The 72,089-nt window shown below is 43.4% G+C and overlaps 1 protein-coding gene across 1 annotated transcript; it reads right to left on the bottom strand.

Moving 5' to 3' along the window:
• Positions 1-20,100: 20,100 nt before the first annotated feature.
• PKDCC (protein kinase domain containing, cytoplasmic) lies at positions 20,101-55,953 on the bottom strand. Its single transcript, XM_086878466.1, has 7 exons — positions 55,139-55,953; positions 40,826-40,948; positions 37,534-37,805; positions 33,604-33,683; positions 32,677-32,784; positions 22,943-23,116; positions 20,101-21,356 (listed from the first exon to the last, which is right to left on the bottom strand). The coding sequence occupies exons 1-7, from the start codon at positions 55,802-55,804 to the stop codon at positions 21,271-21,273; spliced, it is 1,509 nt and encodes a 502-aa protein (XP_086734592.1). The 5' UTR covers positions 55,805-55,953; the 3' UTR covers positions 20,101-21,270.
• Between the last annotated feature and the right edge of the window lie 16,136 nt (positions 55,954-72,089).

Genomic DNA, 72,089 nt, shown 5'->3' on the forward strand with positions numbered 1-72,089 from the left:
GTCTATATTTCATCTTTGCTGAAGTCACCCCATAGCATTTTAAAGTTGAGGAAGAAATTCTGACATTCCTATTCATTCATTACTGACACTGGAAAATTATGAGACATTATGAGAATGTCTCAAGAAAGAAAAATGTTTATATTTGACTTCTCATATCTTGACCCTCTGAGGTTATTTGCTTCATATTTTCAACTTAGATTCACCGCCCCAAAGGCTAGCAAGTTTAAGTTGTCATTAAGGGTCCCCAGTTTTAATGGAAACTTAGATTCTCACGAACTTCCACTATCCCAGCAGCCAGGGCACAGAAAAAACCAAATATCTCAAGACTTTGTGATAAAATTGAAAAACTTGGCAGCACTTTTGGCTCCTGCTGATTAGCTCTTTAATCTGTGAGCAATCTGATCTAAAACCAATGGAGTAAGTGACCAATAGATAGTATTCACTGTGAGTAAAGCTGGCAGAAATATGTGCTGTTTAAAACAAAGCATGCTGAAGAAAGTTCCCAACCTGAGAGTCTTGGTTAAAGGGTATACACCATATAAAATGTATGCACATATATACACACACATATATCAATAGGCACACAGATACCCACACTGTTAAAAACCCTGCAGCAGGTTCCAAATTAAACAGAACTACTTGGGTGATGGTTCCACTATGACCTCACCTTGTTAAATAAAACACCAAGTTATTTCGCTGTTAATTTTAAATCAAGTGAGCTGCAACTGTTTGAAAAGAGAGAAATTTGTTTATGGCTTGCCTCTGCAGTGCCAAGCTGCCACAGAAATAGCACAACCCTGTGATCACAAGATGATACATGACAGGAGTTGACACACATATGCCAGGCTGGCTGCAGAAAGCATTTCTTGCATCTGACAATTACAAATTCCTGGTGGTTTTGAGAATTTAGATTTCTTGGTTGCATACATCCCTTGATGTATAATAAATATATGTGACAGCCTCTCCTTTAGACAGAACGCTTGAAAAACCTCTTTCTCTCTCTTCTACTTGATCACTGATTTGTCGCTATTTGTCAGAACTTAATTGCCTTTTAAATATCAGCTGCCTCTGTCAAATTTATTTACAATCAGCTAGTGTTTTAAAAAAAGATTATTGTGGGGACACAGAGTGTGACTGCATAAGAAAAAAAAAGGCATGTATTCAGCTAATGGAAGTAATTCTGGTTTATTTCTGTATTCTATCACAAACCCCCATGAGGAGCACTGGCTGGCATTTGTAAATGGCAGCTGCTGCCTACGCACCAGGGCAATCAATCTTCATGCTACTGCAGTTATCCGTGTAAGAATAGTCAGTGACTGTGAGTCAACAGGCTGAAGCATGTACCATTTATTCCTATCCACTTGGAAGTATCAAAATAGCAGCTCACCAAGGCAGAAAAAAGGTAGTAGTTTCTTATTTTCATGTCATATTTAATACAAATACAGTAGCCTAATACAGGGCATTCACAAAGCTTTACCTTAGATATTAATCTCATTTAATTGGTTTGATATATTCAGAGAAAAATGAAACCACCCCAACAGAAAATATTGCATTAATGTCTTAATCATTCTGTACTTTGATATCAGTGGCATTCTAGAAAAATAGTGATTTATAAACAGATATTTTATTTCAAACATATCATATTATATATCAGTAAAGACAGGAGTATAAATTCCTCTGAGCATTTATATTGTTGACCAAAGGGCAAAGTTCTGTTAAATAATATTATGGAAGTAGTATCACTGGCAAAATATTTAAGGACATGATTTTTACATACATATAGTCTTAGAGAAGATTCCTTTGTATTTTCCATTTAAGGAGAGAAAAAAAAAAAAAAAAAAAAAAAAAAAAGGCTGAATCCTTACTGAACTGATAAATTGTCCTAAAACTGAAAAGTTCCTATGTAGATTTGAAAACCTGAATCAAAACCTTTTTCTGCACAGGACCCCCAGAGGACATGTGTCAGTGAGTTACAAACTGACTACTATTAAAACTAAATAAAGTTTAAACTGAAATGTCCTGAATGTATTGAATCTGAGTTTAATCAGATGCCTTGAAATGTTTATACAGTGGGGCAAAGAAGAAAGAAATGGATGGCTACTCTTCTCATTAACATTCATTATTTTGTGTTTAAAATCACATTTTAGTCTCATTAAGCCAGTCATTTTCAACTCATGGGCAGTGGATAAAGGGATAAATGGACTATTTTGTAAAAAGTCTGCAGAAGATAGGTGCAAAAATCATCATTAGTGGCTCTCATGAAAATGGGCTCCCATATCTCATGCTGAAAAAGACTGGCCCTGCATCTGGTAACCCACAATTCTGAATGTGGGCACTCCAAAGCTTAATTTATGAAAGTCTACTTTGTCCGCTATTTTTCTAAACTCGCCTTTATATGTCAAATGCCCATAGGTAGATTAATCATTCAAGCAAACCTTCACATAACTTTGACTGGGTTTGTCATTCTTCTCCAGAGGCTTTCTCTGCATAGCATCTCCATTTAAATTAAGGCATCCAAAACTGAACTGTGGTGCAACAGGGAATGTATTATCTGTCGTTTTCTATTAAACCATCATTACAGTGAGGTATTACTTTTGAAAAGTATTCCTCTAATCCGTCTCTTTGTTAGCTTATTTTGGAAAGGCATATTCATTAAGCTGTAATATTCTCAGTGATTCATATCTGGTTCCTCAGGGAACCATGTTATATTAAAGTCCATTACAATAAAGAGAATTTTATTATATTTTCTAACACACAGTACTTTTCAGCTGCCAGAATGCTGATAGATGGATAGAAGAATGAATGTTTTGGGCAAATACAAGTATTTTTAGGAGTGTCTAATGGTCCTCTTTAGTTGTTACTGATCCAGAATAATTTGTTAACAAATTGCATTAAAACTCTTTTTTCAAAGTAATTTAAATATTTGATATTTCAACAGTAATTCAAATTTCTCATTACTCTTTTAATTTAAAATTGGCTATTTGTGATGAATTCCAAGCATCCTAAAGGCTGGCAACACGGCTTGCTATTTATTTTATTTCAAAACCTCTCACAAAGGGTCCTGTCAGAAGCCTGTTGAAATTCCACGTAAATTATGTTCGAAAGATACATTTCATCTCTTACTTCATGCACTTTTTGCACGGAATTCTTGAAAGATAGAGCAGCACAGTTTGCCCTTACAGAAGCTGTGTCAGTTGGTCCTTATCGTTCCATGCTTATCTTAATGTGTAATCTAGTCTTGAAGTAGATTCCATTTGAGGTCTTATCTTTCCCAACTAGAGCAGATTAAAGAGGAAAGTCTTTGTTCATTGAAGTGCTGTGACTTACTTGCTCTCAAATCCTTGGAATTCAGAGACAGACCTTGCTGTCTAGCAAAAGGTTTTGTGCACTTGCTTAAGCCCAGCACAAACAATGTCCCTGCAGCCAGCAGCTCTTTCTCTCGCTTAAAACTACACATGTGACTAAACACCTTCCAAGCTGTGTTGAGAAAGTAAAAAACCTTGTGTGAAGAAAATAGCTGCAGAATGCAACTATCTCAGGCTATTAGCACTTTTTTCCCCTTTCAATGAGTTTCCATAAATCATATGCAACGCTTGGATCATTCAGAGGCTTTCTCTTTTAAATACCCAGTTTCATTAGTTCTAACTTCCTCAGACACATTTTCTGTCATACCCAAGGAGCTGCCAAATGTTTCCAAAAGAAGCACATGATGAGAACACTTCTTGATGAGAAAAATTAAAAGAAAACACGTGCCTGACTTTTCCGAAGCCTGTTAGGAGTTCTGTCTAAATTTCTGTTTTCCTCTCATGTATGGCTTTCAAATGAACCTTACACCTAACACCAAATGGACAGAATTAGCCTTTTCCACATTTCTCCAGTGACTAGGGGAAATATGTCCCCCTCCACCCTACCTTCTGCTCTATCTCTTACTGTGAGGTTGTTTAGTTTCGCTGTGTTAGCATCCAATGCAAGTCATTTTTGCTGCGTGTAACTGGGTCTTTTAACTCTTGTAAAGCCTTTGAAGTTTCCTCTTTCTGCAAAGAGGTCAACACGGTCTTTCTTTTGCCCTTTCAAAAGGACCTTTCATTCATTCCTGTGTTTGGTCAAGTTGCTGTGGGTTCTGCTCTGGCCTGGCACCATGAGTCCCCTCTACACAAGCAATTGCTGCTTTCGTGGCTACTGCTGTTTGTACTCCTTATTGCTTCTTTCATTTATCTTCGCTGACACACCAAAGGAAAGAGGGGGCTGAAAGGGGAGAATTTGGCTGTAAGCTAAATTGATTGCATGTTATATTTCATGGAAGTCTGGCAGGAAGAGTGGAGTGATCTCTAGAGTTTCGGGAATATTTTCGTTCCTATTGTGCAAATCAATCAAAGTGCGCTCGGCCCCGGCTGCCCGCCCCCCTGGCAGCCCGGAGCAGAGCTCGCTGCATTGTCAACAAAGGTTTAAATAGAACAAAAGTCTCCCAAGTGGACACTGCATTCACTTGATGGGGTCACATATTACCCAACGTTTAATAAAACTCACGTGAATTTGAAAAGGATTCCCAGATAGATCAATGACCAGAAAAGTAGTAAATTTAGCAGGTTGGAGGAATGTCCTAAAATCAAGGTGATGGTATTACACATGACAGTAACTCTTCTGTTTGGATTTTTAGTATCATGGGTGTCTTGGGACTATTGGAAGGAATTCTTGCCAAATAAACATATCCACCACCTTCCTGGGATGCTCCCACCCCCCCTGCATCTGTCATGGAGGAATTTGTTTAAACTGGGATGCTTTTTCCCAAGCCTTCATCCACAAGCCCAGCTGACCAGGCTGGTTTGGATGCAGCTTTACACACTTCCCTATGACACCAGCATAAACACGGCAGAGCCAGCAGAAATGGGGAGGCTCAGACAACACCTAAGGAATTTCCCCACTCAGTGCTTGGGCAAAGCTGTCTCCAGGAGACCATGCTCCATCCCTTTGTGCCAGAGCAATGTCTTAACCCTCTCTAAAAAGCAGAAGCACAATCCTGGCTGCTCTCATCCTGCCTTTTCCTTTAAAATCCAGGAGGTCCCTGGCCATTCTGCTCACCTAGTATTCCACCAGGTCCTGAAAAAAAGGCAATCTTGGTAATCATGATTCCTACTGCATCAACACTTAAATGCTGGCACAACATGGGAGTTTTTAATTTCATGCTTGAAAGCAGAGTGAGAAATAATGACTCTGCATTCTCCCTCAGCAGAGGCACAGCCTTAGGCTATCTAAGGAACACAAGGCCATATGATGCGTCACTGTTCAAAAATTCAAAAGGAATCCAAAGGAGTATTTGGTGCTTGTTCCTCCGCCCTTATCTGGTTCCCCACTAGCTTTGGCAATCCCTGTCACAAGTGAGAGCTGAGGGAATGCTGAGTCTGGAGTCATCACTCAGCCAACAAGTTAGTGCTTCTGCAAGATACACAGAACTTGCTGACTGCTGGCACCTTATTTTGGACACAAGTCAGACTAGGAAGAGAGAATGGGTGCAAGAGCTTGCAAAAACCTGTGGTCCTGGGCAGGCCTTCATTCTGCAAAAAAAAACTTCAGTGCACCCAGTTTGGATTTTGTAACCCTATTTGCCAAAACCTCTTGCATTTGGGGGACAAATTAATTACCCCTCTCTACAGGAAGACACAAAACAGACCATTCATTTGAAGTGTTTGTTCTTTGGTAACTCAGTAAAAATTTATATCCAATCAACGTATTTTTGAGAGGAGGAATATGCAAGTAAAATTTTAAATGAATATGGAATATAAAGAATGTAAAAAACAGAAGAAAATCCCTGAAAAGGGGCATAGAGGGACATACTTTCAATAGAAGAATTATTTTCATACTGTTTCAATCTAAGTCTCTAAAGAACAAACATTTATTTTTAGAAAAATATACAGGATTAAATTTTCCAGCTGGCTGCCCAAATTCTTTGCACCAATGCCACGCTTCTGCAGCCAGAAGACCAACAGCGCACAAAATGTACATAGATTTTCCCTTTATACATTGTCATGCACAGTTACTCTGTAAAATAATTTCAGCTGGATGGTTCAGAAACCCAAATGTCAACTTCATTGGAAAGGCTGAGATTTTCAGAAGAGTTTAGGGATCGACCTTTGCTAAATATAGGTGACAGTTATTGTCTGGCTACAATAATCTCTTCAAAAAATTACAGCCCAAAAATCCCATGTGATAACTATCAGTTGAAGAATCTAGCAGAAAAATTGCATCCTTGCTGGAACTTTGCAGAGGCAGCCAGAAAACCACAGTTAAGGAACATTTAAAAACAGAACAAAACATTGCTCTGATGAAAGTGAGTACTCTGATGTCCAGCCAGTTTATTTCATAATTTTTTAAAACATAAAGCTCACACAGAACCACAGAGCAGCCCACTTTGAAGCCACCTGACCCATCCCAGCTTGTACATAAACACTGTACAAGGAAAGATTATCTGGCATCATTCTGCATTTCAGCAAGGATGCTAACTGTTGAATCCATGGATGCTAAGATAAATGCTGTTTCTAATCAAAAGTAAATAGTCTGCTTAAAGCCCACAGTTGTTTTCAAGCTCTCAGATTTATAGATAGAATAGGTATGTGGGATATACTTCTATTATTAACCTTAAGAGTTAATAGTTTTCTACCTTTCTACCTTTTCTACCTTTCGAGTTCAGTTCTACCCACACAATCAGTTATAAAACCAATTTTGTTGACTAGCACTGGGTGGGCTGTTATGTACCAGAGCTCAAAAGAGAGGTATGCTGATAAGAGAAAATGTGTGTTTTAGACTCATCTGCTGTTGAAAACCCTCAGAGCATGAGGTGAATCCCCTCATGCTGCTGCCCACGCTGCATGCATTTGTTGTGGCCCCAAACACAGTCGACTTTCTGGGCTGCAAGTGCACATTGCTGGGTTGTGTTGAGCTTCTTATCAACCAACTCAATCAACAACCTTCTCCTCAGGGATTGTTCTTAATCCATTCTCTGCCCAGCCTCTATCTGTGCTTGGGACTGTTGCCCACCCAGGGGCAGGACCTTGCTGAACTTGGTGGAGTTCTCATGGGCACACCTCTCAAGCCTGTCCAGGTCTTTCTCGATGGCACCCCTTTCCTCCAGCATGCTGACCACACCACAGATCTTGGTGGTGTTGGGCAACTCAACCCCACTCTCCATGCTCCCAACAAGGATGTTAAACAAGATAAGCTACAACTAAAGAATTCCTGTTTCCATCAAATGCTATTCTGATTTGCATTGGTTTGTTCCTTGGTTGGCTTGGTAAAGGAGGTTGGTGGACAGTTTTAAATCTGGTCTCACCACACACCAGCACATCCCACCAGGGGCAGTAGCAACATGAGGGAGCACAGGAAGAGGGGGACAGAGACAGAAGAAGGCATGGGATGCACACACATCTTGGAGTGCAAAATCCCACAGGAAAAATTACCTGTAGGCTTGGTCAGGGTTGCAAGAATCCTGTAAGACTTGGATGAAATTTGCATCTTTTCTCAATGTGTGCATTTCAATCACAGCTCATTCCACTCTCTCAGATACACTTTTAACTTTTGACTGGAGTCACTGACAAGTGTATTTGGGTTGTGCTGCATAGAGACTGGTGAAAAGGCCTAGGACTGCTTTGGCTCTGCTTCAGCACTGAATCTGTGAACCAATACATCCAGAAGGTATCATTTAAAGTGTAAGTTGAAATGTGTTTCCTTAAGTTTTCCAGTAATCTGCTTTCTGCAGATATTTCAGATGGTCAAGTCTGATCATACAAACATTATGGAAAGCAAACACCAAACAGCTGTGAGCCAAATAAATCAATTTCAAATCCAGGGAGGACATTTGCAGAATTCAATAGGAACCATTATCCTTAACTCCCAAGGCACAGCAATCTCAGTTCCTCTTGCTGAATGTGTGTTATTTGGTGCAGTTAACTAAGAAGTTGATGGATCAAGGATTTGAGGCCCAAATCTGGGATGTACTGTAAGAGGTGAGTAGTGAAGAGTATTTCTATCTTATCTACTTAAGCTTAGGCTTAGCCTGCGGTGCAGTGCAGTCACGTGGAGCATTTGCTGTATGGGTGCTGTGCTGGATCTAGAATTGTTATAGAATGATGAAATGTCATACAATCATTTAAATGCAGGGGATTTCAACCAGACCTCCTTTGATGGGTACTTCAAATATTTTTCCCTTTCTTTTTTATTCTTTTTAACTTCATCAATTTATTTATTTTCTCTTTGGCTTCTGGAATGTAATCAGCTGGAAAACCAGACTCAGAGAAAACAGTGTTGTGAGGCTTCCAGCCAGGTCCAGCAGTGCCCCAGGAAACAGCAGGGCACTGTGACTTTGCCTGGTATCAGGAGGCACTCAGCACCTACATGGCTGGCCAGTGTAAATGAATGCTGGCAGCAGACCTGTACTCTGGGAGTAAAGGTGACATATAATTAGTCCATATGACTTCTGTTGATAATAATTGCAGGTAACTGGCTGCATTCTGCTAGTCCAAATGACTGTCACCCTGGCCAAGGGCACATGTTATCTGCAAAGGTTTCATATTTCATTTCAAGCAAGGAGTTATCCATTAATAAAAACAGAAGTAGATTACACAAATGTGCTCTCTGCCAAGACTGCCTAGCAGAGCACATGCAGAGGTTTTTTTGGCAGTGCCTCCCCACTGAGCAGCACTGCCCCTGCACCTCCCTCTGCAGCACAGCCAGGCACGGGAGGGGCTCCCAGGGAATGCTAGAAACGCCTGAGTAATTCACTGTGGGGAAATGCAACAAGTAAATACTTGAACTGTGTTGTCCAGTGAAAAGGAAACAAGACCATCTTGCAGTGGGAGAAGGGACATGAAAAGATGTTAATCGCATGAGCAGTAATCTCTTTGGCTGCTCAGTGTGCCACACTTGGGCTTTGTTTGCCTTTACTTATCTGGCTTACTTACCCCAACCCGTGTGATCTTGGAGGTGCTGGAGGGCCTCTTTAAGTGTGCACGAGATCAGCTACTGGAGAAGGGCAATGAAACCTTAAGGAGGAAAAGTGGTACCATTAAAAAAGCAACCTTCAAGGCCACCTATCTTGACAAAAGGGCTCTGACAGGTAATAAATGCAGAAAATCATTGAGACAGCAATGAATTATGAAGGCTATTAAAACCCACAACCAAATTTACAGAATCAGCTTCCCCATATGTATTATAAAAATGCTTTTCCCCAGGAACTGGAGATATCCAAATTTGTACTGCAGATTAATTACAGCTTTATTTAGCAGAACTGCAGAGGGAGAGTTCAGTTCAGTCAAAATAGCATGGGTGTTAATAGTGTTAAACTTTCTGAATCTCGTATACTGCCAGGAAATCATTAACATTACATTTAACAATTTCAGGTACTTCTGGTTTTGAACTCCAATTTTATTATTTATGGAATTTTGATTGCAGAAAAAACATACCCAGCTCTTGTATTTAGATTCTGTTTACAAAGGAGCTCTGTCTTCTCCCTGGAACTTGCATAAGAACAAAAAAGTAGATTATGTGGTTTCTTAATAGTTCTTCACAAAGAGTCTTCTGTTTCTGACAAATGGTTTATGCAAATGCATTCTCTGAACTGCTTTAAGCTGTACTCATGGAAAAATGACATTTTGCAAAGGGAACAATGAATATTCAATGCATCATTTCTTAGGTGAGCTGATGGACAGCTTGTATTCTGCAGCCAGTGCCATTCTCTAATTTTGAAATTTTGACAGAGGGCAGAGAAGTATCAACAGGCAGTGGGAAGTGAAAAGCACTGGCTCTCAGGCCTTCCATCAGAATACCAATAAAGGCAATTCAGGACTTAAAATTACAGGCTAGAAGCAAATTTTCAGTTTCCCAAAGTTCAACAAACGGGCTGTTTTACAAAGGGCAATACAGAGAAAAAGAATCTATCTGCATCCTTGAAATCACAGCTACTGCTGGGCTGTGGAAGGGCAAGAGGATGACGGCTTCACAAAAGCCTCCCATAGATATTAATCCTTGGTGTGAATGGAAGAAAAAAAAGGAGGCAATTTGGAATGTACAGGCTGCATCTTACAGGCCTTATTCATAAGAGCAGGCATGCTGAAGTCAAAAGCTTTGTTTGTATTTTGCTGGGACTTGCCTGAGAGCAAAGGAGCCTATGTTTTGCAGTCCTGTTCAGAAAGGATGGGCTGCAGGAGGAATTTGACCTTTCTATGACAAAACAAATTTAAGTCATCAATTCACATGCAACTCCAATTTACGTCATGAATTCACATACAACTGCAGTATAAAAATAACAGTGTTGCTTTGGTAGAGATTAAGAAACCAAAAAGAGGAAGAAAGGCAAGTTGAAGAAGCTGGAATGTTAATGTCTTACACCTCCTTTGCCTCTCATGCATGTCACATGTAAGAGCTAAGATTTTTGAGTTGAGTTCCACAAGTGAACACAACAGTTTAGGGAAAGTAGGCAGGCTTTGCTCTCTCCTCCTCATCTCTTTTCTGCACTCCTGCAGTTTTTCAGAAGTATTTTCTGGTTTGGAGATAACATGCAAGTTATTCTCAAGGGTTGCTTTCAAGAAAGAGTAAGGGTGTCTCATGTCATCCAATTCCTTTGTATTTAGTTCTTAGTAGTCTTCTACATTTACCAGAAAGCTGAATAAATACATCTGTGAAACTTAGACATTTAGAGATAAAGAATTGTTTAGAAAATCTTCACCCAGATTGAAAAGAGGATCAGATCTCTTATGTTCATTTACAGCACAGGTATTCAGCATATGAAGCAGGGTAACTAATGCCTTTGATTGCTGAGCTTCTCCAGTTTATCACATTAAGTGCAACTAGAGATTGGAAAGCAATTTCCTGCATATAAATGTCTTCTAGTAAGTACATTTAAATAACAGGTAACCTCAAAAGAGAAACTTTTGGACATGCTTTAAAACTTGGCCTTTCAAACAGCATTATTTTAAAAAACATATACTCAGTAGACATCTAATTTCCACACAGTGATCTGAAGTTAATAGTCCAAATTCAGAGTTCAGTTACCTAACCATAATTCCTGAATTAGTTCAACCTATGAGCCATGCATTCAACAAGGTAATTGTGGACAAGAACTCAAAAACTGAGGTTGGAGATCCTGCACTCCAGTGTTGGATCACACCAAATCTGCCTCAGTTGTTTTTACAAACTATGCCTAGAAAAATCAGAAACTCACTGCTTAGTCCAGGTCTATGCAATAGTGATATATGCCAAAAAGATTGCAGTATTGTACCCTCTTTTAGTTCCATTAGCAGAAGTGCTTTCAGAAACTTTCTGAACTAACTGTTGAGGAGAGAAATGAGTGATTCTGATCTGTGTGTAGAAATATCCACTGCTAGGCATTAAAATTAACCTTCCAAGGTGGTGAAAAACCCTACCTTCTTGGGGGGGGGGGGTGGCTAAACAAATGTTTTAAATGGCCTTGTGTGGACCGTACCTGCTAGCATCAAGATTCTAAGCTGAGCACAGTTTCCAATTTCCCTTGGACAGCATTTCTGGCTGACAAACAAACAAATTTTGAAAGTGATTCACAGAGAAAAAAAATGCTGAAAACACCAAAGACGTGCTCCATTTGTAGATTTAATTAAGATATCGTAGCAATGCAAAAGCACTTAGTTGCAGAGCAACAATTTTCTGCTGCTGCATATGCACCAAGACTAAGCTGAAGAGCTTATTTTCAAAGTAGGAGGTACTGGTCCTGCCACAGCTGCCAAGAGAAGCGATATAACACTCTCACAGACAATGTCTGGAGATGGTTTAATAATTTAAGCTCGTGGACATCCTGATCGGCTGCCTGACAGAGAGGAGGAGGCTGTGAGAGGAAAGGTCAGGTCTGTACTTACTCTTCCCCTCGAGGTCAATTGCTGGACACTGTCAGACACCACAGCTGGGGTTACTGGCTGATTAGTCAGCCCCAGCAAGGCCATTTTGGAGCAGATGAAAGTTGCCTGCATGACAAACTCTCAGTGTAACCACAGCTTTGGATCCCAAACTTCACGTGACCTTTCGAAATCCAGCTGCTGCTTAGTGCATGGTAAGGAACTGGAGTTTGTGTCATCTGCCCAGTTTGCTACCTGGCACCATTCAGGACAAGTCTACACACCCACATGTAATCCATGAGGCAAAGCTGGGCTGTCCTCACAGGGTGAAGCCATGGTCAAGAAGCTGCACTGTTGTCTCTGGTTCACAGCTGGAAAAGGGACAGAAATTAGAAAGAACAGAGTAGGTGGAGCACTGTGACAACTCCCTGGGGGACCCGTGGTCCTCTGTGATCTATATGGAACCTAAGTGGATAAGAAAAGCCTTTTGTGCAGGGCCAGAGGGAAAGGGGGATTTGGGATGCTGTATCCAGTGCTGATCACTCCCTCGCTGATGCATTCAGTTCAGGCTTTACACTGCAGAAGCTTTAGGCCAATTTACATATTTTTAGCAAGTAAAAGGCCAGATAGGTTATTTTCAGCAAATAAAAATTAATCATTAGTTTGATTTGCAATTTTCAGGGGCTATTCCTTCTGACAAATAAATAAACAGGAATGAATGCATCTAAAACAGTAAATTAATGACCTCAGTTTGCCCAAATAATTGCATGCCAAAATGCAGCTAAAACATCTCTCATCTCTCCATCAGGCTGCTTTGTTTGTTATAGATAAAACCTTGATGCACACAAAGCCAGAAAACACCATGTCCCAGTAAATCTCCCACAGGCACAGATAGATCTTAATATGTTTGCAAATCACATTCTGACACTGAGCCTATTGTGAAGAGAAAATGGCTTAAAACTTGACCAGAATCAATATTGAGACTGCAGCAGAAACTGGAGTGTAAACACAGGCTCCTAATATTGTAACCTCAAAGTTTCTCTCAAATTCCTTCTTGGAAGTCATGCTTGCACTACTTAGAAAGATGCTAAAATACTTCTTATATAACTTTTCAGGAAAAGCTGTACGTGGGGAATAAACTACTGAGCTGGCATTAATTTAATTTTACTCTAGTGTTCTGCAATATGGCATATTTCACATCATCTCCACTGCGTAAGGTTCTTCTATCTATCAACTTGAAGAGACAAGTTTGACATTAAATTTATTTCTTGGATAAATTACTGGATGCTTCTGAAGTCTATCCTGAAGCATGAAGTGATAGTGTCTGCTGAAGCCATCAGTTCTTATTGACAAGTCTGGTTAAATTATCAGGTTGTATGTAATTTTATTTGAGTGTAGGAAAATGAAGGTTATAGCCAAGAACTTGGTGGGGTTTTCTTTCCTGAGATGATGATTTATTCATTTTGGCTTCAATAGCTACGGTGTCAGGCGTATTTTATATTTTTCCAACTTTGACACTTCAAACATTTGATTTCCCTTTGCAACTTCCAGCCTAAAACATGTTTCCCATTATATATATTCAAGTGACTGCCTTGCACACACTGACTCATGAGGCTGGTTTTTATTTTCACAAAATATATAACCCTATTTGAATAAAATACAGATGGTGTCCAATACATTAAACACAGCAAATTTGCCATTCCTTTCTCCATCCTCTCTGTGTTCCCTTCTCCAGATTTTCTGTGGCTGTATGAAATCTTATCAGCCTCAACAGCTTGGAAAGGACATAGCAACAGAAATTTGATGCCATTGGTTTGCTGCAATAAACAATGTGCATTTTTAAAAATTATTAGCATTTTTTAGTAGGGTTCTGCATTTGGAGCTGTGCTTTAAAGTGAGCTTTGTGCCCCTTGGAAGGTACTGAACAGACAGCTTCACATTGCCCTGTGGTAGAGTTTGAATAAAGGGCAATGAACATGGCATATGGCACCAAGGTCCCAGGTGACAGATGGAGCAGATTCAGCTGCCTCTAACATCACCAAGCAATTTATAGAGAAAAAAGAAGGCCATATACAAGTGTATAGGAAATTACCTAAGTAAATTAGTAAAAACTGCTGAAATTAATTGAAGAAAAACCCATTCTAGGTTTGCTCTGAAAAGTATATAACTATACTTCATGGTAAACACACACGTAACATTTACTTGGAATGCACAAGGTTTGGGCTTTTAAATAAGATTCTATCAGCATCACTAGATGGCATTGGAGGGTGCTTTATCTCATCATAAGGAAACAGTCTGTAGTATTTTTTATTAGGAACACTAAGTTTACATACTGAATTTATCCCAGACAAGCTGAAGGCATGTTCTATGGTGAGGGAATTGCAACATAAGGCAAGAACCAAGGCTGGCTGAGCAGTCACAGCATAGCTGCAGTCTTCTGCCACACACAAGGAGCCCATCACGTCAGAGCTAGAATGGGAGGACTGAAATCTGGAGAGAAATAAATGCAAAGGGTACTGAAGAAACTGTGAATTGGCATTACATGGGCTGGTGACTTCAGAGAGGTAAGAGTTAATCTCCCCCTGAGATGCAGGGTGGAGTTTTTTGACTGCATATTTGGTTTTCCCCCACAGCAAATGATACAATTTTTATAAAAATGGTATTTCTAGTTTTGTTTCGCCTTTTTTACTATATAGTTCTCATGTCCCTTTCCTATTACTTTTAGAATGAGACATATTTGCCATCCAGTGATATTTGTGGTTAGCTTCATCGTCCAGTTTGGAATTACTGCTAACTTTAGCCACCAATTCTTGTCCATTGATTGTTACCGCCCAGAAGCCAGGCAGAACCAACTGCACCACAGCTACCCTGGTTTCTGAATTACAAGAGTATTACTATATTCATAGAGCTCTCTTTTACTCCTACTCTTTAGTAGCTGGTGAAAAGAGGCAAAGAGGAATTTGTTCACCTATGAATACAAAATTCCAGGAGCTCAGTCTCTAAGAAATGGACTGTATATCAGAATAATTACAGGCCATGGAACATACATTGCAATGTAAGGCAGCAAAACGGTGACTTCTTTTCACATCTGCCATTTTGACCCACAATCTAAGCCATTAAACTTTTCAGTTCTCCAGGGAAACAGTGCAGAGTCTGTTCACAAATTCACTGCGTGAATGTGCATTATTTTTTCCTCTGTAATATTCTTTCTACTTAAGAGCTGTCATTGACCAAAGTTCTATAATGAATCACAAATCAGAGCCCTGTACAAATCAAAACCTGACATTTAATTGAAGTGTTCTCATTCTTTAAAAAGGCTTTAGGTTTGTATCTCGTGGTGGTTAAAGGACAGGATGGCAAAATATGTAAAAAAAGTAGCATGCATGCTGATCAACAACTTGTGCCCAAGAATGAGGCAGTACCTGCCAGTAAGTCATATGAGGTTTTTCATAGGTCATGAACTCACACAAACCCAAGGTCTTGTATAAAACATTAAATACACCCAGTTCTAAAAGTGCCATTGTGCCCCTGGCCATCTATTTGTCTGACTGGCTACTCTGCATTCCTTCTGCTCTATTTATGGAAAGCTGTAATTCATAAATACCAATTTGTACCATTATCATCATACATGCCAGGTACTTGTAGTGTTGAAAACTGGAACTTGTTCTTAGGGCATACTTGAAGCTGGCATATAGAAATAGCATTATACCTATTAAATACTATTAAATATGTGTAGAATTAATATTATCTTCCTGGTATTATTTATTAAATAATATGTCTTTAATTTTCTGTGTCTTGTTAAAGCTTCCATCTAAAAGAAAGATAAGTCTTCGTGTTATTGTTTAAATTTCACAGAAACCTACACGTGCTCACATGGTCATGTACATATGGGAAAATCAGTGTATTTTTCCTCACTTATATGGTTCAAACATTTAGGTCCAAGGGGTAGGTTTTACTGAGTTCCTTCTCCATAGATACTTGGAAATCTAACAGTCTGGTACTGTTTTACGTGAACATAAATCAAGATTAACTGATCTACACTGGTAAAATCAAGCTAAATAAGATCAGGTTCTGATTTTATCATTTCAAGTAGCCACTGGATAGTTTAGTCTTCCTTCTCAGCCTCCCAGTCATTTGCTGAAAAACTGTGGTTAGCAGGGATTTTTTGTTTAAAAGCCACAATTCCCAATAAATGTGTTGTTTTCCCTCTGGCTTGACATCAAAGACAGTTTCATAATGAGAGTGGCTCCTACTGAATTATATTTCCCATCAGTTTGCAGAGAAGTGGGGCACCTATTACACAAAGGCAATTGTTGACTGTACGCAACCACAAAGGGAAGCAACACAACATCTTGTTTCCTTCACATTTTTTAAATGCACCTCTTAAAAGCATCCATTCCAATTAGGAAAAAAATCACTTGTACTTACTTGCAAGAAACTTGTTAAGAGTTCAAATGTAGAGGCCCATGTCTGTGTTGATGGAAGGACAGGGACTTGGCATGCCCTGGGAGCTCTAGAGGAGGGCAGCCCAACATGTTTCACTCCTGCTTAAAACACAGAGAAAGGAAAAAAATATATTTTCATGACCAAAAATAAAAGGATTCAATGATAACATCTCAAAAAACATTAAGCAGAGTATGACTATGAAGTGACAGAATCACAGAATGACCAGGTTGGAAGAGACTTTCAAGATCATCCAATTGATGAGTCCAACTGATGCCCTAATATCTCAACTAAACCATGGCACCAAGTGCCACATCCAGTCTGTTTTTAAACACATCCAGGGATGGTGACTCCACCACCTCCCTGGACTGACCATTCCAATACTTCATTACCCTTTCTGTAAAAAACCTTTTCCTAATATCCAACCTATATTTCCTTTGGTGCAGCTTGAGACCGTGTCCTCTCATTCTGTCAGTTGCTGCCTGGAGAAGGAGACCAAACCCCACCTGACTACAGCCACCTTTCAGGGAGTTCTAGAGAGTGATAAGGTCACCTCTGAGTCTCCTTTTCTCCAGGCTGAACAATCCCAGCTCCCTCAGTCATTCCTCACAGGGTTTGTGTTCCAAGCCCCTCACCAGCCTCGTTGCCTCCTCTGGATGTGCTCAAACATCTCAACATCCTTACTGAACTGAGGGGCCAGAACCGGACACAGCACTCAAGGTGCAGCCTCACCAGTGCAATATATAAAGTCTTTATATACTGCCTGCTTTCCACCAATGTTCCTCTTCTTCTTTGAGTCCTTTTTTTTTTTCTGCAGTCAATTGGTGAAAACTTCAGATGAGTCTTTCAACCCAAATCTGCCTGATTTCTTTCAACACCATTTCACATTTTGACCAAAAGGTTAAGGATATGTTTTCATCAAAAAAACTTGTGAAGAGTCTTGCCATTCCATTTTTTCTCTCCCCACCCCCAGCAGTAGGTAGTAGTTAAGCTTTCATAGAATTTAGTGCTAAAGAATAAAATATAAGGCTCTCCCTACCAAATCTGAACATCACTGTTCACATCATCACTGTTCATATTATTACTTCCTGACAGGCAACATAATATGATCTCTGGATATTCACTACCACCTTCCACATGCTTTGAATTACAAATCCTCTTAGTACAAGTTGATAAGGTGGATTTCAGAGGCAGGGACAAGGTCTTCACTGTGCACCTACCATGGTCAGGTCCTGCTCCAGGTGAATGTCCTTGTGGTTCCCACACCGCAGAGAGTAACTGCAACAGGAAGAGCTGCCTTCATGCCAAGTTGCTGTCCTCCCTGCTCCCTACTCTGCCGTTCCCACAAATCTCATGGGAAACTTGATCATGGCTGGCAGAAGAGCTAAGCAAAATGCCTCAGTGAAGCAGTGACAGGCTGGGCAAATAACAAATAGTTGTACTACACTGAACTCCTTTATCTCATGGTGAAATAGCACCTCCCTGACATTCTTTGCCAGCATCTCACTGCCCATCCAACCTCCTGCACTCCTTATACAAACTTACCTGAACTTCTCAGCTGGAAACAGGACCCGCTTGTTTTCAGGCTTTGTCTCACAGCAATGAATGCTCATGGAAATATTACTAATTCCACCACAGATTTTTCCCAGATGTGATGTGAGTTGTGACCACCTGTTTGAAGCTGATTGCAGGGGACCTCAGCTTTCTACTTAAAAAGACACATTGAAGTTGGAGAGAAAGCTCTGAAAAATGAGCTGGGATAAAGCAGTAGGCTCAGACAAGACAGAATAAAATAGAACACAATTCTATTTTGGACTAAGTGAAGATGAAAGCTCTTGGCATGTCTCCCTGCAACCCTCAGGACATCAGGCTGAAGTTGGTCCTGCTCAGTGCTTGTTTCATTGCCTGGAGCCTGTTCCCAGTGGTGGGGCTAGAATCACCTCCTCATCAAACTATCACGAGACAGTGGGCAGCTCCTGGAGATGCTCTGAGCCTCAGACCAGCTGGGGCAACGTGGTGCTGGACTGGGCCAAACACTCAGCGCAGCCCCTTGCAGAGCTGCAGCACCCATTGCCTCACACAGCTCTCACTTCTCCAGATGAACTCAACATCCTGTTTAGCACTTCATTTTGTGCAGAGGCAATTGGTTTTTCACTGAGGAAATAAGCTCTCCCTGTTCAGCACGACACGTACATAAATACGTATACACATACACACACGTGCATGTGCACACACAGACAGCAGTCATTTAAAGCCCTGTGGGTGTCTTCTTTCATATTTCTACCTTGTGGCTTGAGGAAGCCAGGAAATGTAAAAAGCAGTCAAAAAGTTAGGGGAAAAAACAGATAGAAATGCCTTTTCCACAGAAAACATGAAGCAGGTCCCAGGCTGACTGGTCCAGACCTGCCAACTCACTCTGTGCCTTGCTTCCTCCTCTTCCTCCTACTCTGTTGCTTCTCAAGGGTTTCCATGCCACATGTGCCAGCCAGGCACTGCTGAATCAGATCCACTGCTGCAAAAATCACGTTCTCCACATAAATTCAGAATTTTACCAGTGCTTATTACAGTTGTTAAATTTTCTTATTGTAGTATCACACCTCTGTTACTAAGATTTTAATCAGCATTTCCACTGGAAAGCCTTACTCTCAGAGTTATAAAACCTGCCTGTATAAAGTTGATTACCACTGAAATTTAAAATCCAGCTTCTTGGCTCACAGCTATGTTTCTTTCTTGCTTACATGATCTCTGTTTGCAAAAGCTGATATAAATTGGTTTGGCAACTTTGTTTAATTCTAAGGATAAACAATTCCTGACTTAAGAGGCATTTTTTTCCAGTGTGCAGAAAGTGATGGAATGAAATTAAAGAAGTTGCCTACTACGACTTAGAAGTATTACCCTGGATGCCTTTTTTTTTTTTTTTTTCTTTTATATATTGGCATTTTTTACATAGGAGTGCAACTGAAGAATTTAAATTTAAAGAATGTTTTTAAATGCTGAGTATTTTTGGAACTGTGTAGTGCTTAATGGGAAGGAAATCACAGGAGGTTAAAGACTTTCAAAATACATACCAGCACCTCAGTGCCAACAACCCATATCACTTCAATGAACTGTACAGTATGTGTTGGCATGATTTATGCAGCAATTTTAAAAGAATCCATAGTGTTTGTTTATTACCACAGTGTGATTGATGGGTTCCTAAGTGCACGGTGACACAATCAGCTGAGCTATTACGGCTGGGAGTTTGATAATTTGTGAGTTACAGGCATTTCAGGACTTCACTTCAGCCAATTGCCAGAGCCACTGGGGCATCAGTGACCTCAGAGAAACTGCAGTGAGGTGAGACCTGCTGCCAGTGGTGTCACTGTCAGACCCTCTCCCCTGCACAGCCACACTGCTGCCCCCGACTTTCCCGACTCTCCTGCCCTGCCCCTCCCTGCCAGGGGCTGCTGCCCAGCCTCCCTTTTGGCCCAACGAGAAATTTCATCAAGTCCTGCTCTTACCATTGCCCCTTCCAAGTATAAGGGAAATATATAAAGCTGATACCAGCATAAGGCAAAGCACAGAGCAGCAAAGGCTGCTCAGGCACTGTCTGCTAACCATGCTAACCTGCTAACCATGACTCACTTTGTGACAGGCAACCGCATAGAAAAAGCCACCAAGCACTCCAGGCACCAACAGACCCTTCCCTGGGAGATGCTGGAACAACCTCAGTCCTTTATGCAAAAAATATCCCAATTTTGAGTTTACATAGAATACACTGGAACTCGGGCATTTATTTGAAACACAAACACACAAAAAACAAGAATAAAAGAAATTATATTTATCTTTTATTTTTATTTTTTTACAAAAATAAACAATTTGAGAAACAAAAGCACATTTTTCCTGACTGTACAAACTACAAAACAGTATGACATTGGTCACTTCAGCATTTACTTCATTGCTTTCACTGAAAGCAAATTCTCTAGACACACCCTGCCTTTAAGATGCATTTTATATAGAATTAAGGCTAGCATTCATTTGACATCATTAAGGTCATTGACTTCATTCACTCTAAGAATCAGCAAGCGATGCCTTAGAAAACCAAGGACCTGATGATAAAAGGTACAAATAACTGCAAGATAGTCATTAAATTAGTACAGTTCAACCAGCTGGACTGCTTTGCCAGTCTGTCAAAGATGTGGCTTCCTGAACAATTCAAACTGATTCAACAAAAGTCTTAAGCACAGGCTTAATTGTAAGCATATGCTTAGGCCTATCCAGCAAAGCACATGGCACTTGGGTAAGTCCCTGCCCTTTCAGTAGGACTATTCATATGCTTATGTGATTTGCTAGATTACAAAATGACTCTTTCAAATTAAAAATGAAACTTTATGATAACATTGGAAGCAAAAATGAAAATTAGTTGCAGTCTTGCAATTCTAAACATAAGCAGTTCCTTCCGTTTGACGAATATGCCGGCATTGCATATTCCATAGCTTTAACACAAATGCTGATTGTCCTCAGTAACGTTTGCTATTCAGCAGACAAACTGATACGCTTCAGTTCCTCTGTTGTGATTGTACGTGCCCAAATAAATATCAGTGTGGAGGATACAGGTTTCCCAGAGAAATGATCAGCTTTCATCCCTGGACACACATGTATAGGTCAGAAATGTTATGCTAACCTTGGTTAGAAAAGCCAGAGCCGCCAGCTGATTTATAACTAAAATTATACTCTAACAGTGTATCATCTCTTGTACTTTGCTTTGGGTTGTTCTGCTTTCTTTTTAAATCACATTTTCAAAATCTTGTTTTATTGCACATTCATCCTGGTCATGCAGGTTATTTCTTTAAAGTTTCCTTTAGCACTCTATAGATTAGAATGAGTAATAGTGCAATTATTTCTCCGGCCACAGCTGCCTTCTACCTAACAGCTGCCTATATTTATACACAAACAGCTCTTATCACTCACGTGTCAGACTGAGCCATTTTAGGTGTCAGTCTGTCACCTTCACATATGTTATCTTGTCAGGATCAGGCACAATATGATTTGAGGCCATCTTGAAGAAGACAAGCTGCCGACCTGCATTGAATAGGAAAGGAGGGGAAGGAGAAAATATTTAGAAGTGATGAGCAAAAGGTTGCCTACCTTAATATACTGACATTTCAAATTCTTCACACTTCAACCTATGCATTCTTCAGGCCATGCAAGACGTCTCTTAACTTCAGCTGGTATAAACCTGAACTGTTTTTGTCTAAAATGACACCAAAGTTCCCCTGGTTTTGGTATCTTTATTCTTACCTAATTATGGTCAAGATACAGCTGTGCACAGCTAACACAGTAAATGAAGGAAAGGTCTGAAGATTTTAATACAAATTCCATGTGGTCTTTAAAAAAGTATTTTGAGACTCCCACTGATAAGAAAAGTCTTGAGTTCAGTGCTTAAATGAAAGACATTTGTTTGATTGTACAGAAGCAGAATCATATTTGCACTCTTGATCTTTACAAAACTGATCAGTGCAATGTATATTAAACATGACTTTCTCTGAAACAGCTCTTGTTGATTGCTTTGTAGCTATGGGCTTTAAACAAGCTGTAACGAGGTTTCTGGTCCACAGACAAAAAGCAGCAGCAAGTGACAACAGCCTGGGTAGCATAAGGCACCTGCTGAATGTATATCCAAGGCCAGTGAGAGCTGAATTTGGCAAGGTTTCTTTGTTTGGTATCTGTGGGAGCCACAGCACAGCTCTTCTATCTCCCCACACTCACTGACCTGGCACCTTATTCACATTCCTGCCTCCCAACAAGCTCCTGCTGCCCCACAGACCTTCAAAATCACTGCCTTTCCTTGCAGCAAAGACCACAGAGATACACTCCATTATCTGCTGTACTTCTGCCTTCCCTCTCTAAACCTGAGAAAATCAAATGCTATTTGCTCCCAGCCTGCCTCTCTAGGGGGCTCCCAGAACATTACTCTCTTTGAAAGTATCACATGGCAAATAGGATGCCTCAGCTGCTGAGCAAAGGTTTCTGAGGTTCTGAGCTGCAGGTTTCAGGGACTCAAGTGCTCGTGCATTAGGAATGATACGGCAAAGGGAATGACAAATCAGACTACAAATATTGCTGCTAAGTCCCATTTGCTTTTAATATTGCAACCTGAGATCGGAGCTGCTATAAGCTTCCTATGAATTCCCCTGAGCCAGAATAAATACTTTTTTAGTGTACTTATTAACTTCAATATTCCAGCTACAGATAGTCTGACATGATGACCTAGTAGTCACTGGTGAGCCATAGGCAAGGTTAACAGAAATTAGTTTTTTCTTGGTTCCATGGAAGTCCCTGTTAACACCTCCCAGAAGCACAAAAATGCAAAAGAATAACATTTCAGATCCTGTGGTTTGGTAACCTGGAGTCCACATGCTTAGCCCTCTAGTGTCAGCTCTTGTGAGCCTGTCTGTACTTTCTGCTCCCCTGACAGCTGGCAAAGAGAAGCCTCACCAAAAAGAATCTGCCTCAGCTGAACATTCAGAAACTACCTCACTTCTAGATGCTGCTGGTGGCTCCCACAGCCCAGCACAACACACTCCCCAGGCTGTATTAAAACACTTAAGAGCAGCCAGAATAGGTGACTCAGCTTCTGCTTCTGCTCCACAGCATCCAGGACCTACCTGTCCAAGTCGTCTGGTTAGTTAGGACAAAAGCTTTGCACTGGGAGTAGCTGTCACAGATCTCAATGGCTTCGTTGACATCAAACACAGAGAGGAGACAGCCCTTGTGATGGTAGGATGGCCAGCATCTGTAGTTCTCATCAGGAATAAAGGCTTCAGGCACCCGTTTGTACTCTGCAAATCAGAGCAATGCAGTCATTTGAAAGCTCCGGTAAACTGGTTGTTTTTAACAGGCAAAGTTTATTAGAACAGCTTAGGAGTAGGATATATGACGGAAAAGCTGACAGTTTAGACTGTACCAGCTCTGGTTTACTCCCAAATGTGTTTATAGCTCTGCACCTTACTTTCCTTTTCCTTTCCTCCTTTCTTCTTCTCACCTTTTTCTCCACAAAGCGTCTGTAAATAAACAGTCTGTGCACAAAACCCCTTCCCCTTCCCCACTGCGGAGGCGAGGCTTTGGTTTTATTAGGAGTTTTACAGGAAGAATGTCCCATTGAATAAACAGCATCCACTTGAATGAACTGACTCACTGTCCTACTTCTCAACAGCGAGCAGGATTGTCGGGGTGAGACCTGACCAGGCGTTCCCAGCCCTCCCTCTCCCTCAGAAGAGCATGCTATTTTTCTCTGGCTCCTTTAGAGAAAGAAGAAAAGACAGGCTTTTAATTAAGCAAACTTTTTTTGCTTGCTCAGATTAGGACAAAAGAGGAGTCGCTTGATGGGCCTCTGAAGAGAAGGGGGAGGAAAAGTAGCGGGAGCATGTCAGCGTGGTCCTCGCCCAGCGCCTCCGCGCTGCCCCACCGACTGCTCCTCTCCCTTGGCTGCCGTTCAGTCTCACTTGCCTTTATGAGCTGCCTCTTGTTCTCTGTTCACAGCGCCTCTCACTTTCCCAGCCACTAACGGGGCTTTCTCTAATGAATGCATCAGCAAATTCAACTGATCATTTATAAACATTTCTATTTAGCCTCCAGACGCACAAATTAATGGTTCCCTCCTGTCTCTCCTCCCCATGTCCTATTCAAAAAACTAAATACATTCTATATTTCTTCTAATTGTATCTATTATGGAAACCAGAGCTGCCTGCCCCGATTCACAGCCTATTCTTAAGTCACTTTGGTTCAGGCGTTTTCTGCTTGGGTCTGCTGATTCAGCCTGCTAATATTTCATACAGCACATTGTATGAACACCACCAAGTCAAAGGCGAGTGTGTCTGCTAGTCCAAACTGTCAGTATTTCAACTGGGAAAAGAAGTGCACATTCACAAGTGCTCATTCTCACCACACAGTCTGAAACAGTGGGAAACAAATGTAGTAAATACACTCTATTTTAAGCCTTAGCTCATTAAAAGTATCGTAAGAAACATTCCCAAACAAGAAGCAAAATCAGAGCTAATCACGCTCCAGTTAAATCAAAAGCAAGAAAGTTTTCTTAATTCAGAAAATGCAGATTCATGCACAAGAAGAAAAAAATTCAAAACGTAGTTCCACATTATGACCAGTCATTTCTCCATGAGAAATATTTATGAATTTCTTCTGAAGAGAAGTCAGAGCATAAATCAAATCGATGGTGAGGTAAAAGTCCCTTTTTTCCCAGTTTCTGTATCAACTGTAGTGTAATAATAATTGAATGTAACAGAATATTGTCTTATGTCCACATGGCAACTGCTGAGTATTGATTTGTACCTCACAGCCTAGGACAGTAAAATGATGTGCACAAATTAAAAGCATAAGAAAAACCAATTCCCTGAAGTTAGCACCATATATAACTACTTGTATCAGCATACATGTTACGTTGACTGGATATAAAATGTGATTATCCACAGCTCCTCTTTGCAAGCCACAGAATTGTCACCTCACACTGCACTGTGCCAAGCTCCACGCCACAGAGGACATCCACAGAAGAGTGGTCCTTGCTGTGGCAGCAGGAGATGAAGCATCTGCCTGATTTTCAGTGACAGCAGGGAGCGTGTCCCAGCCCTTGCTGAGGGCACTTTGGGAGTCTGACGGGCTCCACGCTGGGGCTGGGAGGAAGCTGCAGCATCCCTCAGCACACCATCACAGCACTAAGACAGCAGTCCTGCAAAATATCACCTATTTTGCTTCACACAAGGGAGAAGCCCACCTTGAGAAATTTAATATTTAAATTATTTCAATATTTCAATTCCTCTGAGCACAGATATGTTTCCTAATAACACTTAATATAGCACTTCCCTTCTCCTCAGTACTGTTCCCAGTACAGCTCTTAGGGGTTAGACTTTCAGCTGACATACACAGACTTCAAAAGAGCAGCAATGATTTACATGACCTGAGGATAAAGTTCTCCCTTTCCATTGCCTTTTTCAAGGTGACCGAGCCTGGTAAATCATCTGGGCAGCTCAGACACATTAATCAACAGAGCTGGGCCAGCAGTAACTGCGATGGCAAGGTCCTGGTTTGAGTGCTCAAGTGAGGACGGAATCAGCCATGACAGGATGGTCTCACCACCCAGCAGAGCTCTGTGGCTGTCCTTTCTCTCCTTGCTGCTCCCTGCCAGTTCCTGGACAAGGGAAAGCCACCACTTCTCCAGTGACTCATGGGAACATACAGGAACGTGTGTGACACAGATCCAAAGAACATTTTCCTTTGGCTGTGAGATCACCAAGCACCACAGTGGAAACACAGCCACTGAAATCTAAGGGAAAGCACACAGCCACAGGGGCTCCACAAGGGCAAACTCTCAAACTCTGGCAGGGCCTCCAACTGGCACAGGCCACTGGATACCTGCAGTCTGGAGACTGAACCTATGCTGCCTGCAGGGAGGAGAGTGGGATGCAGTGAGAGGGAAAGGCAGGAAGGCAGCCCCTCTCTCCCCTTGCATGGCAAGCAGCAGCATTGGCTGCCTGGGAGTGCCTCCCCTTAGAAGCAACCACAAGGAGTAGAGAGCAAGATACACAATGGCCCTGGTTCCTGCTCCCACACCAGCCAGGCACCCCTGCTTGCCCTGGAAAGCCAACACGGGACCTCCTCTCAAACTGTTACAGTCAGAACTGATCAGAAACTCACTGCAACACCAACCAGGCGGTAGTATAAGCAAACTGCACTTCTCTTCAAAACTCAATCAACTCCAGCAGAGCAAAGCAGCTGCCTTGCCCATTTGCATGGCAAAGGCAAGTATCCCTGGAATCTCTTACTTTCATGGCAGTTTAGGGAGCTTACCATTTAGCTCCTATTTGTATGAGTTGTGAAGAAACACACTCCTCTCCTATGAACTAGAAGTACCTCCTGAAGGATGCTCCTCCACTGAGATGTGTCCCAGCCATGACATTAGGTCCAGCCCTCAGGAGAGCAGGGCTTCCCCTACACCTTTAAATTGAACACCACAATGCAGTTACTCAATTAAGCAGTACTCCAGTGGTTAAAAGACAGCTCCAGCTCAAGTTTTTGTCCTGCCAAGACCTGAAACTTGCTTAAATGGAGTCCTTGGAATTTGAAGGCTCACAGCAGTAAATCACATCATAAAAAGGTCAAAGTTCTGGTCAATTTCCAGACTAATGGTGTTTAAAAGCAATAAATGCTTGCCTAATACTATAAATGCAGCCATAAATTTACACTTTTGCATACATACACATAGCTTGACAGAGAGTACATAAAGTCTATCAAGGTAATGGCAAGGAACAGATCAGAGAAATGCAAGGCATCCCTACTGGTATCAGCAGAAAAAGAATCCTCTATCTACTAATTTTGTGAGGATTGAAGCAAATAAATGCAATGCAGTAAGCCTGATCTTGATGTTACTTAAAATGCATTTAGTCCAGAGTTTAACACAGAGGAGGTAATAGAAGAGCTCACAATTAGATAGGTTCTACTCCAAAACATTTTTTCTTGTAAACATTTTGGAACTTCAAGATACCTTGCTATGCTGAACCCAGGCGATCCCCAAAAGTCTTGTTTTGTGATGGTTTTTATAGTTTTAAATATTTTTACAAGGTTGTTCTGATCAATCAAAACATGCTGGTTTGATCAGGCCAAAATCTTAGAAGTTTCTTAGCATGTTAGCCACATCCCCATGATGGCCACAGTGATCCTCAAACCAAGATCACTCACTTGTTATGACAAGTAAGAGAGGCATCTTTAAAAGCATCACTGACCAGTGCAAGAGCTATATAAAAAAGCCAATGCTTTAAATTCTTATTCTATTTTTTTTCCATCAAAAACCACCTGCATTGTCCCAAAGCCGACTACAATCTATAAACATACTCATTTTCACTGTACTAGACTGAATCACATAAAGAGCTCCACAAGTATATAATAAACTATGTGAAACCGCCTGTGGTTTCCACCCTTTTAGCCTGTCTGAATCACCCTAAATCTGACTTTAATCAGTCCTAATGACCGTTTATTTCAGCCACAGCAGCCAGACTGCATTTTTACTACCAACTCCAGCTACTTATTGGAGATTTGCCCAGTTGTCTTATCACCTGCCAATACACTGTGGGTCAATGACAGAGACACAACCACGTTCATCCTTGAGAGAAAAGTCATGTTGCCCCTCTTTCTCCCTCCTTTTTTCCTCCAGTCTCAGGAAGAACACTGGCAGTCAACTCTGGAATTGCTTTTGATTGCTTTCCTCACAAGTAAGCAGAAAGAGCCGGATCTTGCCAATATCAGCAAAAAGTGGTATTGAGCAGTGTTTTGCTCTACAAACAGTCCCCTCTGATTCCAAGGGAGCTTTTGGAGAACAGTATTGGATCCAAAATAGACAATAATACACTGATGTTTTTAGTACGCTTCATTTTACGCTGAACTTTTCCTCATGTTCCAATAGCTCACATTTAAACACGCTTCTGACAACAGGCCCCGCAAAGCACCCTGCACAGTTTGCTACAAAGAGCGACTTTTTGGTGTGTCTGAGGAAACGAGAGGGCAGGCCTGTCCCGCAGGCCTCTGCTTTCAATCAACCCTGACGCATCCCAACTGTGTGGAAAGACAGGCTGGCCTGGCAGGACACGACTTTGCAGTCAGACAGGAGCTAGCCCTGATCTTTTGGGGAGTGTTTCCGTCCTCTGGCAGTTTCCTGCGCACGGGCTGGGAGCGAGGCCTTGCCGCTTTTTATGCGCTTCCATTGTGCTCGCAGTAGAGCCATATTTAAATCGGTATGCAGGCTGTCACCGAAACACAAATAAATTTTGAGAGGAACGACATGTTCCCTTGCATTTTATTCCTGTTAACATGACACAGCTGGAACATTTTTCCTGCCTCATGCCCAACATCCCAGGGAGCTGTTCCATACTCACAGCCACCTCTGTGGTACACACCAATTTACCAAAGGCAACGAACCCAAAATGTCCTATAGACGTTTAAACATTGCATGTGATCCACTCGATCGTAAGAACAATAATGCTGGTGATGGACAAGGCAGAAGTTGCCTAGGGCTACATGTTGGTAAGCTTGAAGATAGGTGTCCACAGGATTTATAAAAGACACCGTTTAGTGTTCTGGCAGGGAATTGAGGACCTCAGCAGAAAGTATTTTGCTGTGCAGTGCCAAGCTGGACAGGGAGAAGTTTAGCAACAGCAGAACACATTGCTCAGGGAGCAGGGAAATGGTTTGCACAGTGGTGGAGATACAGGTGAGTGGTGACTGCACAGCTGCACAGACCCACTGAGCTGCCAGTGCCACACGGGTGCAAAGGAACCTGCTCCTCTATTCCTGTGTGCTGGGATTGCCTGGCTCCTGGTGTGAGAGCCCTCCAAGCAAGGCAGGCTGTAAGGGGAGACTTTCTGCCCTGTGCACCTTTCCCCCTTAGCCCTGAGGGCTCTGGGAAAGGGACACCAGAGGCGCACGTACAAAAATAACCAAAAAATTATAAAGCTGATAAGATTTATTATATTATGATAGAGTAGGAATTTGGGCTCCAGTTTGTAAAGTGATTTTAATAATTCTTGGGTGGATTTACAATTTCCTAAACAGGTTGCTATAGTGACCATGCAGAATATTTTTTTCAAAACACTGCTGTACTGTAAATATTTACATACAGCATAATCCTGCCAAACTGTCTTGAGACAAAGGAAAACACAACGTGTCTTTGCTTTATGTCCAGCCTTCCAGCTTTTTTAGCTTTGAGAATGTGCTTTCAGATAACAACAGCAGCTAATTACAGCTTTCTCTGGGCTTGCACACCTCCAGATCAAATAATGGGTCATTTATTAGCTTTAATGAACAACAAAGCTATCCAATTCATAAGCGTTAGCTGATTTCACGCATTTCTGAATAAATTCTGAGTTAACTCAAGGGCTGAGGCTTAGCTCAAGGGCCAGATACTCAGTACAAATCACTGTCACTTGATTGAAGTAATAAAAATGTTGATACTGGGGCACGACTTTACTGATGAACACCAGTAATTTTTTTATAGTCTCCTTAATCTGGATAATTAATGGAATGCTTTAATCATTTTTAGATAACATATGCCAGAAGAAATACATGGTTCCTGTTTTAATTCACATTCTTCTGGATTCCAGCAAGAGAGGCCAACAGCCAATAGAATAGAAAAGCATTTGTTCCTGGTGTTGTTTTAAACGCTGCAATGTTCCCATATCAACATGAACAGCAGCGTGATTTATGACTGCAGAACACATACGCAGCTATCAAATGTCTCCCACGCCTCTACTCTAGGATACTAAACCAAAGTCCAGACCATAATATAATTTACAGCACTATAAAATCTTTACAACTGAAGCACAGTGAAAGCTTAATATCCAAGACCTTCTGTAATATGACTATGTCATCTTGTTAAACTTTATTTATGGGAACACTAGGGCTGACAAGAACTTTCATGTCACTTCCCTACTGCTTATCAATATCACCTTTCTCACTTTGTGGTGTTCCTAGGAGGAGGTCTTCCTTTCAAAAACATAAGTTCACATAGATAACACACTGTTTCCTCAATGTTAATGGTTTAGTTACGGCCTTACGTGACTTGCCCAAGATCATGATCTCGTCTTTCCTAGTATGAATTTACAATGCTCTATCCAAGATAATGCATAATTCCAAGCATTTAAGACCCAAGACAAATTCTGAAGCACCATTACCTGAACCTTCTGTAGTTCTTTTCAAAAACAAATGGAAACAAAATCTTAAAATTCTTGGATCTGAATTCTCCTCCCATTCTTTTAGTATTTCAAAATAGATTGTGCACCAGAAAGGCCTTATTTCTTTACAAACCTTTACATGCCAGGAGACTGGCATCACAAATTCTTGTCATTTCTACTACTTGTGAGAGCAAAAGTCCCAGGAGTGAGTGACCTTGTGAGACTCCTATCATCTAGAGCAAAATGGGTGCAAACATGTGCCTACCCCATCTTGGCACCCATTGGGGTATGAATGCAAAACTGATTAACTCTGATCTGGCCTGAGAACCAATGATCATCTTTAATTTTATCTTAACTTAGTACTGGGCTAAAAAACACCCTTCTTGAACTTTGTCTATGCTGCAGAGCAACACAAAAAACATTTTATAAAATCATGCAACCTTAATTTTTTTTTTTTCCTAACAGGCCCAAAGCAGGAGCTCAACCTACAGCTTGGAAAAATATTCCAGTTGTTCCTTTTCATCCCTGTCTACCCTCTACCGAGATCTATACAAAATATTCCACCTGCTCAGCTGTTCAGCCTTGGTTTCAGTGGCAAGGATGCAATCTTAGCTGGGAACATCCTGCCAGTAAAAGCTGATTCCCTGGACACCACTCCCTTCCAGGACAGCTGTCACCCTCTCCTGCAACTCCACTGTACCACAGGAGAATTCCTCATTCCACTATCTCCAAATAAATTCTAATTAAAATTTTCTAATTCCATAATTAATTTTTAAAATTCATTCCAACACAATATTAGTATCAAATATCAGTCAAATATAAGTTGAGGATAGCTTATGGTTGGAATTAAAATGATAAAAGTGGGTATGTAGGCACATTTTAACTCTCATGATATGACTTCTTCATATTTGTGTGGCAAGGAAATGGAGTCTTAAAATAGAAATAAATTACAACACCTTTTCTATTTTGTTAATGTGGCCTTAGAACAAACTAGAAACAGGCCTGCACATCTTAAATGCATGGCAGCTAAGTCTGAGAACACATCTAATCTAAGTATATTTTCTAGTAAGATACCAAATTCCTCAGGCTTGTCCCTGGTTGAGAACATTTTCCTATCAAGAAATTCAACATTACACTCATAGTATTTAATGTACATTATCCAATACATTACACAAAGCATCTAAATATTTTCAACATCTTTGGTCAAACTGTGAAGTGCCTAAGTCTATTAGCAGTGTCCTGCAAATAAAACATGCTCCTTGCACAGCAGGGCATTACCAACCATGAACATGGGTGTAGCAGATCCTGTGTCATGTTATTCAGGATTCTACAGAATTTAATGAACACAAAAATGTGTAATTATTAAAGTAGCTAAATATGCACAGAGCTCTGCTTCATATCAGTGGAAACCTGCACTGATACATTGACTACTGCTGTCCAAAGCTTCTCTCTTGTGAGTCTTTATAAACATGACAGACCTCTAAAATTCAAAAACTTCACCTCATCCTGATACAGCAATGAAATCTGGAATCAACCAGCATCACAGAACAACTTCAGCTCTCCTGGCACTTCTTCAACAACGGACATGTTTGTGCTATTGATTGTACTGCTGAAAATAATTTTGCTGTGTTGACAGGTATCACTCAGCACAGATTGTGATGAAAAGCTGAAAATTAGAAAGTTAAATGAACACCTGCAACAATTTTCCTGCCAATTTTACAACAAAATAAATATTGAATTATTCTGATAAGTGAGTCAAATTCATCCCTGGTATCATGGCCCTTCGAGGTTAACAGAGCTACAATCATAATGAATTTGGCTCCCGTGTCTCTTTCACTGAGCAAATGTTTCACTGAACTTTTCAAACCCCCTGTGCCAACATTCATCTTCATTTAGAACCCATCTTTCCCTCTTTAGTGGGCTTTTACAGCAAAGCCATAATTTTCCTATCAATTTGCAGTCAATTTTGTTGACAGTTTGACATGAACATTGCACGTACACAAAAATAATTTGCAAAACAGTTTTTAGACTTGTTGGGCTTAAAAGTCATTTCCAGCACACATAATATTATTTGACATGTACAATTCCACAGTCATCCTTCTAGGAAGAACATGCACCACTTCGTACCACAGCTTGAATAGACATATTATGAAAAAGATACTGTTATTTGGCCTTGTTTTCATCCTGTTCTTTTTTTCTATTTTTTTATTCTATTGCTAGCAGAAGCTGAAGGACACACTATTTTTCCCTTGCAAAGGAAGTAAAAATTTTAGTCTTCCAATCTACAAATGCTTATGTTACAAGAAATTCCTTTTAAGTCCCAGGAAACCCATGGGGGGTTACAGCCTCATGATTGGATTCTCCCCAATATATGTTCAGGCAGGTTTTGACATGATAAGAGCAGTTTGTGGATGTGATGAAACACATTTGCCATAAATCTGTCATGGAGAACTCCCTTTGGATTTCCTTATTCCTACCACAGCCTGCTCATACTTATGGATGTCCAGCTACATCACATAATGAGAAGAGTTACAGGAGGCTCCCAGGAAGCACGAAGCAGATAAACATGCGTGATTTCAAGGACCACTGAGCTTTGTTTTCTGTACATTAGCCTTTGCAAACCTCACAACAAAGTCTTGGATTGTAAATTTCAAGAAAGATGACTTTACCAGCTTTCGGCACCCGGGTTGTGTTCTGCAGGTACTCCCCACTCTTATACAGATTCAAAACTCTCTCCAGCTGAGCAGCTGTCTCATCTATTCCCCAGTGAAGCTCTCCTTTAAAAGCAGAGGAAAACAATGACTTAGATGAGGAGCATCCTGCACAGGACAAAACAAGGTTTCATTTGAATGAAGCTCTAAGCATGGGAGCCCCATGGTGCCCAGCCCAACCTTGGCAGGGCTGTGACATGGGCAGGAAATCCCTGAGGACTGGTTGACCCAGGCATTCCAGAGGCTGGCTTGTCCAGCTGGTAGCCCCAGGCCTGCAGGCACAAAACACTGAGAACTCCCCACAAGAGATCAACATCAGCTGGTACAGGAGCGCCAAAGCTTTGCTTGCTCACTAGCTATAGCCCAGCATCATTTATTTTCCCTTTGGATGCACACTGGAGGAAGGCACTGAAAAAGCCTCAAATCAGTGTTACAGGCAACTACTCTTGTCTCAAAGTCACTGCCTTGGTGATCAGTGAAAATCTATGGAAATGTCATTTATGCCTCTGGCTTCTGAGGAATAAAACACCACTGGTATCATTGACAATGAAAAAGTATCCTGGTGTTATCATTAAAATTTCCCTTTCCAGGGACAGAAATTCTTCCAGACCCCACAAGGAATTGCATTCTGATGCAGTTCACCCCAGTGCTGAGATGTCAGGATGAAACAAATACCCCCAATGAAGCCTAGGTAAAATATAAAAATGGGGTTTATCTGGGGTATGGGCCCATTCTTGCCTTCTTGGTATGGGAGCAATTTTATCCTGGATAGAAAAACAATCTAGTTCTATTGCAGTAAGCACAAAAGCATCACCCTCCCCTCCCAGTCTTAATAGTTACACTAAAAAAGCAACTACTTGGCATTACCATGTTTATTGTGATTACCTGTTGCATTGACTATCTTATCCAGTAATGGTCTCAGTGAGGATGGAGCACTGTGTGGAAGAAGATAGGTAAAAAAAAACCTGCAATAGAAAAGTAACCGATATTGACTTTTTTTTTTTTTTTTTTTGCAAGAGTTTACAAATATCTTGGTAACTCCTGAACATCACAAGGAATAAAATTCCTATTGCTTACATGCCACTGACCTGTTCAGGAAATACAATGGTATTCTATACTCAAATAAATGCATAGCTGAGACAATTCACACAGAGCTGTCTGGCCTACCCAGACCACGCTGCTGCATACAAGGCTGCCTTGTACCTATGTAAATGTTCCATTAATACAGCAATTTGCTGTGAAGCCCCATGGATTGTAACCATTTGCAAAGCTGTCTGTACTTCAACAAACTAAAAGGATGCCATCAACCCCATAAATCTTGGAACTGTTTGTTTGTTTTTTTTTTTCAAACCTTGAAAATGCATAGATTAGATTTCTGTTCATTTCTAATAAATGGAATTATTGTTTTCTTTACTACAGCTATATTAAATTTTCAAGTTAATTGCAAGAAGAAAGCAACCTTCTATTCTTTTAATGCTGCTGGAATACGGAATGTCCTCTCTATTCCTTTTATTTATCTATAATCAAGATACATTCATGTAGGTATTCACTGATGGATGCAGAATCACAGATTCACAGAATGGGGAGGTTGGAAAGCACCACTGGAGGTCAGCTAAGTCCAGCCTCCCTGCTCAAGCAGGGCTCCCTAGAACAAGTTACTTAGGATTGTGTCCTTGTGACTTTTAAATATCTATAGAGAAGGAGATTCCACAACTCCACTTTAATATTTTTTATTACAAAAGAAAAAACAATGTGCCATTACCATCCCTTGAAGTACATTATACTCCTAATTATATATATATAATTATATATATATATTATATATATAATTTATATATATTATAATATATATATTATATTATCCCTTAAGTCCATCATACTTCTCCTTTAGACTTCTACTACTCTGCCAATACTACAAACACCTATTGCAACCAACTCAGTGTCACAGAAACCTAAGATGGAGATGGACAAGTCAGGACCTGACAATATAAACAGAACTACTGGACATAAGTGTTGGCTAATGAAAAGAGCAGGAACACAATTGGTAAATTGCCCTGCTTCACATCTAACCTGAAAAGTGAGGTAAACAATTTTTCATATACAGAGACCACGTTGTCAAATGGAAACTCACAGGGATTCATGCTCAGGAGGGAGACCAGCAGATGTTTTACATAAGCACAAATTAGAAAATTCAGTTATTGATACCAAAAATTGATCATAGAAGCAAGTATTGATGAGCTGACACTCTATTTACACAATGAATATTTCTTTGAGAATGTAACTCCCTTTTTCACCCCAAACAAAAATGATGTTTATGGTTTTCCCAAGTGGGATAATCCACTTGGGTAGGTTTTCCTGATGATAAGTATGAAACAGCCAATGTAAATACATACAGGAATCTGAAGAGCAGCACAACATTTGTAACAAATAACTTGTCTGGTAAATTTTAGCTCATTGTTTTTGCTTAGAGATTATCCCTGAAGCAGAGTCCAACTGATTGTGAATAGTTCTTCACAAAAATTCAGTAGCTGTCACTAAGCTTGCTCAGTGCTGGCTGGAAGCAAGTCACGGAGGTTATTGTTTTTCTGTAGCCACAGGGCTACAGAAACATGCGACTGTTCTGCAAACACCCTCATGTGAAATCCTGACATGTACAGACACTGGAGTCTGCACAACTTATTTGCAGGAACATTTGTTATTCATCGATTCCAGGGCCAGTGGTGTCCCCTGTGATCTGCATAACACAGACTGTCAGATCCTTTTACATTCATTCCTACAAATTCCTTCTTTTTGAGAACTATCTGATCCTAATTTAAGAATTCTCAATGATGAAGAATTCATCTCAGCCATTGGTTAATAGTTCAAAATATTAATTATGTTTACTTTCAAAACTGTCCAGTGCTTTGGAAACTGTTCCCCCAAATATTTGGAGGAAAACACAGTGTGACACAATTGTGACAGGAGGTAACCATCTGAAAGCCAAGATGGGCCAGTTCTGGTAGAGGTTTCTCCCAAATGTTTTCTCTCCTTTAATTATTTACCTCATAAAGAAACCAGTGAGATAGACTTAAGTATGCTTCCAAGGTTAGGGTGTGCTGCATTTTAAAATTACAAGGGGTTTTGACTTCTAATAGCATCAGAGGGCACCCTCTAAGCCTATAGCAACAGAGCACACCTATGAAAATAATAAATTTAGCAGCCTATCCCTAATGAAGTGAGGATTTCACCCTCCAAGACAAGTACTAGGGTTTGTTGTAATACCTTAGCATGGGTGGTCACAGCCTCCCACAGCATAAATCCACCCATCAACAAAACCCTGCTGTCTCTATGGAATTAAGGCAAAGCAGGGGCTGAGAACACTGTGCATGAAATACACACTAGAGAGCAGTTCAAAGGCAATACTAAAAACTGTATTAGAAAAAGACCACTTCCTTCAGCGTGACCAGCAACCTGCCACAAGCCCACCACAGCACAAACATGTCCCCATTTACGACTGAGATGGATGGGTGCCTATTACAGGCTTCTTACCCAGAACCAGTAAAACAGTCTTAACCAAAAGCCAGCAAGCTAAGCAAGATCTTTAAGCCAAGCAAATGGAAATGGAAAATCTTGCAGGACACACTAAATACTGCACTGCACAACTGCAGAAGGCTGTCATGTGGTGCAGCCCATTTCAGTGTGGTCAGCTAATGCTACACACATGCTGGTGAGCGCTCTGTGACCAAAGCAGAAGGCTCTCTTTGGAGCAGCCTCTCCTCACTGTGGTTTGGAAGGCAGTGAATGGCACAGTACTTGAAAGGGAAGCCTAAGAAATGAGCACACCACTATGGCACTGCTCTGAGATCTCCATCCTCCTGTGTGGATCAGCCAAAGTGGCCGCCTGTCCCAGCAGCACCCATCAGACAGAGCGGCAATGGCAGGATGAGCGTGGCACTAAGCATCCACTACTGGCTCCCTGGAAAGCAGTGACATGGCTCCCCCAGCACCCCACACAGCCCTCTGGGGGTGTGATGGCAGATGGGGAAGAGCCAAGGCCACAAACACAAAGCCATCACCCAAAAGGACCCAGCTATAAATGTGGACAAACCTTTAGAATCAAATTTGGGAGATGGCTGCAACAGCTGAACGCTTCCTCCAGCATGGCCAACTGGTCCAGCATGACCCATCACCTCTACTGTGGGCATGGCACTGGGAGTCACTCCCCCAGCACCTGCTCACACAGACCCAGGGCTGGAAGAATGAAAAGCCCACCCTTTAAAAGGTTTGGGCTTAGAACCCATATTGTCAGCAACTGAGGGTGGTCCCAGCAGCTCCAGGGACACACTGGGGCTGTTACCCTACCACAGCTGTCTTCAGCAAGGCAGAGAGCACTGAGCCAGAGGGCAGGATGTGAACTGAGCTCTAAGTCTCCCTCTAAAGCCAGCCCTTTGCTCAGCTGGTGGTGTAAAACATGTGAAGACCCCTATTAACTCACACCAAAAAGCTGCTGGATCATCTCACCATAGAGCTTGCGAGCCCCCAGTTCCAAAAGTGCTTATGCTTCTCTCCTATGAAAATCTCAGCTTGAGTGAAGAATTCAGTGGGCTTCAACCAACACAGAATTAGACTGAGTGGTGAATCAGACTCAGAGTATGAAAAACATTTCAAATGTTATAAATGCCATGTATTTTCACAAATGGAACAATTATTCATGGCTTCACTTACTCCTGGGCTTTGGTTCTGAGACCATATGTGCTCATTGATGTGAATAACTCTAAAGGATGCTGGAGTTCTAGGCCCACTCTAAACTCTACAGGAGTTTATCTGATCACAAACCTGTAAGCATTGTAGAGATTCCTCTTTTCATTCATGCTCTGACACCGTCCCTCAACCGAGCAGGGCAAGGTGAAGTTTCTTGCAGGGAATTCCATGAAGCAGTCGCTGTTACTAGTGCAAGAGCTCTCCTCAACACTGGCATCATCCAGATCTGTCACCTTCAGCTCCCCATCCACAATCACAAACTGCCGAGGGCGAAAATCCAGTAATGTCACCGAGCCAAGAGGAGAGTGAGCCAAGTAATGCAGAAGCCGAACTAAGCTGAGACATATCTGAAACACAAAAATATGGGCACCTAGCATTATTTTCTCAGTGCAAAATATACAACAAAACCACTTTACCTGAAGATATGTCCATAAATTTATGGCTTAATATCAGCATTATAACTTATCCTCAAAACTAAATGTTGCAACCAAGGTATTTTTCACAGGATTAACATACTTGAATGTAAAATCCTGAGAGACTTGAAACAAAAATAAGCTTCTTTACAAGTGCTTTCCCACACTATTCTTGAAGCAGGGCTCATTGTTGCTATTCTTACTTTAAACAGAAATAAAAGCATTAACTTTTAATAACATTATGCACAGGCGCTGACCACACAGTCTGATCCTGCTCTTTACGAACTGCAGGTCTGGAAATTTTGGCTGGACTGCCCAGCACCCACGCCTGGAGCCCCAGGTGCAGAGAGTGTCTGTGTTGCCTCTGTACCAATCCTGCCTCTTGACTGTTTTTATAATTTTTTTCCACTGTTTCCTCTGATTTTTTCCTTCTTCCTTCCTCCTCCCAGGAAGAGGAGCTCCACGGGTCCAAAGTAACTCTTCACCATGCCTCAGGCTAAGTCCATATGTCTGTCTACCTTGACAGGTCTGCCTTGGAGGACCCTCATGCACCACTTTGAGCCTGAGGTGGGAGCTCTGTGCTGATGTTTCACTTTTCCACTCCAAGTTAGAAACTTGAGTAACTCTTACTAGACAGCAACCCTGATGAACATTGAATTCAGCCCCCTTACCAGAGTCCTGTTTTCAATTCATGCATTCCTTTAGAGTCCACTACGTAACCTATTAATCCAAATGTCGCAGTAATATGAACACAGTTAAATACTGGAATTTTTATTTTATGTATTAAATAAATAACAGGTCTTACTCAGTTTAGCAGGCTTTTTACTGTTTATATGTAATCTTTGTTTTCTATTAAAATACAATTTTAAGGGCACGTGCATTGAGGTAGTCAAATCCAAATTCAGACTAGGAGCTTAGACAATACACTCAAGATTGCAGCTCAATGCATCCTTGATAAAAAAGCTGAGCACAGCTGAAGTTATCCCTCACAGACACTTCACTTGTGAGATGTTAGGACCATCTCATGCTCCTACACAATCCTTCTCCTGGTTGACCTGACAAGAACATTTTTCTCCTACTTAGAAGACACCATAGTTCGTATGGAGATGTTTCTGGGTGTATACAAGCCTGGTTATGGGATGCTAAACTTGACCAGTCTTACCTCCCCCTTGGAAGGACACAGAACTCATGTCTGTGTTATTCTGCAATACAGTGCAGAGAAAAAGCCCATCCAGCCCAAGCTATCCTATAACATAGGTATCTTCAAATGTCAACAAAACAAGAATTTAGTTTGAACAAACCCACAGGTTGTCATCCAAAATTATTGTCTTTTCTCAAATGCCCCTGCTCCTGCATCAGCAACCTCTGTGCCCAACCCCAGCAGTCTCTGCCATGCAGACCTGATGCAGGATGGGACTGCAAATGCCCCCTTACAAAAAGGTTTAAGGACACAGGTAAAAGCTTTGCTCTGTGTCACACACCTCTGGCTTACTCAGCTTACTGCTGAATCTGTCCACACAAGGGAATTATCAATTGTAGGAATAACCTCATGGACTTATGCAGTCATTTTCAGGACTGGACCACAAAAAACTCTCACATATCAAGACAATTTCAATTCCTTCCTTTCTGTGTTAGTAGCATCCTAGACAAACAAATGAGCACAACATTATTTAGGACTTCATTGCAGTGGTCACAGGAATGTTTCGCCAGTAATTCTAACTTTCACCTCCGTGAAAGTCTTCGTCTTCATCTTCATCTACTTTGCAACTGCTCACTCAGAAATATCCACTCTGGAAAGAAACTTCTCTGTTTATTACCCATAATCTCACATATCTCTTGGTCATTTATTTTGTACATAATTGCTGTCACAGTCCATTATTTGTATTCCCTAGATGAGATGAGCTAAAGGCAGATGCTCCTGTGTTCTGTGTGGAACACTGTTGAGTACCTCTGCTGCTTATTAAGACCACGCTTCTTCCAGGAAAAGAGAGCTGAAGCTTAGTGCAGGGAACACACTTGCTCCAGCTGTATGAGAAAAATAAACCCTGCCAGGGAACATTCCTGGGCACAGAAGCTTAATCCCACATGCACGCTGGCTAGCATGGTCTCTGGCCGGGTCTGACCAGCACTGAGGCTGTTCTCCTGCACTGACCTCAGGCAGGATCCAGAGCCATTTCCAGCAGGTTCCAATCCTGCTCACAGCCTTCAGAGAGTGCAGGAATGCCACAGCAAAGCCCTGGGCTGCACCTTGCTCCTTCCACTCGGAGCTCACTCAGGCACACTTTCAATTTTCTGGCACAGATGTAGTAACTGAGCAATCCAGAGTGTTTCAGATGGAGACTGCTGCTGCCTTTCCACGTCCTAGGGAGTTAACCTCAGACAGCAACACGTCCCCATATACACCAAGCGAGACAGCGCTGTCTTGATCAAAGCATTGCTGCAGTCTGGCTTCATTTTGGACAAATTAAGTGTGACCTTCGTGCTCCTGGTAAATTGCCAGTGCGGTGGACAAACTGGGATTGAGATTTGTGTACGTTTGTTTCACTCTTTCCCCAGGAAAAAATGAACAGAGCAGGAAATAGCAGAAAACAATTATAAAACAAACCTATGATAAGGATCAGGAGAGAAATGTAACATCCTTCTATTGTTTAAATCCCAGTTGCAAAGCACAATGCCAAAACTCCTGGACCTACTTACTTCTTAACAAGTAAGAAATGTTTTGAGATATCATGTAAAAACCATATAACTAGTTACTATTAGATAACATTGATAGACAAAATAACACAGTATCTTAAACACTACAGAAGCAGAGTGCTAAATACTGCTTTTTAACCAAGTGCAAAACAAACATTTAATAAATGTGAATTGCGCTGAAGAATACACAACCCCTGCTTCATAATATTACTTGTTTCTCACTCTCCTAAAAGTCCTTGTTAAAAACAGTTGTTACTCACCCGAAATCTGTCTTCCCAGGAAGTCTGTAGAAGCTGAATCATCTCTAAAGGCGAGCCCAGTTCAGTGATGGTTGTCAGCGTGTCTGGGATGTCATTGCTGTCTTGGTAGCAATAGCCGTAGAGCTGAAAACAACACAAGCAGGCATCATCAGCACAGTGCACCTTGGCATGTGGAGTCCCAAAGGAGGCTGTGGGCTGTGCTTCTGGCACTGTCTGTGACCCTGCAGGGAACACATGCTGAAGGACTACATCTGGTGGAAGCAACATACTCCGGACCAGTTCATGAAGAAGTGTAACCCATGGGAAGGACTCAGCACTAGAGGTGTTCATGGAGGATTGTCTCCTGTGGGAGGGACCCCATGCTGGAGCAGGGGAAGACTCTCAGGAGCCCTCTCCTGAGGAGAAAAAACAACATATGATTAGCTGGCCACAACCTTCATTCCCACTGCACTGCTCACAAAAGGAGGCAGGGAAATCAAGAGAGAAGTAGGAGCCCAGGAAGGAGTGGGCAGAAGATGTTTTTATGATTTGGTTTTATCTTTCATTACCCTATTATGACTTGATAAACCAAATTAATTTTTCCCCGAGTATTCTGCCCATGACATTAATTGCTGAGTGATTTCTCCCTCTCCTTAACTCAATCCACAAGCCTTTCTCAGTATTTTCTCTCCCCTCTCCAGCTGAGTGAGAGGCTTTTGTGGGTACCCTGCATCTAGATAGGGTCAATCCATGACAAATAGATAAAATTATTATTATTATTATTGTTATTTTTTGTCTAACATATCTATGAATGCAGAAACAGGAAAAAACCTGAGGAAAGGTAATTTAACCTATGCAACACCTGACTAAATAATACTGATTTTATGCTTAAAAAATAATGTCAAATAGTTTTAATGACATTTTCCACAGGATTGCTGTTTGTGCTTTGAGTGCCAATGTGTATTTGAATGACACAGCACCTTGAAAAGCAATTGAAAGGCCAACATTTATCTTTTCTCAGCCAAAAATTGCTTCTCGCTATACCTGATGAATTTCTGTGTACAATATCATTAAAGCAAGGCAAATACTCCAAAATACTATTTGCCAGTAGCTTCTACAATTTAAAAGCATTTAAATGGCAATTTCAGCCATACTCCAGCTTCTTCTTTTATTTGCTTTCCAAGGATATTTGAATGACTTTCACTTGCACAAATAATTGCACTAGAAGAATATTTAAAGACTGTGGAGGAGAGACTGTCTTGCTTTATATGGAGTGGGACAATGTCTGACAGGCTGGGAGACAGGCTTTTAAGAACTCCCTGCCAAACCCTGGCAGAGAGGATATTAAATGAGCCAGATAAGGATCTGATCACAACTTTCCAGCCAGAATAGCATGCACATGAAATAAAATTAAATATATTCTCTGCCCCCAGTCAAATAAAACATACAGTAAAAGGGTTGGTGTGAAAATACAGCATTAAAAAAAAAAAGTCCTGTTGCTACCATTCTACTGCCTTGCCCACAGCAATTTGATTTTTTAAATCAAAATTTTTCTTTTAGTCTTAGAAAGCTCAGAGAAGATGACAAGGGAAGTTCCTTGGTGCTGAGAGCACTAAGATGTGGCCCTGCAGAGGAAGCCAGGCTCAGGCAGCCAGAACTGGGACAGTCCCAAACCGTGAGGAAAGCAGAGTGCCATAGCCAGAGGGAGCGGCTGAGGCTGCACACAGCCCCTGTGAGCAGATTCCAGCATCCAGCACATTCTTACAGCTTGTGACCTCCCCAGGCAGAAAAGCAAAGACCAGGCTAAAGTCAGCAAATACGGGCTTTGTTATGAGCCATGCTGCTAGTTTTGACTCTAGCTGTCTACATTCAAAGGAAAAAAGGGTGCCAAAAACGTAAAAGAAGTAAACAATTTTTCTTTTTGGTGTAAAAATGGCACTGTATTTCAAAACGGCTGCTTAAACATGAACATTAACTTAAACAAAAAAAAAAAAAAAAAAAGAAAAAAAAAAAGAAAAAAGAGAAAAAAAATCTGGATTATCTTATTTTAAAACATGCCAAAAAGAGAAATTGTGATAGATGCCAATACAAACATTTGAAGTAGGAAAACAGACATTTGTCTTTACTGCTACAACCATGACAAGGATATTAACAGCAATAATTTCTCCATCTAGAGCCATTCAGACCAGACCTGGGTTTGTTCCTTATCCTCTACGACACCACTTTTGTGCAGTTTAATGCCAGGAATTAAATCTTAGAAGATCACACCAACACAACTGTTTACGCTATCTGTGCTAGCCAAAAGTTGAATCAAATGAAACTATTTACTACAATATATATTGTTTTCTCAGGGAAAGTAGGATTCTGCAGTCCTTACCAGCTACTTTCCACCCCTTACGTGTGTGGGCACACTAAGGAGAAGGGATGAAGCTTGGCAGGTCTGAAAACCCTCATTTCTGTGTCAAAACCCAGCTGTTTCTGCTAGAAATCTAGATGATGTTTCTGTATCATCTGCAGCTCTTGTCTTTAGCACAATAATACTATCCACTGGGAAAAAAAGCCATAATGGAAATTAGCAAGCAATCCAGATGGGAAATGACAGTATTGTAGTAGCTGCTGATTCACAGAAATACTGAATACAAAAAAGGTATCAGTCCCCATCAGACACTGTCAACATTTGTGAAAACAACTCTGGAAACAGAAACAGAGGAGACAAACCATTCCTTTATGATTATAAAAACATAATACATATATATATATTTACATGAAAAATATTTAAAAATGAGTCTCACTCTTTATGTGCATACGATCACAGGAGTAGAAATTAATTACAGTACCTATTTATGTCTATTGTATCTTGATCCATGAATGCCAACAGTAATAACAAGAAGTTAGGTTTGCTCTCAGCTGGAATTTTGCCCATAATTCTTTCCTTTTAGTGTCCTGTTTGTACCATGGCAAAAGTCTTCACTGCCCAAGTATCTGACTATATCTATAAACTAACCTGAGCTCGTTATTATTTTACTGAAGTGAAACCTCTCCAGATACAGTGTTACTACATAATCATATAGAGTTATAAAAGCAGAGAAGTCTGTGATACAAAGGATTTATTGGGTCACATTTATGCTTTTCTAAATGAACTCCTGAAACTAAATGCAAAAGGGCACATGTAATTACATGGCCGTATATGTATGCGCAATTACCATGATTACAAACTGGGCAAGTCCCAACAGCCAGTTAAGCATCTCAAATGGTTACATTCATCCCCTCCTGATGAACCACCACCCAGCACACAGAAGTCACAAAATACAGAATATATACACATGCAAAATATTCCCCAGCAATACTGAGGCCTTTCATTTGAAAAGCTGACTTACAAGAAACGAGGGTACTACCCAAAACATTTTTTTTTAACTTCCTTTTGTTTTTGTCCAATCCATTTTAAGGTCAGAAATGAGACAGAATGGTTTGTATTCCCAGACAGTGAAGTAAGAAACAGATAGCTGGTGCATACAATAACAAGAAAAATAACCACATGGGGAAACTGAATATAGCTGGAAGCAAAAGATGAGCCAAAATATCTCCTCTATCTGAAATTCTATTAGGTTGGACATCATTCTCAGCGTCACAAAGCTACACTTCAGACATATTGAAGAGTGATGGTTTTCATACGCTTTTTCAGTATGGTTCCAATTAAATGAATGGAAAGAAATACAATCTCACATCTTTTTGCTATCTCGAGTCACTGCATTTAAATGCCACCCCAATATAATTTTTGTGTAGAATCTAATAGCAAACAGTCACGATACTGGGATGCCTTTCTGTCTGTTTAGAAAAATGTATGCCAGATATGAAATGTTGACCTGTTCTCACATCATGTGTTGTAATTCATTTATTTCGAGTAGTCCCGTTTACCAAATTATTCCCTCACCGTTTGGATTTTCTCGGTCATAAAGGCTCAGTCCTGCATTAGTCTTTCTGCACCCAAAATTCTCATTGACTCCCAAATTTTTAGGCATGCTGGGCATACATGGTCGGCTCCTGTGAAAGTAATATTGCATTGTAGGAGCCCGTGTTCCTACAGCCAGCCAGTTCACCTCCCTTTACAATTCCCTTTTACTACAAATTATGGGGACAGAGGCGCCCCTTTCAGAAGAGCTGGGGCAGCAGGGAAGGGCAAAAGCAGAGGTCATCCTCTACACAAAAGCCAACAAGCTTACTGACAATAAAAACACAAAATAAAGAAGCTTATTAAGCTGTCATCAGCAGGATAAGTCTGTGCGAACGATGAGCCCTCCTGCATTGGTGTAGACACCCTGGCTGGACTTTCATTAAAATGAATTTCAAACCAGGACCATTGCCAAAGTGTTACATTTCCTTTATAGAGGTTGCTCAGTCACAAACAGTAGGACCCACATTTTCCAAACCGGTCTCCAGCCACTTTTCCCAGCTGGGGCTCTGCTGGTTCAGCTCAGCTCTGCTGCCAGGCTGAGACAGGACTGCAAAATGCCCCTGCACAGATCATACATTTCCCTAAAAATCACAACACGTTGTAAATATTCTTCTTTCTCTACAACCACAAAAACTGGCAATATTCCCTTTTTTTCTTTAATGAACACGAGATTTCTGTGAGTCCTGGAATGTGAACCTCAAGCACACTGTTACCAGCTGTGATATAAGTGACAGGCTCAACTGCATTACACCAGAAGTAAATTTCAGAAACCTCTCTTCTCTTTCAATTTGGACTGCTATTCTCTTTTAATTTTGACTACAGTAGGACCCAACTTCTGCCCACAATAGAAAAGTGCAATGAAATACTATCTCCCATGTAGAAAGAGTAACAGTAGTCAACACTTCATACAGCCTTTCTTTTCAGAAATACATGGACACAGACTTGCTTAATCAAAACTGGTTGTGTCAAGATTGTATTTTGTAGTGTTTCAGTGCCTGGGGGAAATAAAAAGCTCCTACTGGTCTTTGATGAGCCGTTTGCTTGAGCTGCTACATCTCAAAACCAGAACAGCATATTTTAGAAGCTCCTGCTACTTTATTGATAAGTTAATGTAATATTTTTAGGCAATCAGTCCTTGGATTCACCTTTCATCCTTGAAGTACTCAGACAGTCCATCCCTGCAAGAGCAGAAATCCCCAGCACAGCCTGATACAGCTACAATTTACCAATACAGGATTTGATACATTTCTGCCACTTTAAGATTTATTAATCACTTGTGCTTTAAAAATTTCCCTTCATTGCTGATGGTACATACATATATAAATACACATACATATATAAATATACATACATATACACACAAGCACATATATCTTTTGTATATATGGCATATATGTATATGCCTGTTCTGATAGCTAATGTACACACATAATATTTGCATGTGCATTTCAAAATGTTTATATATTTTTTTTAAAATACATATTTAAATATTTTTATATATTGCAAACCAGCTCAAAAGTACATGAAAACCTGTAACATGCAGAGAACCTGGAAAATGCAGGGAACTCAATGCCTAAATTTGCTGAAGATCAATCCAGTGCCGACTTTCCTGCTATAGAATATATCAAGAAGGCACATGAGAAAATTATTTTCTCCCATTGAAATCTAGCAATCAAGCCTTGCAAAGTGCTGAGTTTCACTGGAGAAAGACTTTACATAAAACATCCCCTGCACCATGCAGAAGCTTTTGAGACCGGGAGCCAAACTGTGTGCTGACAGCTGTGAGGCAGGATTTTGCCTGCTTCTGGATTTTGGAACCAAGAGCAAGTGGTAGGTAATTCAAATATTAAACTCTAAATTCACAGTTCTGCCTAGGCTTTATTTATAAATGTATTATCATGATTAACACTAAACTGCAGGAGAACTAAAAGGTACAATAATCTCATTCCTGGCACTGCTACTAAACATTTTCATTAATAGAAGAATTGGACTGTAGTACTCAGAAACAGACATTATGTGTATTTACCCATATCTGTTGCTATATCCATAAAGGTCCACAGATATCTCCATATATTTTAGAGGTATGTGTGTGTATACATATCCATACATACCTGCTGCTCTGACATGCATTATGTTTGCTATAATCTTATGATTTAGTAATGTTATCTCCCTTTTACTCTCCCTGCTTTCCTTATACTCTGAAGTGGAAAATTCTTCTACTAAAAACATTTACAGCACTTTGAATTTGCATTGCACTGCACAAGCTCAAGGCCCAACCCTGAAAATATTTAGTCACTCAAGCAGCCTACTCTTGTAAAGCCTTCCAGTGAAGACAAATGGATCACTCATACAACCATGATTTCAGTGGAAACAGGCTGGTATCACTGGAGACATAGTTCATTACCTTGTAAATAGCCAGATCAGAAGACCCCCTGACCTCCATCCACAGCCACGGCATTCACTTCCACTGCACCACAAGTTTAAATTAACCCTTTGTCGTGATATGATTGTGCTTTTAAAAACTGTCAAATAACCTCTGTGCATCACATGTTCAGAAATGCTTGTCTTGGATTTATTATAACAAATCCATCTGTATAAATCTTCTTTCTTAGGTATGAGTCATATGATTTTGAATTTTATCATGGCAAGCTTTAAAATAAGCTAGGAGTATATATGCAGCTACATAGTCCAAGAAAAAGGCAAGTCTACCCAAACTAAGTTTTTCCAAATGTGGCCTAAAACAATATAAAATACCCATGTTTGGTGTCTGTTACCTAAACTGAACAGTTCAGCTGAGTGTGATGAAAAATAACAAGTCCTTTAAAATTAGTCTAGAGTCAATATTAGTATTAGCACAGTGCCTGTGAGAACCAGTTCTTGTCCAGTTTTTCACGGCCATCACTCAAATGAAAAATGCCAACAGAAGTTAGATGTTGTGGGGCATCCACCTGAGCCATCAGACGACTGTGTTGACACAAAAATCCATTAAAAAATATCTTTTCAAAAGCCCAGCTTGCATATTTGACACAGACACTTGACAAGGCAGGCCAGCAACACTTCCAAACACAGCCTGAGCCTGAATCCACCAACACTGTGTCCACGCAGAGGGCCGAAAGACAGAGGAGCAGAGCTATGCCAGCCCTGGTGTCCCCTTCCAGGTGTCCTCTCCTCCTCCCTGGCCAAGCACCACATCCCTGCCTGCCCTTCCCAAACGTGGTCACAACTAGAAGACAGAGCATGTGCAAAAGGCCCACAATCATCCAATTCAGGGATAGGATTGGACAGGATATTTCAGTGGGCCAGTTGGAAAAGACAGGAAATGATTATGTAATCCAACTTCCAGACCATTTCAGGGCTGACCAAAAGTCAAAGGATGCTACTGAAGGCATTGTTCAAATGCTTCCTTAACACTGATGGGTTTGGGGCATTGACCACCTCTTGAGCAAGCCTGTTCCAGTGTTTGACCACCCTTCTTAATGTCAGGTCTCAACCTCCCCAGTGCGGCTTTGAACAATTCCCACATGCCTTATCACTGGATACCAGGAAGAGGAGATTTACCTAGCTATCTCACACTGGAGGGCAGGGGGAATTTATCCTTGTAAGATATAAAAACCATGTGCTTGCCTCCCCCTGCAATTCTGTCCTGGTCATAACTAATTCCAGGCCAGGATATTGACGGCCCAGAATGACCTTGTTTTTTCATTGTTGCTCCCAGGAAAAACGGCAAGCAGCAAGGGAGAACTTGATCATACCCACAGCATCCTGTGGTGACCACTGATCTCTCCAAGCCACCGAGCAGAAGAAGCAGTGCTGGGCTCTCCTCAAAGAAACTGGATGTGGTTGCAAGCCATCAGCTCCCATAAAGGAGGCAGAAATTCAAACCAGTCTTCTGGAATGATTTACGTGGCACATAAAACTGAGAAACAACCATAGAAATCATTCAACAAATAACTGGGATTAGTTTTATGAATGCTACTTTTAGAAGGACGGACAATGTAGCCCTTCTAACTTATGTGATGACATGTGCCTTACGGAAAGTCATCCCTGCTAGCAGCTTTGCAAGTTGAACACCCTCTACCAACCCAAGGAATTCGGTGGGGAAAAAAAATACTATTGGGTGACTCCAGCATCAAGATGTGTAGCTTGCCTTCCAGGGAAAGGAACAGTTAAGAGTGGGTTTGCAATTGTATCAGCTCTATGCTTGCAGCAGCTCTGGAGCTCTTGTTAACAGATCCTTTCTTCACTCTTAAAAGTGCAGGATAACATCTGGGCCTTTTGGGAAGCAGTCTTACAATAAAGAAGCACTTTGTGTAATTCTTCTTTCCTCGCCAAACCGCATCTGTCTGCTCTCCCTGCCCTTCTCCACTCCAGCCCGAGCTCCTTGGGGCTACGGGGACATCTGTTAGCAGCAGCGGGCTGTCTCTGCCGAGCCATCAGTAGGTGGCACTGCCTGCTTTTTTCTCTCACCACATGAATGTCCATCCCCAACACCTTGTGTGGACCACCACTAACCATCTCGAAGGGTACCCAAGAGATGTAAATGCCTCAGCTCCTTCAAGATGTGCCTATGGTAACCCAAGCAATGGATTGACTGGGACAAATAAGCTGCTCCATCACGGCTCACCAGGCAGTGGTGGTGGCAGCAATTTCCAGAGGAAGGAGGTGGCCAGCAAGAGGTGCCAAGCTCCCCTGCCGCTGACAAGATATGGCAGGCTCATTTGTTCTGGGAGCTGAGGTTCCTCTGATCCCAGCACCAGTTAAACAGCCACTATCAGCCTGGTCTTGCCTCACTCATCTTTAACAAACCTGTCCCAAGAGCAGCTCAACTGAGGCAATTTAGAAAAACATTAAAAAAACACTCCCAGTCTAACATGACCTTCCTAAAGGCAGCAACCCTGTATGTGGGATGCGTAGTGAGAGCCCAACCCCCGCCTTAAAGGTTAATTCTCCCTAGACACTTGATTTTGAAATGTTTGATGTCCAAGAGCTGGGAACCTCTGCTGCCCCATCCAAAAGTTAAGAATGACAAATTCTCCATATAGACTCCCACCAGTTGCTATCAGCAATTGCAGCACTTTTCTCAGGTCAGTAGCTCCCTGCGTTCTCATGGCCAAACTCCAGCCAGACACGGCTAAGACTTTTTGCTGGGAATCCTACACCACTGCCATCACAAAAAGCATTCAATGCCCACCTGCTGGCAACAGGGAAGAGGTCCCTGGGTAGCTGTTTCCACTATAGCAGTCTCCCCTTCCCCCCTGCCTTCTGTGAAAACAACTGATTCCTTTAAAAATGATGGCGAAGCACCAGACCTTCAAGAATCCATACAACCCCCATGCAAAATAAATTTGCACTGGAAATTAATTGCATATTGGCCTTATTCAGACTTGGAAAGATTGTCTAGTTCCACCTGGAATAAGCAAACCGTATACAAAGCTTTACTATTTTAATTCTCACATTAAAATTAAAACTGCCATATCCTGTTGGCTATGCATATGTATAGGGAAACCATCGGTAAGAAAATCCCTTCATTATCACATGTAAAGAAAAGAAAATCCTGTTTAAAAACGGGTATTTAAAAATACTGTGATCGGCTAGAACACCTTAAATCTGCTTGTCAACAGTAAGTGATGCATTATTTGCACTCAATTTTAATCAATTAATTTTGCAAGAGACAAATATTCTCCCAGTAATGACGACCATCTTTTAAAAAAAAAATCAGCTACAAATACAATAGAGCTAAATGACCCAATTCATACTGAAACCACTTTTATATTTGGATTGGATGCCATCTAGATATTTCATCTAAATCATTCAGATTTTAACTTCACACTAAAGCTAAATAAGCCAAATGAACCGGCCTTGTCTGGGCAGCCAGCAAGCTATTGGTGCTGTTATGGTGTCTTCCATCAGCATCAGACAAAGCCAACCCTCTTCTCTGAGCTTTTGTGTGTGTTTTTAAAAAGAAAGTGGTAGCTCCTTCTTTAATGAATCATTGTGAACTCACACTGGAAGTGCTGATAAATAGCCGTCACAGAAATAAGCTTGCACTTTTCCAAACCTCTGCAGTTTCAGACATTCCCTCCCTTCTCTTCAGCAATGCAAATGAAAAAAGAATGGCACCAACCTTAATGCTGATACTCCAGGGCTACAATTACATTATTACAGTAAATCAAACATTGCCTTTGTGTCACGACAATTGTGCTCGTTGTTTGAAATTAACTGCAAATGGTTTGATTTTCTTTTCTTTCCTCAAATATGGGCAGGGAATTAAAGCACACTAAATCATCTTAAAATGCACAGAAAGCCAGGATTCAGACAGCAGCATTTGAACTCTGCAAGAAAAGAAATTACAGCACGGAGTGAAAGGAAGAGATCGGGCACCGCATTTTACACAGAGCGACTGCAAAGCAATTAGTGGGCTTCTAAATCCTCTGTTACAATAAATCAGTGACCCAGTTCCCCCTCTTCCCCGGTGCCCTTCATTATAAAATCAACTTTAATGAACTAGCCCTCTCTTCGCCACTCCAAAGCAAATATATTTCCACTGCAGGCTGCACCTGCCCTTCCCAGCGGCCGCCGCCCCAGGGAGCCTCGGGCAGCCCCAGACGGCGGGGGCCGGGGGGGAGATGGCCCAGCGCTGGCCCTTCGTGCAAGTGACGGGAAAGCATGGAAATGAAAACAGGAAGGCAAGCTGCCTTCGCCTCAGCATTGCCTAATGTGAATCCACTCTCCCTCTTGCTGGTTTTCCGTGTTTCTTTTGCTAGACTTGATTCAGCACATCTGCCAGAGCTGACACATCTGGCTCCTTCCCCGGGGCGGAGGGCACAGCGGATATGTCAGCATGTTGTCTAACGGCACTGGTACTTTCTGGAAAGAGCTCTTTTCCCCTCTATCATATATTGTACAACAATCAAGTCTTTTTAAAAGGATGACAAAAAAAAAAAAAAAAAAAAAAAAAAAAAAAAAAAAAGCTGATTTTGACAAGAGACAGGCCAGAATGAGAACTGCTGAGACAGTAAAGAACAAGCCTGTTATCTTACAAACTACACTTCAGGCTGTCAGCTGCCAGAGATTTACAGGAAAACCCCCTTTCCTAGGACTGAACCGACGCGAAACTTTATTTTCAGCAGAAGAAACTCACCGCCACCAGTCCCTGACCGGGGCCGGGGATGCCCGGGAGGGTTCCCGCTGAGGCAGAGCTGCTGCCGGCCGCCTGCATGGACGCGTCCCCGGGGTCGCTCCCTCCCACGCCCGCGGCGTGGGGAGGCGGAGGAAGAGCTCCCGCTTCGCCTCCAGCCCCGGGCGGTCTCCGAGGAGCGGGCCGGTGAGCGCCGCCGCCCTGCCCAATCCCTCCTGGCTCCCCCGCCTGCCCCAGCCGGGGCCAGCCCTGGCCTCCCCCGGCACGCCAGGGCGACAGGAGGGTGGCACGTCCTCCCTGCTATTTATAGCAGCCGGCTCGTATTTGGGTATGCCGGGAGCCGCCGGGGAGGGGGGGAAAAGGAGCAAAACCGAGGTAAGAAGCAAAGGCAGGGAAGCTCTCGGCCCTCGCTGGCCCAGTAGATGTGGTGGCATCGTGGCTTGTGCGTGTGTAGCTCTAATGGGAGCAGGAGCGCCTGTCAAAAGCTGGCTCTTGAACTGAGGCTTTTGCCTCGGCAGCAAACCCTGGACAGTGAAAACAAGTTAACAATCATGAAGTCAGCCGATCCTGTCCTGTGTGAGATTTTAACCGAGGCACAACCAATATATTTCATGTTGTTCCCTAGCGCCCATTTTCCTCATCGGTTCTACAGCTCCTGCACCACACACCGGAGACTCGCTCCTGGCCAACACCGCTGTCCCGACAGTGCCCAAACAGCGCCTGGCAGCTCGGTATTTACCGTCTCCCTCCAAGGCAATGCCTTATCACACGTTTGGTCCTCACTCAGGCCGCAGCAGCCCGGCCCCGTGCGCCCCCACAGCGCGGTGCATTACACAGCAAAGGGCAGCGGCCGGGGCACGGGGCTCTCCTCCCGGCCTGGCAGCACCGCCGCGGCTCCTGCAGCAGGAGGGCAGGCAAAAGGAAACGCCGGCACAAAATCGCAACGACTCTGAAAACATGCTTCCGATTTAAGTGTAATCTATTTTTAAATGGGGTGGCATGTAAATACGAAGCCCTAACTACGAGACGGGATTTTCCCCCATGAGAGCATTTTCCCAGCACGGAGGCTGGGCGTGTTTCTCCTGGCGCTGGTGGGAAGTGCCTGCTCATCCTCCAGCTGCTCCCCCCACGGTCCCCCCGCCATGGGACACCCCGCATGTCGCCTGCGCTTCCCCCTTTCAGAGTCCACCTGACATCCCGGACCGGAGAATTACTCTGGTTCCTCCACATCACCCCGAACCGGAGAAGTGAATTCCTGCGGCTCATCCAAGGTTTGCTGTGGGGGCAAGCGGGGCGCCGGGCAACTCCGGCAGCGCTGCCAGAGGAACCCTCGCCCGCACCTGTGGGGACGGACAGCGCGCAGCATCCTTCCTTTTTATGAGAGGGACGGCCAAATTAATGCCAAATTAATCCTTCCACATAAGAAAACTACACACGAGTAACACGGGAAAGCTTGCTAGTGCCTACCAAAATGACTCAAGTTTAAAAAACACACGCTGGCCAACTCGCTTACAACAACAAAAAAACAAAACAAACCCAGTCTTGGGGAGGGACACAAAATCCTCTCAGAGCAACCAGTAACGATGGCTTTTCCAAACAGAAATCATCACAGCCAAGAGGAGCAATACCCTTCCTAGGAGCACAGGGTTTTGTGGTTTGCAAGACGTTATTTTCCCTATGCATTATAGAGAGGAGGGAAGGAGGGAAGGAGGGAAGGAGGGAAGGAGGGAAGGAGGGAAGGAGGGAAGGAGGGAAGGAGGGAAGGAGGGAAGGAGGGAAGGAGGGAAGGAGGGAAGGAGGGAAGGAGGGAAGGAGGGAAGGAGGGAAGGAGGGAAGGAGGGAAGGAGGGAAGGAGGGAAGGAGGGAAGGAGGGAAGGAGGGAAGGAGGGAAGGAGGGAAGGAGGGAAGGAGGGAAGGAGGGAAGGAGGGAAGGAAGGAAGGAAGGAAGGAAGGAAGGAAGGAAGGAAGGAAGGAAGGAAGGAAGGAAGGAAGGAAGGAAGGAAGGAAGGAAGGAAGGAAGGAAGGAAGGAAGGAAGGAAGGAAGGAAGGAAGGAAGGAAGGAAGGAAGGAAGGAAGGAAGGAAGGAAGGAAGGAAGGAAGGAAGGAAGGAAGGAATCTATTTTCTTGTCGTGGATAAATCATGACTAGCCTTTCTTTGAATAGTATATGAAACTCGAGAGCTTTGATCCCTGGGATCTGAAGTTCTCGTGGGGGAAGCTGGTACTCCTGCTGCAGCTGCTGAAGAAGAAACACAAAACTCCTTTACCAGGTTCAGTTCAAAAAGCACCTACTGTGAGACCGTCTGGTCTAACGTTCATTTTTTATTCTACTGCAACGCTCATGCTATGCGAAACGCAATAGGAATTTCCATACCAGCATTTACATCCAAATGGACCCGCTGAGATTCATGCTGATGTGTAACAGCCCTACAATGCAGCCCCTTCTGGCAAGTGCCGCGGTGCCGCGCAGCGGCCGGCAGGACTCCCACCCGGCCTGCCTGGGTGAGCCCCCCGGGCTGAGCCCTGTGCCGGGGCTGTGCGGATCCAGCTCTGCCCGCCGGGAGTCCCGGCAGAGGCAGCCGGGGGTGGGGGGGAACTCCACCGCTGCCTTCTCTCCGGGGGTACCGGAGCCAGCGGCGCTTGCATTCAAGCCGGCCTTTATTTTCCGCAGTCGGATAGTGCTTTTGTATTTCCGAGTCCTTCCTCAGCCTGCCCCTAGCCCCCTTCCTCACCTCTGTATTCATTTTGTTTACGAGGAAGCGGGATCAGAGCGCAAGTCGCAGGGCCGGCCGCCGCGGGGGGATGCGGGGCAGGAGGGGGAACGCGCCGCATCTCCCGACCTTATGGCGGGCCCGGCCGGGGCGATTCACTTGTCGCCGGGGTGCGAGCACCGCCGCTGCCAGCGGAAAGCGCCCATCGATGGACGCGCCTTCCCTCGGACACGCGATGGGGACGGGAGGTACGGAACCGCCGTGCCGGGGGCAGGGACATCTGCCCCGGCGACCGCGACCCCCACCGAGCCTGCCGAAGGGGGTGCGGCTGCCCACGGAACGGGGAACGGGGGCGTGTGCGCGGACGCTCGGGGGCACCCCGGCCCGCTCCCGGCCCGCTCCCGGCCCGCTCCCCGCGCTCCCCGGGACCGGCGGCGGGAGCTCCGGCAGGTTGTCCGCGGCGGGGCTGAGAGCCGGGGAAAAGGCAGCGCGACCCACCCGCCCCGGCGGGGCTCCGCGGCCGGACCCGCGTACCTGCAGGACGTTGGCGTGGCGCAGCCGCTGCAGCAGGATCATCTCTTTGACGATCTTGTAGGCGGCCAGGCGATAGCAGTCCCCCAGGGCGGAGAATTGCCGCACGCAGTGGGCGATGTCGTGCCCGCCGAAGTCCACCGCCTTCAGGGCCACGGCCAGCGTGCGGTTGAGGACCGCCTTATAGACCGCCTTGGTGTAGCCCGAGCCCAGGTACTGCACGCCGCTGACATCGCGGATGTCGCGGCAGCCCAGCAGCGGCGGCTCCAGCGAGAGTTCGGCCGAGGCTCCGGCCCACGGCTCCGCCGCCGCTCGGCCCCGCGGTCCCGGCGGCCGCGGCTGCTCCGCCGAGGTGCGCGGCGGCGCCAGGTCCATCAGGCGCCGCTCCCGCGGCCGCAGCGGCCGCCGCCCCGCCGCCGCCGCCGCCCGGTGCTGCCGGTAGCGCAGCACCTCCTCGTAGCGCTCGCGGATCTGCCGCGCCAGGGCGGCCTGGCCGCCGCCGATCTCCTCCTCCGGCGGGTAGAGGGGGGCGCCGGGCGGGGAGGGGGGCAGCTCCTCGCGGGGCGGCGGCGGGTGCTCGGAGCCGGGGATGAAGAGGAGGTTGAGCAGGGTGCCCAGGAGGAAGGCGAGGCAGCAGCCGGCCGCCACCGCCGTCTTCCTGCGCCTCATCGCCACTTCGCTGACTGCTTGTCCAGCCTTTCGGGCTTCTCTCCTCTCGCCCGTTCCCCGAGAACCAGCTCCGAGGCTTCTTTTTTTTTTTTTTTTTTTTCTCCTTTTTTTTTTCTCCCCTCCCGGCTATGCCGGCTGCAAAACAGCCCTGGGCGCTCAGCCGGAGCTCAGCCCCTTACGACGCGCCCGCATGACACTTGCCTCCCTGCTTTTAAGGTTCTGAAGCACTTATTATTAGCGGGACACGGGGCGGGCGGGGGGATCCCCGTCCCGCTGCCCCCGCCGACGCGCGCTGATTGACAGCCCGGCCCTTCCCGCGGCCCGGCCGAGCAGCAGGGGGGCCTGGGAAACGTAGTCCCCCGCAGAAGCCCCGCCGGCCGCCGGCGAGCCCGGGAGCCGGGACTACATCTCCCAGGCTCGGCCGAGCCCCCCGGCGGGGAAGGCGCGGAGAGGGGCGGGACGGGCGGGCGGACCCCCCCGGCGGGCGCTACCGGGCAGGGCGGGCCCCGGGCGCTGCCGCCGGGCCGGGAGGGAGCTGCGTGGATGTGGTTCTTCCCACGCGTGGCCGCGCAGCCCGGGGAAAGTCGCGCCGGCAGCGGTTTGGCCGGGATGCCCTTATTCCCCTCCCCGGCAGACAAGGGGTTTGGGGGGGGGGATGTACGAGCGTAACACCACAGAGCCACACAAAGGAGAGGGGTTCGATGTCTTTGCCACACGAAAATAAAGCGAAAGGAGGCGGCTGCAGCCCGGAGCTGTGGGTTCGTCAGTCGGAGTGAAAATCGCAGCGGTCGCGCCCCCTCCAGCCGCGGCACAGCCCGGGCGCGGAGGGCAGAGAAGGGATGGGGCTGCGTGTCACCCTCGGGAAAGAACAGCCGCAAATCACGGGCTCGGCAGGGGGTAGCCCCTGCCCTGTTGGAAATGTGAATTGCAGGGGTGAGCGCTAATGACATGGTTATCCATCAAGCCCACATTACGATGCTGTTAGCAACTAATTAACAAATACAATCAGCCCGCGAAACTTCCACAAAGGAGAGACCATCAACAAGAGAAAAGCCGTAAAGAGTCAGGCGAGGCAAAGTTCACCACAAAAGAAGTGGGAAATCATTTCCAATAAGGGAAAGAGACGAGACATTTCGGTAATACACATCGGACAGACCGTAGGGAAAAAAAAAAAAAAGAAAAAAAAAAAAAAAAAAAAAGAAAAAAGAAAAAAAAAGCAAAAAAAAGCAGCAGCCGGGCTTCCCGGGAACTAGCGATCAGCAGTTTCCTTCAGCACTGACAAAAAACGAAGCTCGGGAAAACTCAGCCCCCGGACCCCGCCCGTCCGGTGCCGGCGCCCAGACCCGCGGGGAAGCGCCCGGGGACCGGAGGCAGCGGCGGGACCGGGAGGAGGCAGCCCTGGCAGAGGATGTGGAGACCGACCGTCTCTCCCAGCAGCCTCGGAGTCTTTCTGTCGCCGCTTCCCGAGAGCCCTCGGCAGGCACCGGGAGCACGGCCCACCCGCGGCCCCGCACACGGGGCGGGCAGAGGCTCCGAGTGCTGCCGGACCAGGCGCCCCAGCCCCGCGGGACTCCCGAGCCTGGCACCAACCACCGCAGAAAAGTGACGGGAGGGAGCATAATCACCAATTAAAATAAAAATAACAACTGTAGGAAGGGGGGAGCTGTCTGCCCCCGAAGGGACAGCAGGCTCCCGGGCGCCCAGCCCAGCCTCGGCGGGCGCGCCGCTCTCGCATCCCGCTGCGCGCCTACCCGCGGTACTCGCTCCGCCCGCCGGGGCCGTGCCACCTGCCCTCCCCACGGGGGACCACGGCTCGGGGAGAAGCTTTTATGGATGGGGTGGGGTTTTTGGTCGGTTCGGGGGTCGGGTCTTCTTTTGTTTCTTTTTGGAGCTTAGGGTTTTTTTCCTTTCCTTCATAGTTTCTGTTCTTACCTATCGGGAGCAGCGTTTTATCCTCCTGAGGCAGCCCATTCCCGCTGCGATAAGTTGGATTTTCACGGGTGTAGAGGACGGGTAGCAGCCGTTTTGGGGTTTTTTTGGTTGTGATTTTATGGGGTTTTTTTTGGGTTTTTTTGGGTTTTTTTTCCAAAGTAAAGGCGCTCATAACGGTAGGAAATGCATTTCCAAAGATGTTGTGACACCTGCAGCCCACCCTGTGTTGAGCGGGATCCCCCCAGGCCCCGCAGGCGGCGGGAGGCTCGGGTTGCCGACCTGAACGCAGCGGAGCTCCCCCGCTGCCGAGCCCTTCCTCCGCCGGCCCCTGGCAGGGCAGAGGGCTCTTGGAGAGGCACACTACCCACCTTGGAGGTGCATCATTACCCAGCCGGTCATCCCATACCCAGCGCTGCCCGCCGTCCTGCGCGTCCTCCGGGGAAATCCCGGCCATTTGGCCGTGCCTTTTGTAACCTGCGCGCTCGGCTGAATTTACGGCTTGGTTGATACGAGCAAACAGCTTTTATTGTTGCACAGATAAGAGTCAGAATATAGCCGCGCTCAGTCGGAGCGGGGCGGCCCCGGGATCGTTACCAGCGAGCGCTGTGAGCTCAGCGGAATAGTGTTTACAGGCCAGACCTGTAAACAGCACCTCGGGGGGTGAAGCGAGGCCAGCGGGCTCATGGAGCGGGGAGCCGGCTTCTCCGCCAGAGCCGAGTGTGGCCCTGGGAGTGCTGCAGGGCCGTGCGGGCGGCTGAAGGCCCCGGCACGGCCGGCGCGGAGAGAAGAGAGATCCTGCATTGCCCTGTACCTCGCAGCCCTGGGGCTTTGGAGGAGGTGCACATCTCCCCGAGGCGGGGCAGTGCCCGCTTTTCCCGCAGGCCGGGAAGAAGAGGCTCCGAAGCACACGGGGGTTCTCCTGTGAGCATCCCCGGGTGCCCCGGAGGTTGCGCACCCGCCGTGTTTGCGCAGTTTACAGGAACACAACCGGACTGCAAAACAGATGCTCCGCAACAGCGGGCCACCTGTTTTTCACATCATGCTCCGTCTCAAAGCCGGTTTTCTTCATTATATCCTTCCCGACAGATACCTTGAAATACATCACTCATTTAGATATGGGAGCCGGCCTCTGGAGGACGACTCGCGCGGAGCGCTTTGATGCTGAGAGACAGATTTCAAAAGATAGAAAGCCCCTTCCATGTTTCTAATTACCCCGCGCCCTGGGCCTGCCACTGATTAGGGCGGCGGTGCCGGGGTGATGCCGAGGCGGGCGGGCCGCGGGGGCACAGCCCGGCTCGGCCCGGCTGCGCGGGGAGGGGCGATCCGCCTCCTCCATCCGCCTCCTCCATCCTCCTCCATCCTCCTTCTCCATCCTCCATCCTCCGGCCAGGGAGAACGACACGGCTGCATCAGCACAGCTGCCCTGAAGGCAGCAGCGAGCCGCGGCCACCAGCCCGTGCTGGCGTGAGAAGGGGGCAGCAGCCTCTGCTGCATCCCCAGCGCCGCCCCGCCGCCGGAGGAGGTTTGGGAGCAGGCGGGATCTGCTCCCGCAGCCAAGGCCCTTTTGCAAGAGGCTGCGCTGAAAGCATTACAGCCCTTGCTAACACTTCTGCTCATATGCGAGCCTTTCATCTCGGCAGCGCTGTTGGAAAAGCTGAATCACTGCGGAGAAAGTGAGGACTGAGGGGTATTTTTTCATATGCAACAAGCTGCTCTTTATTTAATCCTTACAGCCCCTATTTCTATCAATATTCCTAAAGCTGAGAGATCAAACACGGAAAAATTAAAACCATGCTACCACACTAAATAAGATTAAGATCGTGGCAATACATTGGCTGCTCCTTGGGGAAATAATTTTGTTGCTGAAGGAGTCATGGCCATCCTGGAGGCAAAGCTTGTGTTTTGGGAATGGGTGATGGGAAAGACAGTTGGGAGTTGGCCTCCAAACCCAACCAGGAGCCACCTCAAATGCCCATGCTCCTGTGTCCTTCTGCTCCCAGCCCAGCTGCTTGGCCATCACTTTCCAATGGAGTTGATGAAATTTGCTACGTTGAGCTCCATTATCCCTGTTTTAGTCTCAGCAGCAGGTATCTTCAAGTGAGTCCCACTGTTGATCTCAAGGGATTTTGACTCCATGCCCCAAAAAAGAAGTGTCTCATTTTCAAGCATAGGTAGCTTCAAGATCTCACTTAAAAACCACAAATGAAAGCTTGTAGCTGGAATAATTCAGAGTTTCTGCTGAGAGAGTTTGTTGTTCCAGAATTGTCCTCTGCTCACATGACTCTCCTTTGACACTTAAGGAATTAATTTTATTTTAAATTTTGGATTACATAATAACCTTTTGATTTCCTGGCCACCTGTTCTGGCTGCTTATGTGGAAGAAGAGCTTTCTTGGAAAGTCCATCCTCAGATGTGAGGTCAGAAGTCTCTTAAAAACAGAGTCTACGGACTGCATGCCTTTTAGCTGAGGAATCTTCCACAGCCAACCTTTCCATCATTCCCTGCTTTGCCAGGGACTTGTCAGCTTTCAGGACAGGGTGGAAAGCCTCTCTTTCCTCAGGGATGCAGGGCCAGCAGTGGACCCTTGCACATCTACATTTTGTAGCCTTTTTAAAATTTTCTTACAATCTCTACAGTGTTTTTTCCTTTAAACAGGATCTCTCTTTCTGATGTTCTTTATTTTCTCTGAGGAAACCCACTCCCTTGTATATTTGAAGCAAGCTGAGATGCAGCCAATTGTATTAGTTCTGGCTGAAGCAAAAATGCATAATGAAACACTGAATGTGTGGTATGAGTCCAAAATAAATGGTCACTAGCAGAGCCAGCAAAAGCCTATGAGCTCAGATAGCCAGCAAAAAAGAAAAGCTTGAATTTTACCTGCAGTGCTCTGCAATCTTCCAAAGGGAAAAATGAACTTTGGAGTTTAGAGAGCTTGGGAAGAGACACTGGGGCACTGAGCCTTTTTCATTACACTTATGAATTGTGATGACTCTCACATTTTTTGTGAGTACAGCATCTGTAAGTGGGAGAAAGTGTTTTATCTCCTAACCTGTTATTCTCAAAGCACAGCAGTTTGGGTTTTATGTGCCAGATGTCAGTGTGTCCTGATTCTTCAGGCAGCTGGGATTAAAGCTTCCCTGTATCAGAGAGGTGTTATAAGGATAACTCCGTTAATGTATGTGGAAATCTGGTACTGCAGCGATAAAGACCCTGTAAATATTTACACAGACAGACGAGCTCATGGAAATTTTACATTATTAGCTTAACTTCATTACAAGGAAGTAGTTGAGAAAGTCAGCAGTATATTACCTTCACTTTTTTTTTTTTAATTAAACATTGACAACACATCTGGTGCTGCTTCAGGCCCCTAGATTCAGAGGGTCACTCTTTTAAATATTTTACAATCTGCAGGGAAATATCAAGTCTCAGGCAAAAGAGAAAAAGAAACATAGCTGCTATAAGAATAAATCTCGCCAGTCAGACCTTTTACACTTTTAAGAGTTAATAAAATAGTGAGTAAAGAACAACCAGAGAAAATAATTTATTTGGACATTCAAAAACCTTTTGATAAACACCCATACAAGAAACTGCTAAAGAAACTTGGTAACCACAAAGTGAGAGGTAAAGTCCTGTCATGGATTAAAATCTAGTTATAAATGGGTGTGGAATAAATGGCCAATTCTAGTAGGGAAAGAGATTAATAATGAGGTGCCCTAGAGAGCGAGACTCAGACCAATATTTTTTAATGCTTTATTAATAACCTGGGGTGAATACTGAAGTGGCAAAAGTTGATGTCAATAGAAAAGTACTTAGCTTAGGTCAGGAGCAACTGCAGAAGAATTTAATAAAATGGCAGGACCATATGTAGAAGTATGAGGGCATCTTGGGAAGTGCCTTCAAAACCTACAGCAGCTCTCTTGCTCCTTCTGGCACATAGGCCTGTCTCAACAGAGCTGGGGGTAGGTAGCCAGAGGACAGGCAGATATTTTCAAGCATCTCAAGTACTTTTTTGACTCCTCTCAGTTGCTGTTCAGCTCCCTTAGTTAGTTATGCCAGGAGGAGAGTTCCCACATGGCCCCTCTACCAATCTCTGAGTAGTATCTCCACAAGCTCCTCCAGCAATTGTTTAAAAAAGCCATTGTGAGTTTCCATGGCTGATCATTCCCTAAGGACATGCCAACAACCCTGGAGGTCACCTCTCACAGATATTTTAAGAATTATGTCTTCGGTCTGATGAGCTTGACGTGGTAACAAACCTCAAGCCCGCTTAGTCTGAGGGTGTAAGCTCCTGAGTGGTGTCTGGCACGTGGAAAAACAAAACCTGCCAGTACAGCTAGGGTGCAAATATCTGTGTGAACATAATGGTCATATTATCTAGTGCATAAAATAAAGGCACAAGCAGCTACCTGGACAGCTGGGTAAGTCTTTTAGAGGAGTTGTTTGCTCTGCAGCTGCTGCTTCTCACTGATTTGACTTTTGTAGTGTGTCTGTGTCTTAACTGAGCTGTGCTGATGTGAACTGTAGCACCTTGAGCTGGCACAGGCCTGGGCTCACACTGCAAGTCCGTGTTTGAGCCTGCCACACCGACAAATGTACCCACCTGCACTCTGCATGACAATCCATGGCACCTTCTGTAATCTCAGTGCTGCCAGTCCTCAGTCCCAGCTGTTCTGTCTCCACAGTGCCACCCAAACGCAGGGCAGGCCTTTGAAGGTAATGACATTCGTGGAAATACAAAAGGCTGGTTTTCACAGGGATTTGGTATTTTGTTTTTACCCAGTGGGTCATTTCCAAGGATACTATTCTGGAAAAGAAAGCAACTCATAAAGAAAGATTTTTTAAAATCCTCTTGATATGGCTTGTAAAGTATTTTGAAGTACCAGCAACAAAAGAAATTGTTTTTAAATCCCCTCTTTCATTTGATGATTTATATTATATTAGAAATGCCCTGCATCCCCAGTTTTGGAACCCAGAGGAGCAGGTGGGGCTATATACCCAAGGGGAAGGCATCACACCCCAGGTGGGAAGTAGGAAGTGGCTTACCTCTGATCCTGCAGCACACCCAGGAGACAGCCCAAGGCTCTCCCCTCTCAGTGAGTCACACTGCCTTGCCTTATCCCCGTGTTTTATAGCTCAACCCAAGCTCTCCATAGCTTGTAGGCACTCTTGGGATTCTTACCTTTGCTTCCTACTTTTCATAGTCTGAAATGGAAAACCACACACACACATACACACAACATCTGGTCAGCCTAATAAACAATAAGCTAACACTTTAATGCAGGGGGAGGGCTCCCAGTGTGGATGGGCTTCATTTGTGGGGCATTATGAATTGACATCAGATGAGGACCTGTCAGAAGTGAAGAAAAGCCTTCAGAAGAGCTGGTCTAATCACTCAGCATGTGGAACCAGGGGTTCTGCTGAGCATCACACTGGAAAGGAGCGATTTTAAAGGCTAGGGATGAGTGCTGTCTGTGCTCCTAAGCCTCTGGCTCCTAAGTTACAATTCTCTGTGGCCATGGCTCACAGAGTTACAGGTGGCAAAATGTTCATGCATGGTGATATTTGCAGTCATTATGATACTACACAACCATAGTGTGCAGTCATGCAAACAAGAAGGTCACTAAATGTCTTGGGATTTATGGCTTAAAATTGGTACATTTCATGATTAGCACTGACACTTTTCTCCATGTAAAGATAAGCTCTGGGAGCTTGGTCTGGGAATTGGGATAGGCCAGAGTCTTGGGCAGCCTGTGGCCTTGGGCAGCTGCAGAATTAAAGCAAGAAAGACTAAAACTCAAGTATGTGACTTCAAACCACTGAGGCAGAACCCTAGCATTCCTTGGAAGTGGCTGCCCTCTGCCTCCCTGCCCTGATGTGAGGGGAGGTATGGCTGCCTCCACTGTGTCTTTACCACTCTTCAGGCTCTGCTTGAGATCTTGTCTTTCCCATCTTCACCTCTGAGCCTGCTTCTCCCAGCACACTCCCATTTTCCTTCATGGAGCGCCTCCAGACATCCCTTCTGATCCTTCCTCCACTCAACTCAGAGAAAATGGCAATTTGTCAGCCTCCTCCTCCTCCTGTGCCCTTTTGCAGACTGCAATGACTACATGCAGTGACTGAGGCACTTCTAGCGGGGCAGTGCTGGTTCCTCTCTTCCTTGCTCCCAGAACAATAAGCAAAGGCTGGCATTTTGTTAATCCAGCCATAATTAATGACCACCAATGTTTTTATTTTAATTCATCTGTTTACATAGCATTGAAGAGGTTTAGGAGCTGTGAGCTTTTATGCATGATTTTAGAAGATAGAGATCCAGATATTTTGCCAGGCCATAAAATCCTTTGCAGCAGTAGTAGTTTTTTAGGGGGCTTAAACAATTTTGGATTAAAATCAGTACAGAAATAGAAGGGTCAGACTGGAGAGATACAGAAGGAGGCTGCCTGAATTTCAGTTATTCCAGCAGCAGAGAACAATGGAAAGGAACAGAAGCAGAGTATTTTTTACTCAGGAGATGATTTCTTGCTATCTACCAGTTCTCAAAGACGTAGGAAAGAGGAAGACCTAGATCTGTAATTTATTCCTTTGCCTTTGGTATCTATCTCCAAGTATGCTGGCAGGCAGGATGATGGCAGTGGTTTCTAGAGATGGGAATGAGGTACTTTCTGTGAGAGAAAAGGAAAGATGTCAGGTCCCTTTACAGCCTTTCCTTTGAATAGACAAGATGTTTGAATTGTTTCTCAGAGTCACTTAAAAAAAAAGCATGTGAAAATGTCAGAGAATTTCCTTTTTCCCTTTCCCACCCAAATACAAAATCAAATAAAAGCAAACACATGGGACACAAATACTAGAGCAACCCCCTCTGCACGTATTCGCTGTGATACACAGGCTGTTTCCAGATGTATGGATTAGATTTCATCCAACTACTGCTTAAATTGACCAAGTTGGAAACTTCTGGGGAAACTAAAACACTCAGTGGCCAGGCTCTTGCCTTGGGATATGATATTGGTCATTGCATCTGCTTCATGACCCTTTTGTCATCTCTTCATTCCAATTAGACCATTTTCAAGCCTGCTAAAGTATAATTTTAAGTCCTTGGTGTGTAAGTTAAAATGGGAAATAAATTATGTGTGGCTTTTTTGTCTTTTGCCTGAATACATTTAAATCAACTGTTGGCTTATTTTAGAGAATATATAGCCCTGTTAGCATGAGCAGTGGACGTACACTCACATGAACACTGCATCATTGATAAAAACCAATTGCATCATGTTAAACAATCTCACAAACAGTTTGGGATTTTCATACATCATGTGGACGAATATCCCACAAAACTGCTTTTACTAATTGAATATTTGTGTGTGTGGTTGGACCATGGTTGGAAATTTCCCAGACATAAGTATTCCTTCAGTAATAGTGAGTTTATGGGTAAAAGGGATTGCCTGTGCAGACCTGATGCCTGAGGCTGTAGTTATTACTGCCTAACTTGGTGCTTAGTATTTTTGGTCCTGATTCCCATCCTGGTAGATGGTAGATTGGTCTGCAGTCCAGGAGAACTACATATCTGAATCCCAGAGGGACCAGAGTTATTCCATGTCTCTCATCTGGCAGGAGAATACATGATGGGTTTCCCTCCACCATGAATACTCATAATGGGCTGAGTACTAAAAACTACTACAGAAATTATTCTGTACTGTAGTGCTTTTTATCAGCTGCTGCATAAAAGCATTCAGTCAGTCCCTGATTCAAATATGAATTCAAGAAACAGACACACAGCACACACATTTCCAGAAGCTGGGGCAGGTTTAACATCACAGAAGGTGGATTTAAAGCCCATTTTGCTGGTGTCAACCTTAGGTCAGTTAATGGACTGACTCATAGATGGGGGAAGATGCCCAGTGGGTTTCTGCCAGGCCAGCCAAGCCCTGAATTGTCTGCAGAGTCAGGATGCTCACACCTGCATGGCTCAGAAATGGCCAAAGGAAGCACCTTGCCTTGGAGACTGACCTGCCAACAGGGATTGGGTACCACTGGGTAAAGGGCTAAAGGGATTTCTGAGGATTCTTCAGGTTACAGACTGTTATTCAGGAGAAAAATAGAACAGCACACCCCCCCCCCCCCAACATTTTTTAAAATTATTTTAATTGTCAAATCTAGGTTAATTCTGGAGCCACCTCTGAATCTAATAAAATCACACTGATCTCAACTGCTTTGACAGAAATGTTGAGAATTTTGTATTCATTGAGCACCCCAATGGGTTGAAAATATTCCTGAGAGATTATTAGGCTCTCAGCTACTGCTCCAATTCACAGGAATTAAACCTTCCATCATCTGGTTTTTATATTTGGAAAATGTCAGCTTTACTTCCTATCACGTATTTTGTTGCTTCAATGCACTGAGCCTTCTGTGAATTTCAAAACACATAACTCAGCTCTCAAGCATTTCTTTTGTAAATATTGATAATGGTTTCAAGTTCTTTATTAAATAACTTTTTAATGAGTTTGAGGACAAAGAACTATTTTTTCACAGTCTCACGAAGATAAGAATCATAACATATCTTTCTGTACCATGGAACACATGGTTCTCAATACTTCATTGTACAGCATAGGCTTTCCTCACTTAAAAAAAAAAAAGTTTACTTAAACAAAAAAAGCCCCACGATTATGAGAAATAAAACCTAAGCAGTTCGTACCAAAATGTCCAAAGTTGCATGCAAATGCCATGTGACAGCTTTGCAGGAAAGTGTGGGCTGACATTGCAGCAGCCCTAGAAAGTTACATTTAATTCAACAGCAAGAAGAGCTACAAAATGCCACCATCACTGCTTAATAAGGTTCAATGTATAGACCTCTACCTGCTCAGCATTATTTATTGCCTGTGTTTTTGCCAGAAAGGATCCCTGTGTATATGCTTAGGATCGAAGGCAATAAAATATTATGATGAGGTTCACTAGGGAAATTTTCCAGGGGAAGGGTTTTTATCAGTTTAGGGTTTTTATCAGTTTACAGACATGGTCAAAGTTCTGCAGGAGAGCTCCTCTTTGGAGCTGGCTGTAAACAATTTATATGTGAAGGTAATAGGAAGCCTTTAGGGTGCCTTGGAAAATATTAAGTTATAGAAGTTCTGACCTCTGTCTTCTAGACCTGGCCCAGAGGACCAATGTTTACTGGCAAGTATGCAGCTCTCTAGGAAACTGCACACTGTCAGTGAAAGAAGGGTTATTTTTTTAAATACACTTCAATTAAAAGTTGGACTGGGTACCAGTATACTAAATCAAATATGTTGTACAACTAATTTTCTCTATAAAAAGCCAAATGTTTACCTTTGAACTTAAAAATGTTGCCTTCAGGCAAATTGTGTTCCAGCCAGCTGTAGTTTAAATGCCTGGTGCAGGTTCTGTAGCTTGCTTCTTCATTCAACACTCAAAAATCATTCATGTTTGCTAAGTGGAATTAAAAGCCAGCTAGGAACAGATAAGTGGTCCCCTGATATTAGCCTTTCTTCTCACACATTCCCTCGAAGACTTTTGGGTCTAATAATAGCATTTTCCTGTGCTGGTCCTATTGACAGCTTGAAACCTTAATGACAATCCACTTCAAATGTAAATACCTGGTTTTACTTGCATGTTTATTCAAGGGAATTTGTATTGAATCACTTGACTCTGACTGAAAACAGAGGTCAAGAGACAAACAAGAAAGTTTAGGTGATTTTAGATGCTGTTCTAGGCCCAGCCCATGGCTGGACATGTTACCAAAGTTCCACTTTCCCAGCAGACTAAGAAAAAGATCTCAGGCTTTCCAGTCTCCACCTGATCAATTGTTCCTGTTAAAATTAGATACAAAGACATGCATTGGCACTGACGGTTGGGGTTTTGGAGTTTGTTTCTTTTTTTTTCCTGCAGTCAGGATGACAACAAAGACACAGAACATCTTTATTAAGCATGAAACCAAATAATAAGGACTGGGAGAGGAGCTGTTGTTGATTACCAGCTAGCAGGTTCTTATTTGCTTCTATTATTTTAATGTTTAGATGTGCCCTAAGTGTTTAGGATCTGTTAGGGCACCAAGAGCGTTCCATGGGTATCTTTTCAGCCGTTTCCAGTTAAGAGGTCTGTTTAACTGAGTTGTGAATCAGAAGAACCATTCAATCTCCCATCTTTGTCAATGTGCCAACACACAGGAAATGACCTCTTCCTAAAAGCTGAGCACCTGCAACTCTCATTAAGATCGGTCCAATGTCACCCATTGCTTTTCAGACTCCAAAAAGGGCCTCTTACAATCTACCTGTTTCAAATTCCCTGAGGATTTATTGGCTCAGAACATAGATTACTTGTCTTGGTATCAAGGATTTCCTTTCTTTTGAACAGGAACATAAAAACACAAAGAAAGCCTAAACTCAAGTAACGTGAAAATATTGTGTTTGATTCTAACCCATATATTCAAAGTTACAGATGAATGCCTGACTTTAACTTGAAATGTGATGCCTTGAGTCTGCACATGATCTTGCGGCATATAAAATGTTTGGAAGCCTTTGAAAAAACGGAAATATTCTTGGCTTTGGTTGCACTCTTATTATTATGTTTTCTTTAATGTATTCTTAGTTGGCTAAATAGATCTTTACGTATATCAAGCTTGGGTAGCGAGTCTCAGGACTCATGAAATCTGTGCTGTTCCTGGTTGTAATGGCAGCACACAGTAGAGCCTCTTGTGCACTTTACACATGTTGTGAGAGGGTGCCCACACGTAGGTGATATAGTCCAAAAGTTTGATCCAAGTCTTCCTGAAGTATACAGCATGGAACTTTATTTCACTGATATGCAGGACTAAAAGTTTGAAACACTGAGCTCTCCTTTCTTAAGAGGTGAGCAGTAAATTACAGGCACCTGCAACTTAACATTGACCTGAAATTGCCCTACTTTTGCCCTCTTAAATTCAGACAAAGCAATAAAATTTAATGTATACATGCACTTACTGCATTTAAATTAATGGTTTCATTTCCAGACTGGTTACTGACCATGAGCTTAAACGAAAATAGTTCTCCTAAAAGATGACTATGTACCCTTAGCAGTGAATACTGGTTTTTAGACATAGTTAAAATGCACCATAGAGGGAAATGAAAATTTCATGCTCAACGTGCTCAAATGCCTCAGTTATCTCAGGGTCTTTTGATAGTTTCTGACAAGAAATAATCTCTGAGCTCCATTCAACATCTCACTCAAATCAGAGTTAAAAGGGAAAATACATCAGCCATTTTGAAAGGTTTAAATGTAATCCCTTCTAATGATTTTTTTCTTTCCATTGCTATATGTTCACTTATAATCCTAACAGAAGTCTTCTGTAAGAACACCTGAGCAACTTCATACATGGCTTCCTTTAAAGAAGAGATTGTACATTCATCAGGCCTGTTCAGCAATGTTCTCCCAGGGGGGATGTTCATATTAGGAGAGTAAAACTTGAATTAATCAGCAGTCAGAGCTAGCTGAATGTGAATGGACATGAAGAGCTTGCAATCAGAACAAATTAACAGTCACATAGTAGAATTTACAGTTCCATTCAGCCAGATGCTGAGTGACTCCAGGAAGGATACAGTCCCTATCCCACAAGTATTGGAAGGAAACCCTTCACCATTTTGTGATCTTCAAGGATTTTAAGAAATCCAAAAACTGATGTTTTTACCTGCACAAAGACTGATCAGTGGTTCACTCTTCAATTAGTTGGATTGAAAGGCATTGAATTGCTCCAAGGCTGGAGTATGAGCATGCATCAAGAGGAATTAGCGTGTTCTCAGATAATAGATGAGAAATGAACTAGGAGATGACCAGAAAAACATAGTGCAAAATAACCTTGGACTGTGATTTCACTGGGACCCCTTAAGCTCTGAAGCCAAGGCTGGTTCCACTAAATGTTGTGTGCTCTCACAAGTCCTATGCAAAATCTGGCAAAGTATTATCTCCACAGCTGGTCATGGTGGGAAGCTAAAGGATGATGGCAATGTTTTTGTGTGGGGACTGTTGCACTTACAGCACTTTCTAGTACAGTAATCTTTGCTCAGTGTTGCAGACATTACATGTGCTTTTAACAGAGGAGCCAAGCTGTGAGTTGTGTATCCAGCTTTGGAGATATATCCGAAATACAGGGGCTCTCCCCAAGTGTCTTCTGTCTACCATGTTGACAGGCTTACATGCAGGCTACATAATTAGTAATCAACATCCAGCAGCTTTTGCAAGTTTAACTATCAACATCTGGAAAGTTGGCAGAACCAAGTTTGGGATTTGGATTAGTTTTTTTCACAAAGTGTGCAATTGTCTTGGCAAATAAAGCCCTTAAGCCCCATAAGGAGCTTTAGAGTATGCAATTACTTTAAAGGAAGACCATTTAAAGGACACTGAAAGCCTCACAAAGTTTTATAGCTTTTGTGGCAAGACCTTCTGACTCTCAACTGCCAAACTCAATCCAATGGTAACCATTTCCCTTCTGATGGGAAAAATGCCCTGATGGCTGTTTCTAATCCTACACATGGTTCACCAGCTGTGGATCTATGGATGGAATGGTACAGGTATTTCTTTAGTTCCTTCTATTAGGAACTAAAATATTTTTCCTCTATTAGGGAAAAAAAATTAGTTGTGTAGGTAAACAAACATTCCCCTTTTCTCCCTGGCTATGAGCTCTGCAGTGCTACCAGGCAACAGAAATATCTTTGTTATATTGCAGCAGTGGGCCAAAGGACATATACCTGAATCTGATCACCCTATGTGAGAAAGGCAGCCTGGTGTCTAGGAACCTGAAGGAAGAAGCCCTTTTGTAAGTTGTTTTCTCATGCAAATGATTTTTTAAATGCTGTTGAGCAGCTAATGTTGTATTTACTTTCAAATTTACGTTTTTGTTTTAGCACAGACTGTCTTACGTAAGAGGAGACACCAACACAGCCACCCGGCACTTCTCGCCTGAGGCGGTGAACGTAGCAACTCCATCTATCAGTTACACCAAACCACAGCACGCTTTCCTAAGCTTAGCTTGTTATTGTCTCTCAGTCTGCAGAATAACTCAGGGCAATGGAACAGTTACTGGCACTGTAAATGTTTTCAGACACTGAAGCTAGTAATACGCAACCTTATTTGAATTAAATTACCTCTTTAAGAGAGTCTGAAACCGGATGACTTCATATAATTCATTATGTTTAAGAAGGCAGTTTAGTGTGGCAAGTTAAAACCCATTAAATTGCCCTGGAGTTTTCTTGGCTGTGGTTGTTTTTCTTAAGTGAAAGTAATTAAACATAAATATTTACTAATATCCCAGGCTGTGAAACTCTATAGCAGGAGGAACAAGGACAACCAACCCAGCACTGGCTTCCTGCATTAGCACCCCACGCTGGCTGAAACATGCTTGCTGGCTTTTGCACAAATAGGGCTGCCTGATGTGGAGCTCTGATGGGGAAATGGAAGCTGAGCAGTTCAATTCATTTAAACAAGAGGAGGAAATCTCTACTCGGATGTGATCTCTTTTTTATATGCAGGATTCCTGCAATGGGCAGTAAGACATCACAAGTAAATTGGCATTTTCCCTGTTGATCCTGGACAAAGACCTGCTCCAAAAATCTATTGTCAATGGAGAAAACTTCACTGAGTAGCTTCAAGGCAGCATCTTTGTAAGCTCTCTGAATGAGCACAGGTGAGCCCAGCCACTGAGGCAGCGATTCCTTTCCCTGCCCCAGCCCCCCAGGGCCACACAGAAAACCAACACCAGCAAAAACCAGCCATGGCTAGTGGCCCCAGCTTGGCCTAAAGTTTCTGCAAGTCAAGAGCTTCCTCTCGCCAGGCTACTGTAAAGATGGTGAGATGTCAGACACTAGTAGAGGCAGCAAACTCTTGTTAGTCTGGAGAGGATAAACCCCTAATGTGGATGTTTTTGGGGGTCCTGTAAAGACATCAGTAAATGGGTCCAAACTAGCCAGTGAACTCAAGGTTAATACTCCATCTGAGATGTCTTCAGATCTGATTTTTCAGTGAGAGGCATAGAGGATTTACCCTTGAAATAGCACTTTGTACTCTCTCTTTATACCCCATCTGAAACCAAGGCCTCTTGCAACTTTTTAGAACTCCAAGGTAACACAATTAAGCAGACTTATATTAGTTCCATTACTTACTGAAAGTTGATTTATGGACAGATTTTTGTCCTTCCTACACAGACTGGGTCCATTTCATATTTATGTTATGACCTCTCTTCGCCAGCATCTGACAAAATAATTCTTGTACAAGACCCAAGACCTCCACTGTCAGAAAAGTATGAACCTTCTTATCTTGAAGAAGATATCAATTGCTGACCCATGGGCACTACTACCAAAGTGAGGCACCATGCCCTGGGAAA

The sequence above is a fragment of the Cyanistes caeruleus genome, chromosome 2, assembly GCF_971803275.1.
Source record: "Cyanistes caeruleus chromosome 2, bCyaCae1.hap1.1, whole genome shotgun sequence".
Taxonomy (NCBI): Eukaryota; Metazoa; Chordata; class Aves; order Passeriformes; family Paridae; genus Cyanistes; species Cyanistes caeruleus.

What these genes read in the sequence shown, in the direction of transcription:
- PKDCC (XM_086878466.1), bottom strand. Translation starts at nt 55,804, where the DNA reads ATGAGGCGCAGGAAGACGGCGGTGGCGGCCGGCTGCTGCCTCGCCTTC. An exon ending in GCCACGCCAACGTCCTGCAG is followed by an intron (nt 40,949 to 55,138) that starts GTACGCGGGTCC and finishes TGTTGTTTTCAG; the next exon opens with CTCTACGGCTATTGCTACCA. An exon ending in TAACCAGACGACTTGGACAG is followed by an intron (nt 21,357 to 22,942) that starts GTAGGTCCTGGA and finishes TATTCAATGCAG; the next exon opens with GTCGGCAGCTTGTCTTCTTC.